The 72,089-nt window shown below is 46.7% G+C and overlaps 1 protein-coding gene and 1 long non-coding RNA gene across 4 annotated transcripts; one reads left to right on the forward strand and one right to left on the reverse strand.

The window, feature by feature from the left end:
• Positions 1-8,531: 8,531 nt before the first annotated feature.
• LOC123060753 (probable sodium/metabolite cotransporter BASS4, chloroplastic) lies at positions 8,532-17,067 on the reverse strand. 3 transcript variants are annotated; one of them, XM_044483591.1, is made up of 15 exons: positions 16,766-16,959; positions 16,602-16,689; positions 16,431-16,497; positions 15,791-15,898; positions 15,656-15,723; positions 14,515-14,593; positions 14,313-14,371; positions 14,138-14,206; positions 13,530-13,643; positions 12,937-12,958; positions 12,784-12,851; positions 11,264-11,349; positions 10,376-10,505; positions 9,808-9,909; positions 8,532-8,917 (listed from the first exon to the last, which is right to left on the reverse strand). In XM_044483591.1, the coding sequence occupies exons 4-15, from the start codon at positions 15,882-15,884 to the stop codon at positions 8,789-8,791; spliced, it is 1,020 nt and encodes a 339-aa protein (XP_044339526.1). In that variant the 5' UTR covers positions 15,885-15,898; positions 16,431-16,497; positions 16,602-16,689; positions 16,766-16,959; the 3' UTR covers positions 8,532-8,788. The 3 variants fall into 3 exon arrangements, with proteins under 3 accessions (XP_044339526.1, XP_044339524.1, XP_044339525.1); XM_044483589.1 differs by lacking the exon at positions 16,431-16,497 and having other exon boundaries at positions 16,766-17,067; XM_044483590.1 differs by lacking the exons at positions 8,532-8,917; positions 16,431-16,497 and adding an exon at positions 9,185-9,715 and having other exon boundaries at positions 16,766-17,064.
• A 117-nt stretch (positions 17,068-17,184) lies between these two features.
• Positions 17,185-17,986, forward strand: LOC123060755 (uncharacterized). Its single transcript, XR_006428139.1, has 2 exons — positions 17,185-17,611; positions 17,709-17,986. It is a non-coding gene; the product is annotated as an uncharacterized lncRNA (long non-coding RNA).
• Positions 17,987-72,089: the final 54,103 nt, after the last annotated feature.

Genomic DNA, 72,089 nt, shown 5'->3' on the forward strand with positions numbered 1-72,089 from the left:
AATTATTTCTATTACAAAAATATGAGAGAGGGAATAAAATGACTTTCCCAAAATAAAGAAATATTGAGGATTAAATAATAAAATCAAATAAGATTTTATTTCGGAGTTTTGTGTTATTTTATTTGAATTTAGGAAAAATGCGCGTTTTTCAAAATTGCATTTAGGCCCCAAATAAATGTTCACTTTGTTCATCTTGATTTTAGAAACCGGGGAAATTTTATTTTGGGATTTTTGGAGTCCGTTTAGTATTTCTTTTATTTGTTTTTCTACGTGAAATATATATTTAAAAAAACGCAACCGACCTACGGGCCGTGTCCGACCCGGACACTAGGCCCGTCCACGCTTTATAAGCCGGGGAGCCCAGCCCGGGAACTCCCAAACCCTAGCGCCGCCGCCGCCTTCGCCGCCGTCGCCGCCGACCGCCGCCGCCACCGGAGCACCGCCGCCGCCCGCCGGATCCGTCGCCGGAGTTGCTGGAGGTAGTTTCTTTTTTAGTCGCCGGTTTTCCCCGAAAAACCGTTTGGTTTTTTCGATGGTTTTGTTCGTTTTTTTAGTTTCGGTTTTTTTAAATAGATCAGTTTTTCCGATTTATTTAAATAGTGAGCGTTCGTTCGTTCGTTCTAGCGAACGTTCGTCGTTTTTCTTTTCTCGGATTAAATCTGCGATTGTTCTAATCGCGATTTCTGATCCGATTTTCGTTTTAGTATAACTTTTCGCTCGTTTATCGGAATCAGGCGATTCAAGCGCCTGGAGTTACATCTGGAAACCCTTTATCCGTTTAACCAACTCAAACAAGTTTTTGCTTCTGTAAAATTTGACCTAGATCCAGATTAGTAGAACGAAGTTTGTTTCTTTCGCCGTTTGACTTTCGTTGCTTCGTTTGATTTGATTCTTTTTGCAAACCGGAGTTCTTAAGTTGAACCTTCTGGTTAGATCTCTTATTTGAGTTTTACCTGTGTATTAGTTGAGTACTTATTGTATGCTTGTTTGTTTGTCTGTGATAGAATACCCGGAGTGCGCCGCCTGTTACTTCGAATCTCTAGGTTTCACGGATCATCAGCAAGGCAAGTAACACTTTGATCATGCTTTCCAACTACCCAGTTTTATTGCATTAGATCAATCCTCACACATTGTATGATTAGGATCTAATTAAATTGTGGGTTTGGAAAGTAGTTGAGGTAGTACCTATTACCTGTTGTATTATAAAACCTTTGGGAGTTACTTCTACGTTTGCCTATTATGCCATGCTATGCTAGTAGACGTGGATTGGATGAGTGAATATCAATGACAGATGTGAGTTTGTTAATTAATGGTTTATCTAAGGTGGCAACTTAAACACACATCTGGGTGGATTAAGGTACCTGGATATTCCAGGATTGCCTGTTTTCTTTTGGACCGCCACCCAGGCCCAAAGTGATCATGAGATTTTTCATACTAGAAACTTCCGTGTGCAGCCACAAGCTATTATGGGCTCTAGCATAGTTGATTAAGTCGTGCGAACTCTTACAGGGTAGACTAGCAGATGTAGGGGAAAGTAGGTGTAACGGTCTATCCATCGTAAGGTGCTAGCGCTTCTGAAAGACTATGTCTCGGTCATCCGTCTTCTCAAACACCATGTAGTGCGAGAAACCAAACGGAGGCGATCGAGTCTTGTGGGGAAAAGTGCGCAAACCTCTGCAGAGTGTATAAACTAATCATGGTTAGCCGTGTCCCCGGTTATGGACATCTTGAGTATCTAGTACTTGGATTATCATGTGAATCTCAACATGTTACTATAAAATTAAGTTTGACGGGTTTGTTTAATGATGTTTAATTGGGATTGAGGATGCTGTCAACCATTCTCAATGTTTAACAACTACCATGATAGTTAAATAAAATTTATTCCTTTGTATTAGGGAAAAATTTGCTTTACGCAAAACTGTAACCATAGAGCTTTCCACCAGCCAAATATGCATATAGTATAGCTGTTTCATTCCATTACTCTCTATGTGTTACTTTGCCAGCATATTCCATGTGCTGGCCCGTTTTCGGGCCGCAACGTTAATGTTGCAGATTTTTCAGACGACGATTAAGGAGTTTTAGGTCGTGGTTCTATACTCAGTGATGCCGTTGGAGTTGATGGACTCACTTATCTTCTAAGCCTTCCGCTATTATCGTTATTAGATGGCCTTAAGCCATATTTATTGTAATAAGTTCTCTATTGAGACACTCGATGTAATAGGTGTGTGATTGCTACTTTATTATAAATCCTTCAAGTACTGTGTGGTGTCAGCATTACTGATCCAGGGATGACACCTGAGCACAGAGATCAGACTGTTTGAGGTCTGGTCGCTACAGGAGCGCACCCACCGCGCGGGCCGGAAGCGGCAGTGGTGGTGGTGGTGGAGGTCGCCCTGCCGGAATGATCCGTGGTCGAGCACATTGCGTGCCGGCCTCTTCTTCCACGATTCGAGCCAACACTGCCGCGCGTGTGATGCTTGACGGCTCTTGGAGGCGAACCGCAGCCCGCAGATCATCGCGCAGACCCAGCAGGAACTGTGTGACGAACAGCTTGGGGTTGAGCGTCGCATCCAGGGAGAGCAGGTGGTACATGTGGGTCTCGAACGCCATCCTGTACTCGGCGATGGTGCTGGTTTGGCGAAGGTGCATCAACTTGTGCATCTCCATCTCAAATTCGTCTGGAGTGAATTCACTTATGACGGCCGCGGCGAACTCTTCCCACGTCGGCGAGCGATGTGTCTGCCGGTACGCCTGGTACCAGCGCGCGGCGTGGCCGTCGATGTAGGGCGAGGCCGTGGTCACCCAGCTGTGCAGAGGAACACGGTACATGTCGAAATAGGTGATGCAGCGGTCGATCCAGAGGCTTGGCGCGTCGCTGTCGAAGTGTGGGAAGTCATGCTTCGGCGGCTTGATCGTGTACTCCTCGCGCTGCCCGGTGTGCGCCTCGCGGCTCGCCATGAACGCGGCGGACTGCCCCACGCCCCCATACGGCATGGTGTGCCGAGTGGGTAACAGGGGAGGGCCATTGTTGGCGAGGCGGACGGCTGGTCCTTGAGGCCAAGATCTGCGGGCGTGCTCCAGCGATGTCACCACAGAGGCCTGGGTGTCGCCGTCGTGGTGGTCGGCGGTGTGCGCTGGGTGGCGCTCCGCTGCGGGCGGCGAAGGCGGGAGGTCGCGCTGCTGCTGGCGAACCTCGTCGACGTCAGCTTGGGTGAGATCCAGTTGCTTGCGGATGTGTGCCAGAGCCGCGGAGACTTGCGAATGTGATCTGGGCCTCGCGCTGCTTGTTGCTCGCAAGCATGGTCTCGTCGAAGCGCTTCAGGAGCGCCTGCAACATGGTCTTGAGCTCTCCCGTGGATTCTGTCATGGCGGTGATGATGTGACGAGACTGAGCAGAAGGTTTGCTGGGCGGCGCCGTCGCACTCGCTCCAAATCAGGCCAACCCCGCTGGGGATTTCGCGCGGATCTCGCCGGAGCAAGACCGCACCGGCAGTGGTGGATGTTACGGCTTGATCGAGAGGGTATGAGTGGCAGTGAAGAAAAAAATTGGGGGAGGGGGCGAAACCTAGCTCTGATTACCAAATGTCATGAGCTCATCCTTGCAAGGGATCGGAGAGGGGAAGGGGGATGAGATCGAGACTTGGAGAAGGGGGATTTCTTTCCAAGGGAGGAGGTACAGATTAGGTGAGAGGTTCAGAGACTTGACATAATTTCCACACATGCACACCTACTCGCTCCAGCTGGCTATATAGCCAGGCAACACTTGGCAACTCGCCTTACAGGTGGGTCCGTGCCAGTAGGCAGCGGGGCCCACCGAATCACACATCCACCGCATCAGGTCCTGATGATGCCGGTGTGACAATGCAGCCCAGGCCACCAACCAAACAAGCCCTAGATCCCACACGAGCATACTCCAATTATTATTTTTGAAGCCCAATTTTTTAGCCACAGAAAGCAAGTGTCTAGAATGAACATGATTTTGTCTAGATTCAGACACTCTATTAACTCTCTGGGTCTTCATGACATGCCGTTGGTGGGTAGGAGGTTTACTTGGTGCAATGAACAAGAGCACACCATGATGGCTAGGTTGGATCGTCTTCTGTTCAACAATGTCTGGGAGGATATATTTCCTATCAGTGATCTGCTGCCGCTCAGTTCCAGCATCTCGGACCACTTTCCTCTTCTCCTAATGTGTTCCTCGGTCAGGCCAAAGGCTCGCCGCTTTCATTTTGAAAACTTCTAGGTTAAGCTGCCAGGGTTTATGCATACGGTGAAAGCAACTTGGGAGGAGGACGTGGATGCCACTGATCCCATGTTGATCTTCAGTGTCAAACTGCAGCGTACGGCCAAATCTCTTCGTAGCTGGGGGCAAAGGAAACAAAGTTTCATGAACCTTCAATTCCAAATTGCCAACGAGCTGATTCTACGTCTTGATGGCGCACAGGAATTTAGGTCTCTGTCACGCGAAGAACGACTCCTCAAAGCTTTTCTAAAAGGAAAATGTCTCGCTCTTGCCTCTCTGGAAAGGATCCGTCTACGCCAGCGGGCTAGGGTGAGGGATTTGAAGGAGGGGGATGCGAACTCCAAATACTTTCATAGAAAGGCCAATGCCCGGAGGCGTAAGCATCATATACCTTTTTTCAGAGATGGGCAGCGAACAGTTTCAGACATGGATGAGAAATTCAATCTGGTGCGGGACTTCTACCGTGGTCTGATGGGCACACCTACGCCCCAACGGTCCTCTTTGAAGCTGGAGCAACTCAATTTCAATTGCCTTCCCCCCGATTTGGCACGTGGTCTCGAAGTGATGTTCACGGAAATAAAGGTCAAACAAGCGATAATGGATATGCCCTCGGATCGTGCGCCCGGGCCGGATGGCTTCTCAGGCCTTTTTTACAAGGTGTGTTGGGATATTATTGCCAATGATTTCATGGTTGTCATGCTTGAGCTCTACAGGGGCAATTTTGCCTCTTTTGGTAGGCTTAATTCCTCGATAATTACTTTGTTGCTCAAGAAGGAGTGTTCGCTGCAAGTGGCTGATTTCAGGCCGATTAACTTAAATCCATGGATCTGCAAAAATCTTTGCTAAAGTTCTAGCCGTACGTCTTGCCCCTTTACTACCAGCCCTTATCTCACAAGTTTAGAGTGCTTTCATCAGCCACAGAAGTATTCATGAGAACTTCAAATTCATTCACAATGCTGCCAGAATTCTACATTGGAAGAAATCGCCTGCAGTTCTTATGAAGATTGATATTTCCAAAGCCTTTGATACCTTGTCCTGGGAGTTCATCATTCAGATATTGATAAGGAGAGCCTTTGGCTGGAGTTGGTGCTCTTGGGTCTGTGGCCTTCTGCGCACTGCGTCGTCTTCTGTGTTGGTCAACGGTGAGACTTGTGAGCCATTCTCACTTGGCCAAGGTGTGAGACAGGGGGACCCGCTGTCCCCCGCGCTCTTCATTCTTGCCATGGACACTTTGCAAGCGATGGTGCATTGGGCAGACCATAACAACCTGTTATCGGACTTAGGTCTCACCCCCAACGTTCCAAGGGCTTCCTTCTTTGCAGATGATGCGGTTCTATTTTTCAAACCTTACTCGACAGATATGGGGGTGATCTCAGCCCTCCTGAAGCTGTTTGGAGAAGCGTCTGGTCTTCACATCAATCTGCAAAAGAGCACTATCACGTGTGTCAGGGGTGATGACTCCATTTCTGCTAGTGTGGCTCGGCACTTTGCCTGTCGGTTGAGGCCGTTTCCGCTTCAGTATATTGGGCTGCCACTGTCAATATACAGATTGAGGCGTCAAGACATTTTGCCACTCGTCGACAAGTTCTCCAACAAGATGAAGGGATGGAAACCCAAGCTAATGGCCCCTGCCGATCGCTTGACACTCATCCAATCGGTACTCATGGCTCTGCCAATCCACTTCATGTCAGTTCTGCCGTTGCCGGCATGGGTGCTGAAAATTATTAACAGGTGGTGTCACGAATTTTTATGGAAAGGTGACAGTGATATCAATGGCGGCCATTGTCTCTCCTACCGTGGTCGAGGGTGTGCACGCCCAAGGAGTGTGGGGGTCTGGGCGTTTTGAACCTCAAGTGCTTTGGCTATGCCCTCCGTTGTCGTTGGCCTTGTTTAAGGTGGGAGGTTGAGGAGAGGCCATGGAATCTACTGCCAGAGGATCTGGAAAAGGAGGTCTCTTACATCTTTAAGGTGGGCACTTGTATCCGCTTGGGGGATGGCAAGAGGCTAAATTCTGGACAGACAAGTGGCTGCCAGGAGGGAACTCCATACAGGATGTGGAGTTTCTACACCCAGGAGCAAATGCTCCTGGTGTGAACAGCAAAATCAAATAAATTCAAAAATAATTCAAAAAATTCTGAATTTTTTTGTGCCATACTTTCACAAATGTTTGTTGTGCCTGCAAAATTTCATCGCAAAATCACGTTGGTGGAAGGTGTGGTAAAAAACAAAATCGATGCTCTGAAAATGTTACTTACAAAAGCATTTTAGAGCTCTGATTTTGTTTTTTGGCACGCCTTACACCAATGTGATTTCGCAATGAAATTTTGCGTGCACAACAAATATTTGTGAAAATATGTCACAAAAAAATTTCAGAATTTTTTGAACATTTTTTCTATTTTTTAATTTTACTATTCATACTAGGAGCATTTGCTCCTGGGTGTAGAAAGGTACTTCCGCTGCCTTATTCTCTTTTGTCAAGGACTTAGGAAAATCTGTCAAGGACGCTCTGTCAACAGGAATTGGATTAGGGATATCTCTGGAGGCAGGGTACAGGCTATGGCTCAATATCTTAAAATTTGGGACATTGTGCGAAGTACTTCATTGTCGGTGGAAGCTACAGATAGACTAGTTTGGAAGTGGACTGGAGACCACAAGTTCTCTGTTAGTAGTATGTATGGTCTGTTCTTTGCAGGGAATGTGCGCATGGTTTCAGGCACATATACCAATCAGTGACCTGGTGCTTAATTTTGGACGTTGTTACCCCCGCTTGTCTTGCCTCCAGCCCGTGTGCATGTGGGCGTACTTTCTGATCAGTGGAAAGCCAAACCAGTAGGCCACCACAGGACCATCACGCGCCACCGCAGGGATAGCAAACCGCGCGAGATACTACGGCGGGATCCGCGGCTGCGACTTAGCGGCGGCGGGATCCGCGGCTGCGGCGGTGACCTCGACAACCTCGCCATCTCTCCACCGGCTCGCCGTGGCCGTCATAAATCACGAAGAAGTCCTGGCGGCCGCTGCCCTTGTCCCTTCCTCCGCGCGCGACCGGAAGGACGGTGTCGACACGGTCCACACCTCGAACTCCTGCTGCTCCCCCTCCTCCTCTGCCGCCTAGGAGGTGGCCGTGGCCTCTAGATCTGGGGATAGAAGAAGGGGCCGTGGTGGCCTGCAGCGGACGGGATCGACTTGGGAGTACTAGTCCACTTGATGTGGCTGGCAGCGAGATGTTTGCCAGGGATGCGACGGACACGGGGATGCCAATAGCCGACGCAACGACGCCGGAGGCCGGCCGTGGACGCGAAGATGCCGGCAGTTGACACGGAGATGCCAGAGACGCCGGATGCGGACGCGGCGATGCCGGAGAGGCCGTCCGCCAGCAGCGGACGCGAAGATGCCAGAGCCGGCAGAGGACGCGGAGACACCGGCTTCCTGCTGCTCCCCCTCCGCGTCTGCCGCCGCGGGTCGATTCCCGCTGCCACCGGTCCAATCCGTTTGTCCTGGAGGAAGGGGATACACGCTAACGTTGCGTGTGTGCCTGTGCCGCTGCGGGGTTAGTTTCGTCCAAAAGAGCCCAAAGTAGCTAATGCGCACTACATTTCGGAATAATGCCAAAAAATTTATGCGCATTACATAGAGGAACGGAGGGAGTAATAAAAGATCAGCCTATGGTCCTTCAAGATTTTCTAGCACTGGCCTATAAGTTAGAATTATTGAGTAAAACTAGATCCCACATGTTGTTCTTTTCTTTTTGCATTTTTGAATATTTATCACCATGGTTGCTGTTCTGATGTGTTGGTCATATGGGGTCTTAGCACGACGACTTCCCGACTGTCTACTACAACAAGTTGTGCCTGGCTCCGACAAGGGACGATGACGGCGGCGCGTCTTCGGTTCGCTTCAGTGCTTGTAGTCGTCGCTAGATGGTCTATGAATCTGGATATAATTTTTATTATTTCTAGTGTTCATTGTATTGTCATGATTGAAGATGAATAGATCAACAGTTTCTCGCAAAAGGGAATATTTATCGCCACAAGGACTTTTAAAACTAGATCTCATATTAAAAAGTTTCGACGGATATTCTACATACCATGATGAAAAGCAAAGTGTTTAGTATAAACATGCTTCCCTCACACAAACTGGTGGATTAACAGGTAGGTTGACCATTTGTTATGAATTGTATGTGTGATAAAACAAGTTTTCAAGTATATAATTGTGTGTGTATGTTTTTAAAATGTTCTTATACAGTTTAAAATGTTTGCACTTGTATTTTTTAAAAGACAAATCAGCGTGATAAAAGTATTCCCTCTGTCTCAAGAGATATATTAATGTAAAAAATTATTTTATATTTTGAGACAGAGGGTGTAACTTGCAATACAAACCTGTATATTTCACCATATTACGAGCTGTTAAGAAGAAACTAGTGTACTTGTATCTTCCCTATACTCCAGCTAACTTGCTAGCGACTCACCAAGTTTGTTTCGCGGCTAACATTCAGAACACTTACATCCATTTGCTAATCATGTCGCGAAATGATTCTCACTCTTGTCAGCACAGTGCGAGTACCGTGGGTCCCCAACTCGAATTAGAGCAACATCTTTGGCGTAGGAAATTTCTGTTCATCCAATGGAGGGCCAGAGCAAAGGCCTTCCAGTCTCCACAAGCCCCAGCTCTAACCTGCACAATAGTGGAGCTGCCATCGCTCAAGAAAAAACATCCACAATGATCTCGAATACTAGACAATCACCTCTTCGCCTCACCGGGAACATGTAGGTTTAACCGGCGTGTGCATGGTTATGGTTCTGTTTGTTAGCAACTGTTACTATCTGAGTGTTAAGACTAGATAGGGGGTGAAAAGTTCTACACGCAGTTTTATAAGTTGGAAATTTTAGGCAACTATCTCGTGGATTCTTAAAACTAAACAAATAAGCCAACACATTACAGTAGCAGGAAAAAAAATCCAAGTAAGAGTTTTGAGTTTAGAAATTGCTAACATAAGGGGCTCGACGATGTTCATGGTTCGGATAGTTGGCGTTATCCTACTCCACATTGATGGAGACTTCGAACTAAATAGTTCTAGGATCATAAGGATCCTGACCTTGTCATGCACCAAGCGATCTACCGAGTCCAATTAACCTATTTCACCATGGATTTGTCAAGCCTCACTCGGGTAGATCTTTGCACTTAGATCAGATTCAAATTCTGAAGCTATTTTGCATTAGTAGATCGTTGATCTCTTTTAAAAGGGCAGCCCCAGTGCATGTAGCTCCCGCTTGCGCAGGGTCTGGGGAAGGGTCCGACCACTTTGGGTCTATTGTACGCAGCCTTTCCCTACATTTCTGCAAGAGGCTGTTTCCAGGACTTGAACCCGTGACCTCATGGTCACAAGGCAGCAGCTTTACCACTGCGCCAAGGCTCCCTAGATCGTTGATCTCTTTTGCGCCACCAATTTACTAGGATAGAATCGATAATGATCTGCAAAACGATTCATATGATACATCAGCAATGACTCCTTATTGACAGAAAGCAAGTGCAAAGAGCAATATTGCTGCTTGTGCAACAAGTACCTGATTAATGTGCGCAGCAACACATGGGATGACCAGAAGTCCAGACTCTCCAAGAGCACCTCCAAGCTGCTCAACCACAGCAACCAGCACTGGCAATGTTTTCTGTACGACATCAAGAAAATTAAGCAGAAGCTAGAATATACAGAATTTGGTGTCACACGGAGAGAATAATAATTGCATGTTTAGCAAATTTTACTATTACAACCGCAATTAGCGAGCACACTTTGATTCAGCCGGATGCATTCCCAAATAGGGTGGTATGATTAGGACCATGAAGACACACTTCATCGACTCTGCTTCTGCTACTCTGTGTGTCTAGTGATAACCCCGTGATCGACGACTTGTAGTGATTCCATGGTTAAGCAGTAAATTTCCTTTTGAAATTATGCTACCTTAGCCTAGTTGTTTCCCAGCAGGTAATTCTGTATCAGTTTACATTGTCTTACATGTATAGATCATCTAACCTTAGTGTTAACCCCTAAGTGTTTTGTGCAACTTGAGTCAACGTTAGTGGTGTCAACTGCAATTTACTCAAATTTTTATTCTGCTGCTGATGATGAAGACTGACCTGACTGGCCACCAAAATGACAGCTCGTGCATACTCTTTTCTCGCAAAGACTGACTCTTCCTTCTGTTTAAGACATGACAAGACCTGCAGTGTTGTAGCATTGAATGCCAGCAGAGCAAGATGTAGAAGCCTGTGACAGGAAATATGCCTCCATTAGAGAATCAGATTTGATACTAGATTTCCAACAATAATAAGCAGCAAATCCTATCCAAAGCAGAAAACGCTATAACTCGTCAGTGGCCACAAAAATACCTAGTTAACAGTCACTACGAGCATGAAGCAGGGCACGGGTACGCTTTTTTATCAAACAATTTTGTATCGAACAAAGTAGGCAAGTTTTCATTATTTCTTTTTACATATATTATTTCAATTTGGTTGCTGATTACTTAGTAAGCGTAAACTGAGTAACATGTGCCCAATCCCGTCCAAAATGATACTACCGGTAACCGGTATACAAAAAGTACCATTATCACTATATTATCTATCGCTCAATAACACCTGTAGGTGCCTCAGTATATCAAATTGTAACCAATTGGAGATGCAACTTGTAATGCAAGTGTTGAGTAAAGGTGAACAAATTGTGAGCATAATTCTAGTAGGCTGGAGGACAGGAATTCAATTAATTACCAAAAGTGAAAACATACAGTTATATTTGGTCCAGACTAGAGAAGTGGTAACAACTGTTACTAGTTTGATAATTGTGAAAAAATATTGCAAGCGTGATAGTATGAAATGATTTCAACCACAAACTTCACCTAGTCAAAATGACATAATGGCACAACATGGTCTAGGCATACAGTATTCTACAGATGCTGAACAACGTTTTCTAATAGTTACATAAATTTTGAAAAATTGAAACTACAATAAGGTCAGATAAAAAAATCATACACTCCAATAGTCACAATAACAGCGAAAGCTTTTGGTTTAACGGACAATAGCAGCGATCTTGATCTACTTACTTGTATCCATGGGACCTGTGAAATGGAAACATGTAAAGAGTGTCCTTCAATCAGTGTACATAGGCGAATTTGTAATAGACAGAAATTAAAAGAACAACATAAAAGCAAGAGCAGCCCCCAAAACTTTCTTCCCCTTTAAAGCTAAAATGTGGTTCTCGGTTCTGCAGACCTGCTCTATCTGAAAAGTTGGACTTGTATGGTTTTTTTCAGTTGGATTTGTACGTTTGCTCTACAGCCTTCTGCTGGGCAATCTGGAAAACAAGGAATAAGGCTGTTTTGTGGACAGGTTTGCAGAACAATTCAGACAAGAGGAACTTGCTGGACGGGGCGACGGCGCTCCGGAGCACAGTGGTGCGGGCACATGAAGCTGCGTGGACTCATACGGCTGGTGCTACTCTGCAGATAACTGAAGCTGGTGAAAATGCTACATCTGAGGAGTCTGATGACGAATGAAGATCAGGAAAATGGTTGTCATCTTCTGCTGATGAAATGCCTGAGAGGTGTCTTGAGAGGCCGCTTGCTGGGTGATCTAGTGCTTGCCCTTTGTTAAACTTGTTGATTTTGGGCCCTAGGTTGGGTGGTCTGTATATTTGATGTGACTATGCTCAGGTTAGGGGGCTGTGGCCTCGTAGCACTCTTTTGCTTTTCTTTGTTTACATAAGTTTTATGCTTTGTTTTGTGTTTGAACTGCTATTCCGTTATGCAAAAAGTAATGGAACCTGACTCCCCTTTGGGAGGCGTATGGAAAAGAAAAAAGGCTTTCTCTACTATCAGATGTCTCAAAATACTTCATTTCCATCACCAATCATAAATTAGCCACTCACTAAGGTAAACAAATTTGCTTCCAAAACAACCTGTCTAGATCGAAATAGGATAATAAAGGTCAACATAAAATCATTTCCAACTACAGTACGCTACAGCTAAAACGCTGTAGTTTCCTGCACTACTCCATAGCATTCTCCTAAAAATTAGTTCCATTGTCCCGATTTGGTGTTTACTCTGTTTTCTCTTTAGTGAAATTCCAGTATGCGTGCACCCAGCATCATCTCTCATGCATTGATCTGTATAACTATTCAGATTGCTACAAATGCAAAGAAATTCCCATTGCACATGCATGATATATTTCAAACAATTGATATGAATAATCTGACTAATGATTTGATACTAGAGAATTTATGAAATAATTTCAGGTGCCCGTTACATTTATACATTTCCCAGCTTGCAGAGTGCTGGAGATTAAAGTGTCACATAAAATCATTACTAGTGTAATGCCCGAACAGCTTCAATATCCCACCAACCACACCCCTTTCCAATTATCAGTGGATGAACTACTAGTATAGCCGAATTGTGTACAACAGGACAAACTAATACAACAAACTGGTGGACTTAATAATCAGTTAATATATTCATGCAAGAAAAAGAATGAGTGAAGTCATGCTAGAGACATACTAGGCTGAGAAGAACAGCACTTAAAACTGAAAAGCCCTGGCGATTTCCATCAACAAATTCAGCAATACCTACATAAGGAATACAAACAAGGACTCCAGATTAAGAACTTGCTAAGTGACAGCAATTTCAGAAAAGATATTAAATCCTGCGTACCTTTTGAGGTTTCTCGGGCAACCTGATAAAGAACAAACCATAAGTGTAGCTTCTATTATTTCAGGCTTGCACTAGAGCAGGAAAATTTTGCATTGCTCTGAACTAATAAAATAATTAGAATGAAGAAACGACTTCAAAACCAGACCCGCCATACTTCAGTTCAAAAACAGGAAGTGAAACTGACTGAAATACAAAATGCAAAGAAAAGTAATACTATGCAACTAAAGGAGATGAGTCCAAATACAGGCACCCCTGGACTCCTCCTTATTCTTCGTCATGAAACAAAAAATAGTTGCAATGTGCATTCCAGTTAAAGGTTTGATACCATATTTGCACTAACAGCAGATTCACGTGGATGCTCATTCGAACTGACTCTTAAACTATGCCAAAAAATGTGTTTATCATATAATTTTTTTCCACTGATACAGTTACAGTTTTACACACATGAGCATAAAAAACAGACTCTGTTCTTATTCAACTACAAAACTTAAAGTGCAATAAGAAAATTATGCACATAATTACACGATACATTGTATTGAAATAACAGAACAAAAGCCATGGAGTGGAGTACAAAGATATGAATAGCTACATACCTTGCCTAAAATAAGGGGGATTAAAAGAGTGTTGACCAGGCTTCTGAATAATTCCTTAGTAGGCAAAGACACTCCAGCTCCAGTGCCAATGTACTTTGCAAGAGACAAAGGTACCTAGTTCATGATCAAAGAAACATGATCAGGTTTTTCCTAAGCAGGGTAAGTTAACCTGTGGAAAGTAAAGGAAAAAATAAAAAATGATGGTTATCTTAAAACGATCCAAAAAAAACTTCAAAATCTCTGGAATTCTTCGTGACAAGACTAATAGAAGTTCATTACATATCATTATGAAAGATTTTGGTCGACAATCCAGCTTATCTTTCTTTACGGTTTAATCTATAGGACTGAGGGTTGCATTTTGTAACTCCTACACAAGAGTACAAGACGACAATTACATTTAAAATATAAAAGGAGATCAAGACTCACATGAATTATCAAACTCAAATTGAACAAAAGAAAAATGAATAATATCTTTTTGTGTTTTTTAAATTTTCAAACGCTCAAATAAGTTAAGTATGTAACTCAATATTGAGTTTATTGCTTGAAACTTTCAATCGGTGGTGATGCTTGAAAACAAAAGGTTAATATCATAACAAAGTCGTGCTTACAAACATAATGCCCAGTAGATTGGATATGACTGTCATTGCAAGAGCAAGTGCGGAGTTGCCGCCAGCAAGCTACCCAGCAATGGTAAAATTGTGTTAGATTTGAATGGAACTGCCTATCCAAAAAAGAATATAAAGTAGTTGATGTTAATGGATGATGATTAGAGGCGAGTAGCACCTGTGTTAGTGTGACTCCACTTGATAATGTTGTTGGCATGCAACAAAACATAGCCAACCCTACAAGATGTGTTGTGGACATCAAACAAACTAGTTGCAGTTACAAAGGCATGGGCTGCCACATTGCAACAAGAAATGACAGGATAAAATTTTGAAAATCCTTATGAGAATAGGACAAATAAGCATGATGATGAGGCTTGTACCAGTAATAAATTCACGAGGGAAGAACTGAATTTGCACAAGAAATTGTGCAAGAAAAGGTGTGAACAACAGAATTGAGCCCTGAGATGAGACACGTAACAATAAAAGATGTCAGCAAAATGGGGGAACTAACAGTTGCATAAAATCGGAATGGCAACATTGGACTGCAAGTAAACAACACAAATGCTAGCGTGAAATGTGATCTGCAATAACATTAAGATCATAATGCAGGGAGTAAAAACTATTCGCAACATAGGCGGAGTTTTTTTTGTAACTAAAGTCATAGATAAAGTTTGATGCACCGACCAATAGAACCAAAGTCTGTACTAATGGAGAAGATTGGGCAATCCACATAAATCAACACCCCATCTCATTTGTGGCTCAACTTAGCTCCTATACCATATTACTCCCTCCGAGGGGGAAAATTGCATGCTCCAGCCAGTTCATCCAAAAGTCTGAACTGATGGAAAAGGGCGGGCAATATATTCCCTCACGTCGTTCCTCAAGCCTTGGCCGTGAGATCGATGTAGGCCGCAACTATTTTCATAAATAGCGTGTTGGCCGAGTCTTGAACCGAGACCTCTTGGCTCTAATATCATATTAAGTTCCATGCACCGACCAGTTGACCAAAGTCCAAACTGACGGAGAAGGTTGAATCCACATATACTTCAACAGTAGACACAGTTACATCCACAAAGTATCTCAATTAATAGAAATTGGCTACATATGACGCCGTTTCTAAAATTGAATGAAAAGTCATATTTCTAAGTTCCAAAAACTTACCAAGAAAAATCGTACATATAGGTATTGTGTGGAAACTGCCAATGTAAAATTTCATACAAAATTATAACCATTTGTGACCTGAGCAAAAATGTGAAAATAAGGAAGCTATAGTCACGGTTATTGTATCTTTCACATTTTCTTATTTTTACACAAGCGCAAATAGTCATAGTTTTTTTTATGAAAAATCACATAGTCTACCCGTCACCGATTTTTTTGTAGGTTTTTGAAACTTGAGAATACATTTTTTTCACTTAGTTCTGAAAGTGGGTTCATATGTCCCCATGAGCATACTATCAATTTTGGCCAGAGTCGTAGTAGATCAACAAGTGGAACAAACGAGGACTAAACACTAGGTCATACTAGTCCAAAGAGTCCAGCAGGCCAAGCTTGTAACGCTGCGCCAAGCTCCTTAGTGCGCAGAGTCAGCCCTATGCAAGAGAAAGCCATTACTGTAGGAAAACATAGCACCATGTGCGCTAGGTGAAGAAACCAAACCTGATATAATGAATATCCCAAAAGTGCTGTATTTTGACAGGGAATATTTGTGAGCAAGGCAACCAAGAGTTGGATCCAGGAGTCCCAAAGTCATCCCACCAATTAGAGCTAAGATAAGAAAGATAATAATCAATCCACTTAAGTTCATGACCTGAGATGTGCACAAACTATAGTGATAACGTCTGCAAAGCAAAATGGTGCAACGAATAAAGTATACAATTTGTACACCTTGACCTTAATGTTACAATACCAAGCAGTACTTGGTTCATATTCAAACAATCAAAATTGCTATGCGTTGAGAGAAAGAGAAAAGGAGAAACATCTAAATCTACGCCACTTTTCCGTTTGCAGACAAATGTCAGCATCATACTCAAGCAAAGCTACACACAACCTGGAGTTAATACTCCCTCTTTTATATACAAGGCCACTTTGTTTTTCGTGTCAAACTTTGTCTTATAATTTTGGTCAAGAAAATATGGGTTGTATATCGTAAAAAAATATATTATCAAAAAGTTCATTCAATTGTGCATCCAATGGCGTACTTTGATGGCATATAACTCATATTTTGTTGGTAAAATGAATGGTCAAAGTTAGACATAAAAATATGAAATGGCCTTGTATTAGTAGATGGAGGGAGTACCTGCATTTCAAATACAGCTGGCCTAGAAAATGAACTGCACCTGAATTGACTCAGTGAGAATTCACAACTATTCGCATTACATTGCACACAGATATTCGCAGTGGAAATTACACGTCAGTAGAGTATGCAACTAGGAACCATACTGAGATCGCGCGGAAACAGGAAGCTCACCTAGCGGGAGGAAGTTGCTCCGCGCGAAGTCGAGCGCCGCGGCTCCGAGCGGGGGAGGCGTCGCGCGATTGCCTCCATCAGGACCTACCTGCGGAGGCGCGAGCCACTTGAGTTGGAACGAAGCAGGTGACAAGCTTAGGATAGAGTGGGTTTCGTGGAATTACCGGTGAGGCTCCTCCAGCGGCGACGCGCAGAGGTAGCAGGCGGAGGGGCGGCGGAGGAGGAGAGTAGGCGGCCGCGGTGAAAAGCAAGGCGTGTGAAGTCCCGTGGCGGAGGCCGGCGGGGAGGGGTGCGCGGAGGCGGAGCAGGGATGGGTGATGGGTTATCATCGCACTGGCTACTGGCTATAGATCCGGCGTGGCGTGCGCGACGCCGAATCGGGGTGGGGATGAGAGGAGCACCAGTGCTCTAGTCAGCAAGCGGAAAATTCACCGTCCTAGCGCATCCTGCAAATTCACCGTCCGAATCGGGAAAAAATCTTATAAGACCCGGGTCGTACCAAGGCAATTGGGAGACCCTCTATGCTCAAAAAAAAAAAATTGGGAGACCCTCTCCCGCGAGAGACGCGCGGCGATACGAATCTCAAAGCATCAGCCCCGTCTCGTTCCCCTACTTCCGTGTGCAAATCCTGATTCAATCTCGACGTCCCCCAAATTCCAGCCGCCGGTGTGCTACGCCCCTGCTGCTTGCCACATCGCCGCCGGCGTACTCCTCGATGCCAAGCACACCACCCCAGATCGGCACGCTCCATCCCGGTCGGCGGCCCAACTCGCGGCACTGCCCCAGCTACTTCTTCCCGCCGGCCACGGCGATGCTCCTCCACTTGCAGTGACGCCGGCAAACTACGCGGGCTGCACGCGCCCCTTGGCTACGGCCAAGCTTCTCGCGCGCTGGCGTGTTGATCTCCTTCAAGTTGGCTCCATCGGTTGTGGCCTAGCTACTGTACATTGACCTGCTAGCTGCATCTTGGCAAATAACTTCAAGTTCAGAGCATGACGGCTCATCTGCTGGTTGCAACACAAGCACATAACTATGTGCTCTGTCCATTTGCATCCTTTGCTCTTCTGGATATGCTTGTGCTGAAGTTATTCTCTTATTCATTGACAGAGTATATAGAAGAACCAAGAGGAAGATGATCACATGATGGCAAAAGGAAGACAGAAGAACCAAAAATCTGCTGGTGTGCATGCCTCTGTCGATGAAGATTCAGTGCTTTGTAGAAATGTCCGCACAATTTGTTTCACTTAACTAGACCAAATAATCACGAACTCAAGTCAAGTAGCTTAGTATTGTTGATGCTTTCTTATTTTGAAGAAAATATGCCCTAGAGGTAATAATAAAGTTATTATTTATTTCCTTATATCATGATAAATGTTTATTATTCATGCTAGAATTGTATTAACCAGAAACATAATACATGTGTGAATACATAGACAAACAGTATGTCACTAGTATGCCTCTACTTGACTAGCTCGTTGAATCAAAGATGGTTAAGTTTCCTAGCCATAGACATGAGTTGTCATTTGATTAACGGGATCACATCATTAGAGAATGATGTGATTGACTTGACCCATTCCGTTATCATAACACTTGATCGTTTAGTTTGTTGCTATTGCTTTCTTCATGACTTATACATGTTCCTATGACTATGAGATTATGCAACTCCGGTTTACCGGAGGAACACTTTGTGTGCTACCAAACGTCACAACGTAACTGGGTGATTATAAAGGTACTCTACAGGTGTCTACGAAGGTACTTGTTGGGTTGGCGTATTTCGAGATTAAGATTTGTCACTCCGATTGTCGGAGAGGTATCTCTGGGCCCACTCGGTAATGCACATCACTATAAGCCTTGCAAGCATTGCAACTAATGAGTTAGTTGCGGGATGATGTGTTACGGAACGAGTAAAGAGACTTGCCGGTAACGAGATTGAACTAGGTATTGATATACCAACGATCGAATCTCGGGCAAGTAACATACCGATGGCAAAGGGAACAACGTATGTTGTTATGCGGTTTGACCGATAAAGATCTTCGTAGAATATGTGGGAGCCAATATGAGCATCCAGGTTCCGTATTGGTTATTGATCGGAGACGTGTCTCGGTCATGTCTACATAGTTCTCGAACTCATAGGGTCCGCACGCTTAAGGTTTCGATGACAGTTATATTATGAGTTTATGAGTTTTGATGTACCGAAGGAGTTCGGAGTCCCGGATGAGATCGGGGACATGACGAGGAGTCTCGAAATGGTCGAGACGTAAAGATCGATATATTGGACGACTATATTCGGACATCGGAAAGGTTCCGAGTGATTCGGGTATTTTTCGGAGTACCGGAGAGTTACGGGAATTCGCCGGGGAGTATATGGGCCTTATTGGGCCATACGGAAGTAGAGGAGAGAGGCCAAAAGGAAGGAGGCCCCCCCTCTGGTCCGAATTGGACAAGGGGTGCAGCCCACTTTTCCTTGTTCCTCTCCCCCTCTTTCCTTCTCTCCTACTCCAACAAGGGAAGGAGGAGTCCTACTCCCGGTGGGAGTAGGACTCCCCCCTTGGCGCGCCCTCCTCCTAGGCCGGCCGCCTTCCTCCCTTGCTCCTTTATATACGGGGGCAGGGGGCACCCCATAGACACAACAGTTGATCATTGATCTCTTAGCCGTGTGCGGTGCCCCCCTCCACCATAGTCCTCGATTAGGGGTGGAAATTGGTAGCGGATAATCCGAAATATCCGATATTCGTATTCGAGAAAATGCCTATTCGTATCTGTTGAGGATATAACTACTGAGGGTAAACCACCAATGAGGGGCCGGTTCACCTGCAGTTATACTGAAGCCTAAGGAAACCCAGAAGATGGCGCTTTACGGATGAAGCTTAGAGGCCCAGAGCCCATAGGCGATTTAGGGCCCGTGATAGTAAACCGCCATGATTGTATAAATTTGCATTGTAAGATAAGAAAGAAGAGACCGAGGCGGACACTTATATGAGCCAGCCTCGGGACTCTGTAAACCGGCCAGGGTCCTCCTGAGTATATAAAGGGGTGACCCGGCGGCGGTTCAGGGACGGAAAACAACAACTCGAAGCCAGACAAAGCGGATTCGCTCCCTGGCCTTCGAAACCCCAGCAATACCAATCACAACTAGACGTAGGCTTTACCTTCATCGAAGGGGGCGAACTAGTATAAAACTCTCGTGTCCCCTTGTCCGATTTAACCCTTTCAAGCTAACCCGTAGCGATGGCTCCACGACTAAGTCCTTTCATGAGGACATCTGCCGTGACAATTCCACGACAGTTGGCGCCCATCATAGGGCTATCGCACGATGGTTTCGAGTTCTTGAAGGGCAGCTTCGATGGACTTAAGGGATACGCTGTGGGCCGGATGACGAAGAGTCACCGCGGCAAGCTCTACATCGACAACGCAGGATGGGGTCCCGAAGCTAATTCAATCGAATACGGGTACCGGGTCCCCTTTGGTGGGATTCACGTCTTCATCGGCAAGATCGGTGAACCGGCCCCCGAGCCGGACACCTGCACCGACATCATCGAGACGGCTCGGCGTGCAAGTTCTTCACCGGTTCAGCCTAAGGCAAGGCATGTTTTCATAGGTGTCGTCCATGGTTCGGGTTACGAGGAGGAACCGGTCTCCGATGGAGAAACCATAGTCCGCAGTGATGACGAGTCTTCCGGAGAAACCGAATCGCTTTACCAGTTGTACGACGGCCAGATTGAGAGAGGATCCGAGGGCAACAGTATTCCGGATTCCCCCGGTCTGCCAAACCGGGCCGCTGTCTTCATGGCGAGCACACGACTGGCGCCTCATTCATCTACCGCCGCAGCAGTGCTCCTCGGTTCAACGATGGCCACGCCAGCAGGTGCAGGAAGCTCGGCGCCGCCTCCGGCCCAAGTCTTGTCTGAGTTGTTCGACGCTCTAGCGGCACTGATGTTCGCGGAGGTGGACGCAACAGCCAGGGATCAGCACGATGCGGAGATTCTAAAAGTGAAAGATCAGATAGCCCAGGCTAAAGCGGACATGGCAGCAGAGAACTCCAGGATGGCCACGGAGCGGGCCGAGTTGGAGGCATAGGCTTACCGGATTAGACTGGATCAGAATGCCTCGGAGGAGGTCATGAGAAGAAGGTACCGATCACGTCTCCCGTTGGTTTATGAGCCGCGGAATCTTTTCCACACGCCAGGTGCAGGAGCTGGTAACCAACCCGCGCCAAACCGGGCGGGGGCACCGGAAGGAGGAGCGTCGGTTCAACCACGTGCAACAGAACTGCCTCGCCAGAACAACGTTGTACCATCAACGCCGCCCGGGCATTATTCCAACCCGTTGGATAATATTGTGGCCGCCGCTTCACGCCTGGCAGCCCTCCCAACCGACGGCGAATCACCAGTTGCAGTGGAAGCGCGCTGGGCCAGGGATCTCCTTCAGACAGCACTGAATCAACAGCAAGCGTATTCACACATCCGTGAGAGGATTCATTCCACTCCCCGTCCAAGCCGGAGTTATAGCAGACACGTGGAAGACGAACCGGCCGTGTCCAGTAGCGCACGCCACCGAAATTCACCACGCGGGAACAACCCGGCTGGGGGAGGTGCTGATGCACAAGACGTTGTGGACCACGGCCGCGCACGGCGAGAGGCCGAGTTGACAGCTCGACACGAAGCACGACAACATACTCCGGTTCACCCCACTGCCTCCGTGGAGCCAGGGGTAATGTTCAGTTCCCTGGGGGTACCGTGTTTAGCTCCTGCATTGCGTAATGTGCGATTGCCCAAGGATTTCAAGGGACCTCGTAAGGTGCCAAATTACACCGCCGATTTGCAGCCAGAGGCGTGGGTAGAGAGCTATGAGATGGCAATGGAGATGTTAGATGTGGATGAGGCGGTTTGTGCTAAATATTTCACCATGATGTTGGAAGGAACAGCTCGCACTTGGTTAAAAAGCTTGCCGACCAACTCTATCGGTTCATGGGCCGAATTAAAGCGTCGGTTTATCCAGAACTTCAAGGATACGTGCAAGCAGCCGATGTCAATTGTGGATCTGGCTGCTTGTGTCTAGGAGGAAGGGGAATCCATGACCCATTGGGTCAAAAGGGTCTCGGCGATTTTACATTCATCAGATCGTATCAATGCAGACACTGCAGTGTTAACGTTAGAGGGCAACTGCCGCTTCAAGCCATTGAAACAGAAGTTGGGAAGGCTCAAACGCCACTGCAACGACATGTCAACACTCATGGCCGCTTTGGTTAAGTATGCCGATTCAGATAACACCAAGGATTCGGATGAAGGAAATATGCCCTAGAGGCAATAATAAAGTTATTATTTATTTCCTTATAATCATGATAAATGTTTATTATTCATGCTAGAATTGTATTTACCGGAAACATAATACATGTGTGAATACATAGACAAACAAAGTGTCACTAGTATGCCTCTACTTGACTAGCTCGTTAATCAAAGATGGTTATGTTTCCTAACCATGAACAATGAGTTTTATTTGATTAACGAGGTCACATCATTAGTAGAATGATCTGATTGACATGACCCATTCCATTAGCTTAGCACCCGATCGTTTAGTATGTTGCTATTGCTTTCTTCATGACTTATACATGTTCCTATGACTATGAGATTATGCAACTCCCGTTTACCGGAGGAACACTTTGGGTACTACCAAACGTCACAACGTAACTGGGTGATTATAAAGGAGTACTACTGGTGTCTCCAATGGTCGATGTTGGGTTGGCGTATTTCGAGATTAGGATTTGTCACTCCGATTGTCGGAGAGGTATCTCTGGGCCCTCTCGGTAATACACATCACATAAGCCTTGCAAGCATTACAACTAATATGTTAGTTGTGAGATGATGTATTACGGAACGAGTAAAGAGACTTGCCGGTAACGAGATTGAACTAGGTATTGGATACCGACGATCGAATCTCGGGCAAGTAACATACCGATGACAAAGGGAACAACATATGTTGTTATGCGGTCTGACCGATAAAGATCTTCGTAGAATATGTAGGAGCCAATATGGGCATCCAGGTCCCGCTATTGGTTATTGACCGGAGACGTGTCTCGGTCATGTCTACATTGTTCTCGAACCCGTAGGGTCCGCACGCTTAAGGTTACGATGACAGTTATATTATGAGTTTACATGTTTTGATGTACCGAAGGAGTTCGGAGTCCCGGATGAGATCGGGGACATGACGAGGAGTCTCGAAATGGTCGAGACGTAAAGATTCATATATTGGATGATATGGTTAGGCCAAGGGGTCAAGCCCATGAGGCTTTAGGTCGGTGCAAAAGGAGTTTTGCGGAGGCCAGGGGGCCAAACGCCGGAGACCCTGGCGTCTGGCCCTGGGCCAGACGCCGAGGCCCATGGCGTCTGGGCCAGACGCCAAGGATTGTGGCGTTTGGTCCTGGAGTCCGAGTGGGACTCTTGCCTTTCGGGCAAAACCGACTTTGAGGAGGCTTTTGCTCCAAGTTTCGACCCCGGGGCTCAACATATAAATAGAGGGGCAAGGCTAGCACCAAAGGGACAACAAGTTGATCCACGTGATCTATTCCTTAGCCGTGTGCGGCGCCCCAGCCACCATATTCCTCGATAATACTGTAGCGGAGTTTAGGCGAAGCCCTGCTGCTGTAGTTCATCAAGATTGTCACCACGCCGTCGTGCTGACGGAACTCTTCCCCGACACTTTGCTGGATCGGAGTCCGGGTATCGTCATCGAGATGAACGTGTGCTCGAACTCGGAGGTGCCGTAGTTTCGGTGCTTGATCGGTTGGATCGAGAAGACGTACGACTACTTCCTCTACGTCGTGTCATTGCTTCCGCAGTCGGTCTGCGTTGGGTACGTAGACAATACTCTCCCCTCGTTGCTATGCATCACATGATCTTGCGTGTGCGTAGGAATTTTTTTGAAATTACTACGAAACCCAACAGTGGCATCCGAGCCAGGTTATTTATGTTGATGTTATATGCACGAGTAGAACACAAGTGAGTTGTGGACGATACAATTCATACTGCCTACCAGCATGTCATACTTTGGTTCGGCAGTATTGTTGGACGAGACGACCCGGACCAACCTTACGCGTACGCTTACGCGAGACCGGTTCCCTCGACGTGCTTTGCACAGAGATGGCTTGCGGGCGACTGTCTCTCCAACTTTAGTTGAACCAAGTATGGCTACGCCCGGTCCTTGCGAAGGTTAAAACGGAGTCTATTTGACAAACTATCGTTGTGGTTTTGATGCGTAGGTGAGATTGGTTCTTACTTAAGCCCGTAGCAGCCACGTAAAACATGCAACAACAAAGTAGAGGACGTCTAACTTGTTTTTGCAGGGCATGTTGTGATGTGATATGGTCAAAGCATGATGCTGAATTTTATTGTATGAGATGATCATGTTTTGTAACCGAGTTATCGGCAACTGGCAGGAGCCATATGGTTGTCGCTTTATTGTATGCAATGCAATCGCGATGTAATGCTTTACTTTATTACTAAACGGTAGTGATAGTCGTGGAAGCATAAGATTGGCGAGACGACAACGATGCTACGATGGAGATCAAGGTGTCACGCCGGTGACGATGGTGATCATGACGGTGCTTTGGAGATGGAGATCACAAGCACAAGATGATGATGGCCATATCATATCACTTATATTGATTGCATGTGATGTTTATCTTTTTATGCATCTTATCTTGCTTTGATTGACGGTAGCATTATAAGATGATCTCTCACTAAATTATCAAGAAGTGTTCTCCCTGAGTATGCACCATTGCGAAAGTTCTTCGTGCTGAGACACCACGTGATGATCGGGTGTGATAGGCTCTACGTTCAAATACAACGGGTGCAAAACAGTTGCGCACGCAGAATACTCAGGTTAAACTTGACGAGCCTAGCATATGCAGATATGGCCTCGGAACACAGAGACCGAAAGGTCGAGCGTGAATCATATAGTAGATATGATCAACATAATGATGTTCACCGATGAAACTACTCCATCTCACGTGATGATCGGACATGGTTTAGTTGATTTGGATCACGTAATCACTTAGAGGATTAGAGGGATGTCTATCTAAGTGGGAGTTCTTTAAATAATATGATTAATTGAACTTTAATTTATCATGAACTTAGTCCTGATAGTATTTTGCAAATTATGTTGTAGATCAATAGCTCGCGTTGTTGCTTCCCTGTGTTTATTTTGATATGTTCCTAGAGAAAATTGTGTTGAAAGATGTTAGTAGCAATGATGCGGATTGGATCCGTGATCTGAGGATTATCTTCATTGCTGCACAGAAGAATTATGTCCTTGATGCACCGCTAGGTGACAGACCTATTGCAGGAGCAGATGCAAACGTTATGAACGTTTAGCTAGCTCAATATGATGACTACTTGATAGTTTAAGTGCACCATGCTTAACGGCTTAGAATCGGGACTTCAAAGACGTTTTGAACGTCATGGACCATATGAGATGTTCTAGGAGTTGAAGTTAATATTTCAAGCAAATACCCGAGTTGTGAGATATGAAGTCTCCAACAAGTTCTATAGCTAAAAGATGGAGGAGAATCGCTCAACTAGTGAGCATGTGCTCAGATTGTCTGGGTACTACAATCGCTTGAATCAAGTGGGAGTTAATCTTCCAGATAAGATAGTGATTGACAGAATTCTCTAGTCACCATCACCAAGTTAGTAGAACTTCGTGATGAACTATAATATGCAAGGGATAACGGAAACAACTCCCAAGCTCTTCGTGATGATGAAATCAATGAAGGTAGAAATCAAGAAAAACATCAAGTGTTGATGGTTGATAAGATCACTAGTTTCAAGAAAAGGGCAAAGGGAAGAAGGGGAACTTCAAGAAGAATGGCAAGCAAGTTGCTGCTCAAGTGAAGAAGCCCAAGTCTGGTCCTAAGCCTGAGACTAAGTGCTTCTACTGCAAAGGGACTGGTCACCGGAAACGGAATCACCCCAAGTGATTGGCGGATAAGAAGGATGGCAAAGTGAACATAAGTATATTTGATATACATGTTATTGATGTGTACTTTACTAGTGTTTATAGCAAATCCTAAGTATTTGATACTAGTTCAGTTGCTAAGATTAGTAACTCGAAACGGGAGTTGCAGAATAAACAGAGACTAGTTAAGGGTGAAGTGACGATGTGTGTTGGAAGTGGTTCCAAGATTGATATGATCATCATCGCACACTCCCTATAATTTCGGGATTAGTGTTGAAACTAAATAAGTGTTATTTGGTGTTTGCGTTGAGCATGAATATGATTTGATCATGTTTATTGTAATACGGTTATTCATTTAAGTAAAAGAATAAATTGTTGTTCTGTTTACATGAATAAAACTTTATATGGTTACACACCCAATGAAAATAGTTCATTGGATCTCGATCTTAGTGATACACATATTCATAATATTGAAACCAAAAGATGTAAAGTTAATAATGATAGTGCAACTTATTTATGGCACTGCCGTTTAGGTCATATTGGTGTAAATCGCATGAAGAAACTCCATGCTGATGGGATTTTGGAATCACTTGATTATGAATCACTTGATGCTTGCGAACCATGCCTTATGGGCAAGATGACTAAAACGCCGTTCTCCGGAACAATGAAGCAAGCAACAGATTTGTTGGAAATCATACATACCGATGTATGTGGTCCGATGAAAGGCTTACAGCAGGTATCATTATTTTCTGACCTTCACAAGATGATTTGAGCAGATATGGGGATATCTACTTGATGAAACATAAGTCTGAAATAATTGAAAGGTTCAAAGAATTTCAGAGTGAAGTGGAAAAATCATCGTAACAAGAAAAATAAAGTTTCTGCGATCTGATCACGGAGACGAATATTTGAGTTACGAGTTTGGTCTTCAATTAAAACAATGTGGAATAGTTTCATAGCTCACGCCACCTGGAACACCACAATGTTATGGTGTGTCCGAACGTCGTAACCGCGCTTTATTGGATATGGTGCGATCTATGATGTCTCTTATTGATTTACCATTGTCGTTTTGGGGTTATGCATTAGAGACAGCTGCATTCACATTAAAAGGGCACCATCTAAATCCGTTGAGACGACACTATATGAACTGTGGTTTAGCAAGAAACCCAAGTTGTCGTTTCTTAAAGTTTGGGGCTGCGATGCTTATGTGAAAAAGCTTCAACCTGATAAGCTCGAACCCAAATCGGAGAAATGTGTCTTCATAGGATACCCAAAGGAAACTGTAGGGTACACCTTCTATCACAGATCCGAAGGCAAGACATTCGTTGCTAAGAATGGATCATTTCTAGAGAAGGAGTTTCTCTCGAAAGAAGTGAGTGGGAGGAAAGTAGAACTTGATGAGGTAACTGTACCTGCTCCCTTATTGGAAAGTAGTTCATCATAGAAATCAGTTCCTGTGACAAATACACCAATTAGTGAGGAAGCTAATGATATTGATCATAAAACTTCAGATCAAGTTACTACAGAACCTCGTAGGTCTTCCAGAGTAAGATCTGCACCAGAGTGGTGTAGTAATCATGTTCTGGAAGTCATGTTACTAGACCATGATGAACCTACGAACTATGAGGAAGTGATGATGAGCCCAGATTCTGCGAGATGGCTTGAGGCCATAAAATCTGAGATATGATCCATGTATGACAACAAAGTATGGACTTTGATTGACTTGCTCGATGATCAGCAAAGCCATGTTAAATAAATGGATCTTCAAGAGGAAGACGGACACTGATAGTAGTGTTACTATCTACCAAGCTCGACTTGTTGCAAAAGTTTTTCAACAAGTTCAAGGTGTTGAATACGATGAGGTTTTCTCACTCGTATCGATGCTTAAGTCTATCTGAATCATGTTAGCAATTGCCACATTTTATGAAATCTGGCAAATGGATGTCAAAACTGCATTCCTTAATGGATTTATTAAAGAAGAGTTGTATATGATGCAACCAGAAGGTTTTGTCAATCCTAAAGGTGCTAACAAAATGTGCAAGCTCCAGCGATCCATCTATGGACTGGTGCAAGCATCTCGGAGTTGGAATATACGCTTTGATAAGTTGATCAAAGCATATAGTTTTATATGGACTTACGATGAAGCCTGTATTTACAATAAAGTGAGTGGGAGCACTACAGCCTTTCTGATTAGTATATGTGAGTGACATATTGTTGATCAGAAATGATGTAGAATTTTTCTGCAAAGCATAAATGAGTGTTTTAAAGGAGTTCTTTAAAAAGAAAAGACCTCAGTAAAAGGCTACTTATATATTGAGCATTAAGATCTATTGAGATAGATCAAGACGCTTGATAAGATTTTCAATGAGTACATACCTTGGCAAGATTTTTGAAATAGTTCAAAATGGAACAGTTAAAGAAAGAGTTCTTGCCTGTGTTGCAAAGGTATGAAATTGAGTAAGACTCAAATCCCGACCACAGCAGAAAATAGAAAGAGAATGAAAAGTCATTCCCTATGCCTCAGTCATAGGTTCTATAAAGTATGCTATGCTTTGTACCAGACCTATTGTATACCTTGCTCTGTATTTGGCAAGGGAGTACAATAGTGATCTAGGAGTAGATCACTGGACATTGGTCAAGAATATCCTTAGTAAGGACTAAGGAGATGTTTCTCGATTATGGAGGTGATAAAAGAGTTTGTTGTAAAAGTTACATCAGTGCAAACTTTTACACTAATCCAGATGACTCTAAGACTCAATCTGGATACATATTGAAAGTGGGAGCGATTAGCTAGAGTAGCTCCGTACAGAGCATTGTAGACATAGAATATTTGCAAAATACATACGGCTCTGAATGTGACAGACCCGTTGACTAAGCTTCTCTCACGAGCAAAACATGATCACACCTTAGTACTCTTTGGATGTTAATCACATAGCGATGTGAACTAGATTATTGACTCTAGTAAACCCTTTGGGTGTTGGTCACATGATGATGTGAACTATGGGTGTTAATCATATACAGATATGAATATTGGTGTTAAATCACATGACGATGTGAACTAGATTATTGACTCTAGTGCAAGTGGGAGACTGAAGGAAATATGCCCTAGAGGCAATAATAAAGTTATTATTTATTTCCTTATAATCATGATAAATGTTTATTATTCATGCTAGAATTGTATTTACCGGAAACATAATACATGTGTGAATTCATAGACAAACAAAGTGTCACTAGTATGCCTCTACTTGACTAGCTCGTTAATCAAAGATGGTTATGTTTCCTAACCATGAACAATGAGTTGTTATTTGATTAACGAGGTCACATCATTAGTAGAATGATCTGATTGACATGACCCATTCCATTAGCTTAGCACCCGATCGTTTAGTATGTTGCTATTGCTTTCTTCATGACTTATACATGTTCCTATGACTATGAGATTATGCAACTCCCGTTTACCGAAGGAACACTTTGGGTACTACCAAACGTCACAACGTAACTGGGTGATTATAAAGGAGTACTACAGGTGTCTCCAATGGTCGATGTTGGGTTGGCGTATTTCGAGATTAGGATTTGTCACTCCGATTGTCGGAGAGGTATCTCTGGGCCCTCTCGGTAATACACATCACATAAGCCTTGCAAGCATTACAACTAATATGTTAGTTGTGAGATGATGTATTACGGAACGAGTAAAGAGACTTGCCGGTAACGAGATTGAACTAGGTATTGGATACCGACAATCGAATCTCGGGCAAGTAACATACCGATGACAAAGGGAACAACATATGTTGTTATGCGGTCTGACCGATAAAGATCTTCGTAGAATATGTAGGAGCCAATATGGGCATCCAGGTCCCGCTATTGGTTATTGACCGGAGACGTGTCTCGGTCATGTCTACATTGTTCTCGAACCCGTAGGGTCCGCACGCTTAAGGTTACGATGACAGTTATATTATGAGTTTACATGTTTTGATGTACCGAAGGAGTTCGGAGTCCCGGATGAGATCAGGGACATGACGAGGAGTCTCGAAATGGTCGAGACGTAAAGATTCATATATTGGATGATATGGTTAGGCCAAGGGGTCAAGCCCATGAGGCTTTAGGTCGGTGCAAAAGGAGTTTTGCGGAGGCCAGGGGGCCAAACGCCGGAGACCCTGGCGTCTGGCCCTGGGCCAGACGCCGAGGCCCATGGCGTCTGGGCCAGACGCCAAGGATTGTGGCGTTTGGTCCTGGAGTCCGAGTGGGACTCTTGCCTTTCGGGCAAAACCGACTTTGAGGAGGCTTTTGCTCCAAGTTTCGACCCCGGGGCTCAACATATAAATAGAGGGGCAGGGCTAGCACCAAAGGGACAACAAGTTGATCCACGTGATCTATTCCTTAGCCGTGTGCGGCGCCCCAGCCACCATATTCCTCGATAATACTGTAGCGGAGTTTAGGCGAAGCCCTGCTGCTGTAGTTCATCAAGATTGTCACCACGCCGTCGTGCTGACGGAACTCTTCCCCGACACTTTGCTGGATCGGAGTCCGGGGATCGTCATCGAGCTGAACGTGTGCTCGAACTCGGAGGTGCCGTAGTTTCGGTGCTTGATCGGTTGGATCGAGAAGACGTACGACTACTTCCTCTACGTCGTGTCATTGCTTCCGCAGTCGGTCTGCGTTGGGTACGTAGACAATACTCTCCCCTCGTTGCTATGCATCACATGATCTTGCGTGTGCGTAGGAAATTTTTTGAAATTACTACGAAACCCAACACCGGATTCAGGGGATGACAAACCGGAGAAAGGAAAGAAGAACGGCGGTGCAAAAGGGCAGCACCACAACCAAGGAGGCCATGGGAATAACGGTAAGCGTAAAGCGGATAATTCAGATTTAGTGGCTAACACAAATATGCAGCGTCGCAAAGGTAAACCGCCCCAGCACGGTGGAGGGATGAATCTGGAGCGTTTGTTAAACCAACCCTGCCCGAAGCATGGAACCAAGGAGGTCCCTTCCACACATCTTTGAAAGGATTGTCACATAATGAAGGAGTTCAAAAATTCTAATCTATACCGGTACGATCAGGATCCACCGGGCGGTTCAGGCCCAGGTTTCCACGGGGGCGGCGGTTCAAGCTCTGGATTTCAGAACAACCAGGGCCATCAGAACAACCATGGTAATAACCAGCAGAATAATCAAGGGAATCAGCAACCGTTAGGTTACCAGAGTCACCCCAAGCAATTGCACAGTGGACAGTACCATGTGTTCACTACCAACCTGTGCAAGCGGGATCAGAAACTTCACAAGAGGGCAGTTAATGCTGTTGAACCGGCCGTACCACATTATCTATGATGGTCGGAGCAACCTATTGTGTGGAGCAGAGAGGATCACCCGCCCCGGGTTGAAAATCCGGGCCAGCTAGCCTTGGTGGTAGCACCCCAGGTAGGGGGCTATAAGTTTACCAAGGTTCTGATGGATGGAGGGAGCAGTATCAACATCCTGTATTATGAGACTTTCCGTCGCATGGGGTTGACAGATAAGAATCTTAAACCGTCAAACACTATTTTTCATGGTGTAGTACCAGGTAAATCGGCATACCCTGTGGGGAAGATTGCTTTGGAAGTCGTGTTTGGAGATAAGCTTGACTCTAGGTCTGAGACGTTGACCTTTGAGGTGGTGAAAATCCAGAGTCCATATCACGCGCTATTTGGACGGCCGGCTTACGCGAAGTTCATGGCGAGACCCTATTATGTTTATCTACAGCTCAAAATGCCAGTTATAAGGGGACGATCACAATACATGGGAGTCGAAAGATTGCCTTGGATTGCGAGGAAGGTGAAGCGACCTATGCTGAATCAGTTTGTGCAACAGAAGAGCTGAAATTCTATAAAGACAATGTTGATCCGGCGAACATGACCCCTCTGAAGAAGCCTACGACGGAGCATGACCCGGCCCTGACGTTCAAACCGGCTAATGAGACTAAACTCGTTGATTTCATCCCAGGTGATTCATCCAAGCAGTTTAGTATCAGTACAAATCTGGATCCGAAATAGGAAAGCGCGCTCATCGAGTTCATCCGTGAGAACCGGGACATCTTTGCATGGAAACCTTCTGACATGCCAGGTGTACTGAGGGAACTCGCTGAGCACACTCTAAATATTGATCCTAAGTTTAAACCGGTCAAGCAGTACCTTCGCCGCTTTAACGAAGAAAGACGTAAGGCCATCGGCGAAGAGGTAGCCCGGCTGCTGGCAGCTGGGTTTATCATCGAAGTGTTTCATCCCGAATGGTTGGCTAATCCGGTGCTTGTTCTTAAGAAAAATGGCACTTGGCATATGTGTGTGGACTACACTGATTTGAATAAAGCTTGCCCGACAGATCCTTTCGCTCTCCCATGTATTGATCAGATCATTGATGCAACAGCAGGTTGTGAGCGCCTGAGTTTTCTGGATGCTTATTCAGGTTATCATCAGATTAAGATGGCAGTTAAGGACCAGGAGAAAAAAGCCTTCATCACTCCCTTTGGAGCCTTCTGCTATGTTTCTATGCCCTTTGGGCTCAAGAGTGCCCAAGCAACCTACCAGCGTTGTGTGCAAAATTGTCTTCACAACCAGATCGGGTGTAATGTTCATGCCTATGTGGATGATATCATGGTGAAATCCAGGAAGCAGGAAACTCTGATAAATGATCTCAAGGAGACGTTCGACAATCTTCGGGTTTACAAGATGATGCTCAACCCGAACAAATGTGTTTTTGGTGTTCCGGCAGGCAAACTCTTGGGTTTTCTTGTGTCTAACAGGGGTATTGAGGCCAATCCGGAAAAGATCAAAGCAATCACATCCTTGGCTAAACCGGCGTGTATCAATGATGTTCAGCGTCTGGCAGGCCGGATTACAGCCCTCAGCCGATTTATTAGCCATTTGGGAAACAAGGCGATTCCCTGTATCAGATGTTGAAGAAAACGGATAAATTCGTCTGGACTGACGCCGCCAATGCAGCATTCGAGGAATTAAAGCGAGAGCTAGCTGAACCGCCAGTCCTCGCTGCTCCAGTTGATAATGAGCCTCTATTGTTGTACGTGGCTGCCAACAACCGGGCGGTCAGTGTGGCGATTGTGGTTGAGCGTAAGGAGGCCGGAAAATAATATCCGGTTCAACGACCAGTTTATTATATTAGTGAGGTACTGATCGAATCAAAGCAAAGATATCCGCATTGGTAGAAGCTAGTGTATGGAGTTTTTATGGCAAGTAGGAAACTCAAGCAATATTTTCAAGGTCATCCTATCACAGTGGTCAGTTCTGCTCCCTTGGGCGATATAATCCAGAATAGAGAGGCAACTGGCCGGGTTGCGAAGTGGGCGATCGAGCTTGGTCCCCATGGTTTGAAGTATACACCCCGAACAACCATCAAATCTCAGGCGCTTGTAGACTTCATTAATGATTGGACCGAGTTACAGGCACCAGAAGACAAACCGGACAATACATACTGGACCATTCACTTTGATGGATCCAGGCAGCTGGAAGGCTCGGGGGCTGGAGTTGTCCTCACTTCCCCTCGAGGAGATAAGATTTGTTATGTTCTCCACTTAATGTTTCCTTGTGCTAACAATGCAGCGGAGTATGAGGCCTTGCTCCACGGTCTTCGTGTAGCTAAAGAAATGAACTTGAGTCGGGTTTGATGCTTTGGAGATTCTGATCTGGTGGCTCAGCAAGTTTCTGGTACTTGGGATTCTAAAGACCCGCTCATGGCGGCTTATAGGCGCGAGGTGGATATTGTAGCAGGTCACTTTAAGGGTTATCAGGTGGAGCACATCGACCGGCGCAAGAATGAAGCAGCAGATGCTCTAAGCCGACTGGGATCTCAGCGTAAACCGGTACCACCTAATACCTTTCTAGATATCTTGCATAACCCGTCTGTAAAGTTGCCTACAGAGGATGATCTAGCCGTTCCTGATCAGGAGGCCCAGTTGGTAGCCGTTTTACATGCCACTCCGGATTGGACAGTTCCATATTTGGCATATCTGAACCGGGGCGAACTACTAGAAGACAAACTTTTTGCCAGGCAGATAGTCCGGCGGTCCAAGTCTATGGTTGTTCACAATGCCGAGTTGCACCGTCACAACGTTTCAGGCGTATTCCAACATTGTGTTTCTCCTGAAGAAGGACAAAAGATTCTACGGGAAATCCATGAAGGGGATTGCGGTCACCATGCCAGCTCAAAGTCCTTGGTTGCTAAGGCTTTCCGACACGGGTTCTACTGGTTGACAGCTCATTCTGATGCGGAAGACTTGGTAAAGCGGTGTGACGCTTGTCAGAAATTTTCATGTCGTGCTCATGTTCCTTCTCAGGAGTTACACATGATCCCCATCACTTGGCCGTTTGCGACTTGGGGGCTTGATATGGTTGGACCCTTTAAGCGTTCTAAGGACAAAAAGACCCACCTGTTGGTGGCGGTTGACAAGTTCACCAAATGGGTTGAAGCGGAGCCCGTCAGTAAATGTGATGCAGCCACGACGGTTCAATTTCTCAAAAAGATTATTTTTCATTTCGGCTTTCCACATAGCATCATCACAGATAATGGTACAAACCTTTCTAAAGGTGAGATGGCAGAGTTCTGCCAATGAGAGCACATCCGGCTTGATGTAGCGTCCGTGGCTCACCCCCAGTCTAATGGTCAAGCTGAGAGGGCGAATCAAGAAATCCTGAAGGGTATCAAGCCTCGGCTCATGGTCCCTTTGAAGCGAACGCCGGGTTGTTGGGTGGAGGAATTACCATCTGTGTTATGGAGCATAAATACTACCCCAAACCGATCTACGGGATATACACCCTTTTTCCTGGTGTATGGGGCTGAGGCTGTCCTCCCAAGTGATATTCGTCACGACTCACCCCGGGTCACGAATTATGTTGAAGCGGATAATGAGCAAGCACGCCAAGAGGCGCTGGACCTGTTAGATGAGAAGCGAGACATGGCTTTGGCTCGGTCGGCGGTTTATCAGCAAGACCTGTGGCGTTATCACAGCCACCGGGTTAAGACAAGAACCTTTCAAGAAGGTGATTTGGTACTTCGACTCATTCAAGACCAGATTGATATGCATAAGTTATCCCCACCTTGGGAAGGGCCTTTTGTGGTCAGCAAAAATCTGCACAACGGATCATACTACCTCATTGACGTTCGAGAAGACTCACGTAGCTCTGAGGAGGAGACCCGGCGGCCATGGAACATAGCTCTCCTACGGCCTTATTACACTTGAAGCCACATGCTTTTCATATGTACATATTTCCACAATGTATATATTATGATTAATATAATAAACCGGCATCCTTGCTATCAAGCAGGGCCTTCGCCGTTCTTCCTTCAAATATCTGTTAACATGGGGGCTTCCTGTTCAAACATAGGTGTATTCACCAAAGAGAACATAGCGTTACTACCCTCTTGATGCGGTTATCACGCCACGACAAAGCTTGGGAGCTTCACACCCAAGGGGCCAAAGAGAGTCTTGTTGCTACGCACAACTCAAACATAGGCACCCATTGAGCACAGCTCACAAAGTTACTTGGGGGCTCTTTGCGTCAAATACCAAAGAGTTTGAAAGGACCCTTGTAGCTGGGTATCGACCCACAGCTTGGAAGCCTGGTGTATTCACCTAAAACCCCGGGTTAACCTGCCTTTATCAAGTAAGCCACTCCTATCCAGGTAATCCTGGCACGAACCGTCGAACGTTTGATAGTTACTCTCATTGAGACCCTGAACTTGTCAAAGTTAAAGCGATGATTGGTTAGTTGGAGGGCCATCTTAAAAGGCTTTGTCAAAATGGTTTAACTCAGTGGCCTGGCAGCCCATGAAAAGCCTCGATTTGGGCCTGGCAGCCCTCGAAAAGCCTCAACTACGGTTTTTTCTTTGCTTTTTGCCAAGTTTTTGTTTTTTTGTGAGGTCTACGTTAAACCGGAATTTTTTAACCCGACATGGCTTATGGATCTTCTGTTAAAATATACAATTAAAGGTAATCCGACATCCTTCAAAACCGGTCTGGCTTTGACACTTTGTCTCCAGCAATCGGCCGGTGTTCATCACAACCCGGTTCTATATCATACATATACACCAACATGGCATGGTAGAAGTTGGGTTTTCACCTTTCTTCAAATCACAATTGGTAAACCAACAACAATGTTTTATATTATAGGTATGATTTATTATTGCTGCAACCGTAGTTGCTTACTAAGTTGTGTTGGGTATTTTGACCCGTCCGGTGGTAAACCGCCTGGACAGATTTTCCTTATGCAGGCACAGAGATTGCATAATATTGTACAAATACATAAGCTAGTACTGAAATTCTCATGACAAATCAACGCAAAGTGTATCCCGCTGCACGAGGGAAATGGATCAAAGTATTTCCACTAGCTTATTACAAGGCGCTTGAAGGCCCAAAATATGGTGTTTCCAGCAGAACAAGGTTTATGGAGCATCACTCTAATTGCCTGATCAAGTCTCATTACCATGTTGATGCGAAGTTGATGGGTCATCTGGCGTCAGTTCAGCCTCCTCCTCCCCACCTAGCGGCTGGAAGTTTGTGGTGGTCCAGTCAATCTGGGTTAAGGCCTGAAAGATAGCTTCTTCACTGATAAGTTCTGACGGATCAATGTCAGGGGCATAAGTGTGCTTACGGATTCCTGGAATAAGATTTTGCGCCTCCGGAATGACAGGGTTAACCCGTTTGTTGTTGGCATCATAATAAGACCGGTGAACCGTCAAGTTAGCATCTTCTGCCAGCTAACTCGCCAGAGGACGCATCTCCCTTGTCACTCTTTTAAGGGCTGCATCATCAAAATCTGCCCCGTTTTCTTGTGTGCTTGGAAAGCCTTTGGCAAGGTCAACCGGATCCAAGTCAGCTATCCATGCTTTGGCTCGGGTAAGTGCCAACAAAGCGCCGGCCCTAGCAGCAGATCGCTTCACCTCTTCTAGCTGTGCTGGTACCATGGATAGCCTTGTCAGAGTGTCCTTGATCAGTTTTGGGGCCAGATTGTCATAGGAGGCTGCACAGATAACCCGTTGAGCACCGATGTAAAGTTGTTCCAGAAGAGTATATGCTGCTTTCAGCTTCATCCGTACATCTGAGCCCATATGAGTAATGCGTCTCCCTGCAACGGTTTAAGAATTTCATATTTCAACCGGCACCTTACAAGATGGGTATTTTAAATATTTTGCTAGGAGTACTTACCAAATACTGCGGAGGTCATGGCGTTCACTTGACGCTTTAACCCAGAAAGCTCTTCTGCCACCGGTTTAAGCACAGATTCGGCGTCTTCAGCCCGTTTTAGCAATATCCCCTTTTCAGTGTCCCAGTTGGCACGTTCCGTCTTGAATTCTTCTTTCAGTCATTCTATGGAAGTTAAAGCGGCTTGAAGTTCATCCTTGGCTTTGGAAGATTCTTCTTGGTGAGATTTGATACTTTCTTGAAGATCAGCAATCTGCGTCCGTTGATGGTTTATGTCAGCCTACCAAAATCAAGAGGAGCATTTCAATATTTTATCAAAAGTCCCAAGGATTCATACAAGTTTCAATCCTGGCACTTGGGGGCTAATGCGGATTAGTTCTTTCTTACTGCTTATTCAAAGTCCCAAGGATTCATACAAGTTTCAATCCTGACACTTGGGGGCTAATGCGGATTAACTCTTTCTTACTGCTTATTCAAAGTCCCAAGGATTCATACAAGTTTCAATCTTGGCACTTGGGGGCTAATGTGTGTTTGTTCAAAAAACTTCAAAGTGAACAATGTGCAGTTTGGAAATTCAAAGTCCCGGTTTTGTTTTTACAAATTAAACCGACCCTTGGGGGCTACAGGATACAAGGCAGTTTAAATACAAAGATAAGGAGGAAAATGTTTACCTCATAACGTTCCTTCATCAGATTTACCAAGTCTGCCTCATTGTCTCGACTTGTGTAAAGCCGGTTCAAGAATCCGGAATGAAGATCCTGGGCAGAAAGATTAGCATATTTTGACATATCAATTTCTGTCTTCCTCTTGCCCATTGAAATAAACTCATCCTTGGCAGTATGTTTTGCCAAGACAACTGGATCACCCGGAGCGGTATAAGCAGTGCCAGTAACAATAACGTCATTGTCTTTGGCTGGGCTTGGCGGATTAGCACTTGACTTCAGTGGATCAGCAGCTGGACTTGCATGTATAGCATGTGGACTTGAGGTATCTTCATGTATGGCCGGATCAGCTTCCGGCGGATTAGCATTGATAGTTGGCTCTGGCGGGATAAAATCACCCATGAGATTGTCAAGATTTTTATCAAGATCCTCAGGAGCTTTCTCCGGTTCAACTTCACCGGTAGGGGCACTGGTCTTGGCATTTTTACTCAAACGAGCTTGAGCACTAATATTAAAACAAAGATTAGCATGGTCAACTAAGTTATGAAAGAGAAGGGAAGATTACACACTTACCCAGGGACGGTTTTCAGTGGAGGCAGCTAAGTGGTTGATGAACCGCCAGACGAATTAGAAGATGCCTGATAATTTGAATCAGATGAATTGAGAGGGCATCAGAAGAAACCTTTTAAAAGATAACGTTTTTCAGGAGAATAAGCAACCTCTGGACGACGTTTCCGGTTTGGGGTATGAGGTAAACCGGAAGAGGTGGCCTGTTGACCACTGTGCCGGGTTGTGCGATGCCCTTCGATTTGCTGTGTCTTCAAAGAAAGTTTTTGATCCAAATGAGCAACAGGGTGAGAGCATTTCACTTTCCGAACTGCACAACGAAATCGTTGAACCGACACAAGTTCTGAGTCAGAAGAAAGACAAATTACCTCAACATGATCTGCATGGCTGGCCTCCGCATCATCCTGGGAGTAATCATTATCAGTAAAATATATGGACAGAAGTCAAGGGAGTCAAATTTTACCTCTTTAACCGAGTCATCGACATCTTCTGGTGGTTCCGAAGACTCAACAGTTTTCTTTTTGGCAGCTTTTTTGATGACCTTGGTCTTACCACGAGGAGCCTTAGCTACTTTGTCTTGAGTTTTCTTTTTCCAAAAAGAGCTACTGGCCTATGGGATTGCACAAAAGGATTATTATAGTAGTGTCAAAGCGGAGAAAGTTCAGGAAAAGTACAAGGTTAAAATATTTACCCCTGGCGGTTTGTTGGAGGCGTAAAAAGGACGCAGACCAATTTGAGTACATATGGCGAGCGGTTCGTCGAGTATTTTCTTTACACTTTCACTGATTTCATCATCTGATAGTTCTATTGAATTAAACCATTGAGGATCATTGGTGTTGCTGGTGTATTCAAACATCAATCCGGGCCGGCAGCTTAAAGGGAGAATGCACCATGAAATCCAGCAACGGACGAGATCAACACCAGTTAAACCGTTGGCAAGGAGAGCCCGGAGTTTGGCGAGTTGAGATGCATAAGCCTATCGGTCTTTGACAGGCAATCTCTGAGGTAAAGGGTGATTATTGCTGAGCCAGTGCGGACGGTAGCCCGGTAAAGGATTCTCTTCAGTAGGAGCAGTATTCTGACAGTAGAACCAAGTGTGGTTCCAGTCTTTGGGATGGCTGTGAAGTTTGGCATGAGGAAAGTCAACCTCTTTCCTCTTTTGAATCGACACACTGCCAAGTTCAGTATTAGGTCCATCAGAAAATTCTGTCCGGCGGTTTAAGTGAAAGAGATCTAGAAAGAGATCGACAGTTCGTTCTTCTTGCAGATAAACCTCACAGAATACTTGGAAATTGCATATGTTGGACACAGAATTTGGTCCAATATCTTGAGGATGAAGTTGGAGCCTAGCAAGAACATCCCGGAAATTTTTTGATCCGGGAGGACTGAAACCTCGAGCTAAATGTTGCAAGAATACAATCACTTCTCCATCTTGAGGTTCAGGGGGCACTCAGGGCCAGGAACTCGCCAACGGAGGACATTTTTTGAGGCTAAAGCGCCGGTGGTGACATATTCATTGATTTGCGTTTCTGTGATCCGAGACGGAGCCCAGTTGTAAGCAGCAAATTGCTTCTTCATTTTACAAAGTCTGTAAAAGGAAAATGGACGGTTTACGATTGGCGGTTCGTATGTGTTTATCAAATGTTAAACCGACAATTCAAGGTATACGTATGAAGTGAACCGGGCATGGCTGTTCAAAGTCTAGATGGCGGTTTAAGAGAGGGCTAATGACATACGACGGATTATCAACACTAAAGGATAAACCGCCTTTTTGAGGCAGAACCCAAGATGAAAATTTGTTAAGTGTGGAACAAACAGGTTTCACAAGCTACAATTATTATTTTGGATCAAAATGGTTGCTCTGGAGGGAAAAATTTCTAGACCTAAAACAGTATAGAGAAGTTCATACACTCGAAGAGGGCTTCCAAACAATGGAAATGAGATCTATTTTATGCAAAATAAGCACAAACAATTGCCGCAGCAGTTCTACGTTGTTTTTACGATCTAAACAGGGCATTGGAGGTGAAAACTAACAAGGGTTTGCATCGGGTGGCGATGATCGCCGACGAACTCAACAAAGTTCCAATGCAGATCTGAGAAGGAGAAGGAGAAGAACTCACGGATGTGGACGAGCTGCGGAGGTTCGCCGTTGATTTCTGGTCAGAATCAGGTCGATGCAGCGGCCTGAGTCGGTGCGGACTGGAAGATCAACAACGGTGGTGGCGGCGATACTTGAGGTCTTTGGGTCGCGAGGAGGAAGACGATGCGGTTTGGAAAGGGGGAAAATGGAAGGCGCCCTGGTCTTATTTATAAGGAAGTGGGATAAAACAGCAGGCGCAAAAATCAAGGAATCGGAAGCGGAAAAATAGGATGCAGCTGTCACCTCGATCTTCGGGAGTTAATTAAAGAGAAGGGAATCTTTATAAAAACTTTTTATATAGGGATGACGTCACAATGATTTATTACAGTAACAGAAGATGACGTCATGGCGATTCACCAAAGTTCACAGGGAGAAGACGATATGGTGGTTTACGAGAATTGCCAAAAATTCAAGGATTGAAGATTGACATGAACAGGTTCAAACCAATTTGGGGCCTAATATTGAGGATATAACTACTGAGGGTAAACCGCCAACGAGGGGCCGGTTCACCTTCAGTTATACTGAAGCCTAAGGAAACCCGGAAGATGGCGCTTTACAGATGAAGCTTAGAGGCCCAGAGCCCGCAGGCGATTTAGGGCCCGTGATAGTAAACCGCCATGATTGTATAAACTTGCATTGTAAGATAAGAAAGAAGAGACCGAGGCGGACACTTATATGAGCCAGCCTCAGGACTCTGTAAACCAGCCAGGGTCCTCCTGAGTATATAAAGGGGTGACCCGGCGGCGGTTCAGGGACGGAAAACAACAACTCGAAGCCAGACAAAGCGGATTTGCTCCCTGGCCTTCGAAACCCCAGCAATACCAATCACAACTAGACGTAGGCTTTACCTTCATCGAAGGGGGCGAACTAGTATAAAACTCTCGTGTCCCCTTGTCCGGTTTAACCCTTTCAAGCTAACCCGTAGTGATGGCTGCACGACTAAGTCCTTTCATGAGGACATCTGCCGTGACAATTCCACGAGAGTATCCGAAACATCCGCATCCGAACCAAAATGGAAATGGAAATTATCCGTATCCGAATTTATTAAACAAATAAAAAATAAAATATGGTACGAGATTTTGAGACGAATATGGATATGGAAGTGGATATATCCGTATCCGAATAAGATTATGGGAGGTAATTTTCAAAATTCTAGACCCAATATTCCAATTATCCAACATAAAAGCCAAATAAGTGGTCAAATTTTACTCTTTATATGATTAAACTTATAAATTATTGTGCATTACAATAGTATTTATTCATAAACCTATTTATCATTGACTTATTGTATGTCACAAGTTGATTATTTCAGGTCGCATAGCTATCGACTAATTTACTTAAGCAATATGTTGATATTATTCGTATCCGTTCCGAACCAAGAAAATATCCGTTACGTATCCGTATTTGAATAATATCCGATCCGCATCCGTATCCGATAACATCCATATTCGGATTCGTATTCGTTTTGAAAATATGAAAATGGAAGTGGCAAGAGCACTATCCGATCCACATCCGATCCGTTTCCACCCCTATCCTCGATAATATTGTAGTGGTGCTTAGGTGAAGCCCTGCGACAGTAGAACATCAAGATCGTCACCACACCGTCGTGCTGACGGAACTCTTCCCCAACATTCTGCTGGATCGGAGTCCGGGGATCGTCATCGAGATAAATGTGTGCTAGAACTCGAAGGTGCCGTAGTTTCGATGCTTGATCGGTCGGGCCGTGAAGACGTACGACTACATCAACCGCATTGTGCTAACGCTTCCGCTTTCGATCTACGAGGGTACGTGGACAACACTCTTCCCTCTCGTTGCTATGCATCACCATGATCTTGCGTGTGCGTAGGAAAAGTTATGAAATTACTACGTTCCCCAACATATTTTTCTTCTGAATTTTATCCTCGAGTCAAGATAGGATAGTTGAAGCACATTGTGGGGCTTTTTATTGTATAACTGAATTTGGTGTACATGTGAATAAAAGCTCCTAATATATGAAGCTCCTTATAATTTGGTGTCGACACTTGTGATAAAAAAGATTCTTTATCAGTCAAGAATACATCCTACAAGCATGTATGCCTATATGCTGATTTACAAGCTCACATGCACATCCATTTTTGAAAATAGTTTGCCTATCCTGAAACATAGAACTTGTGTGTTGTTGTTTTCCATTATATTAACAAAAACATACCACTTCTTCAGTACCACAAATTAGATTCAAGCAATAGTCTTGTAAATTTTCCATGAATGGGTGGATCCTAAAGTGCAGCCATATTTGGCAAAGGATCATGTACAAGCCTGCCTCAAGGACCCTAACAATGGCATGTCTTTGTTTATCACTTTATTCAACAAACAAGCAAGCAACAATACACACAGTAGATTGTATTCTTGGCTGCTAAAAAATCTCTTTTATCACAAGAGTCGACACCAACAAATATAGACTACAAGGACGAGCAGTGCAACAAGAAACAATCAGGATTTGCAAGCTGAAAATATGGCAGCCCATCCATTGGAACCTCCTCTACCCACACCTCCTCCACTAATGGTGAGTACAACTTGTTGCAAACAATAGTTTGCCACTAATTTAATTCCTTTCACTAGTATGTACAGGAGCAGATTTAACACGCACATGTCTTTCTTCAGAAGCACACGGCCAAGTTTCAGTAAAGAATAGATAAATAGCATCAATCCTTTGTATTCTCCACTTCCAAAAAATCTCTTTTGCTCAATACCAGGAACTTCTATTCACAGTGTACATTAAATTATTTTACACAACAACATCTCAAATCACTGGCAAGATGTGCCAACTACAAAAAATAGCAACTCAAATCACTGACAAGATGAGCAAACTACAGAATTTTGTACAAACTACAAAGTTTCTTCCTTTGGCACATTTATCCTTGGTCATCACTGGCAACATCAGCAGCTCAAATCATTGGCAAGATGTACCCCTTGGTCATCACTGTTGGGGTTGTCTTCTTTGCAGACTCAGGTCAGTCCAGCCGCATGTGCCAAGATGCAGCCTACAGGTGTGGACGGCGGGCGAGCTGGACGGTGGTCATGGACGGAGCGCCGGCATACAGAGACGTAACGAGAAGACGAGCTGCGCCAAAAGATGACCTGCCGGCGCTGAGGAACACGGTCATGGACGGCGGGGGATAGGACCGGGGGCGGCGGCCACGACTGCGGCCGTGGCGGGCGAACACGAGAAGCGCCTCAAGGGCAAGCTTCTGGGGGCTGAGGAACGCCGGGGAGAGCAGCCGAGGTAGCGAGGGCGAAGGCAGCGGGGGCTGCCGCGGCGAGCGAGCGGAAGAAGATAAGGGGAATTGGGTTTTCTTAGCGGAATTCGGGATTCTGTTAGCGAAACAGAGGATAAATGGCCTACGCGCTTTAAGATTCGCCTTTGCCAGGTGTCCTCATCTCGAGAGGGTCTCACGACCTGGGCGTACGACCCAGGTCACATAGGATTTTCTTTCGTCCGAATTGGGGTGGGGATAAGATAACAGCCATTTCATGAGACTGAGATAAAAAAAGATCCAAACGGCCCATCCCGAACATAATTTTTTGGGAAGCGCTAAATTTCGGCACTTTCGGCCGCACATGTCCAGCCCCCTCACTTTGCAATTTCCTATATCAAACACGCGACTTGGTGTAGACATTTCCACCACTCCCTTCACCCCGCCCCCTTCCCCTCGGCGCGCTGCCACTGATCTCCCCAGCCCTGCCAAATCTCGCCTCACTATGCCCCCAATCGACGACATGGAATACCGGCAGCTGCCGGCCGGCAAATTTCATGTGTTGCCTCCCCCATTGGTGTCGCCTCATCCTCCGCGCCTCCCGCGGCCATCTTCCCCACCGTCGCGCCAACTCCTTTCACAGCCAGCGTGAAGCAGAAGCGGCAAGGGAACCACATCGTCCATGGAGCCGTGCTCACCGCCGTGTCAACTTATTTTGCAGCGCTCCCTCCCGTCTCGGCCGCCGGCTCAAGGACGGGCGCGTCCTCCACCTCCTCCAGCAGACGGAGGAAGTCGCCAGCCAAGGGGCCGAGGAAGAAGGGGGTGGCGGCTCAAGGACGGGCGCCTCCACCCAATCCAGCGGCCCATGTGCCCCGCGATCCCATCAACTCCACCGGTATCCACAGCGTGTTTGTGGAAACACCGGCGAGGTAAAAAAATCCCTTTGTTCCGGTGAACTTAGGTTCATTTGCCGAGGTCATTGGATTCTGTAGCTATAATGTTTGTACATCGTATGCAGAATTGTTGGAGGAGAACCAGATGAACATAATGAGTGCTCCATGATACATCCATTTTGCATCATGTTTTTCTACTGTTATTTACTTTGTTTTAAGATTATATTTCACTTTTAGGTGTTATTCTAATGGCTTTCCTCTCTTAAATTGCAAGTTTTATCACAAGAGGGAGATTATCGGCAACTGGAATTTTGGATCTAAAAAGAGCTACAACAGAGATAGCTATTCTCCGAAGCTCCAAATGAACTGAAAAAATACGGAGATTTATTTTGAAATATATGAAAAATACTGGAAGAAGAATCATCAAGAGGGGACCCACCAGTGAGCCACAAGCTCAGGTTGCGCGCCACTTGAGCTTGTGGGCCCACCAACAGGCCTCTATGACCCATCTTCTCCTATATGAAGCCATTTGCCCTAGAAAAAAAATGAGAAGAAGGCTTTCGGGAGAAGTGCCGCTGTCTGGAGGCGGAACCTGGGTAGGAGCACTTCTGCTCTCCAGTGGAGCAATTCCGCCGGGGATACTTCCCTCTGGAGGGGAAATTGAAGCTATCGTCATCACCAACGTTCCTCTCATCATGGGAGGACTCATCTCTATCAACATCTCACCAGCATCATCTCATCTCCAAACCCTAGTTCATCTCTTGTATTCAATCTTTGTCAAAAAACCCATATTGGTACATGTGGGTTACTAGTAGTGTTGATTACATCTTGTGGTTAATGCTAGTTGGTTTACTTGGTGGAAGATTATATGCTCAGATTGTTAATCATATATTTATGTCCTTTGATCATGAACATGAATATGATTTGTGAGTAGTTCAGTTTGTTTTTGAGGACATGGGAGAAGTCTTGTTATAAGTAATCATGTGAAGTTGGTTTTCGGCCAATATTTTGATGATGTGTTATGTTGTTCTTCCTCTAGTGGTGTCGTGTGAACATCGACTACACGACACATTACCATGCTTGGGCCTAGGGGAAGGCATTTTGGATTAGTAAGTGGATGATGGGTTGCGAGAGTGATAAAAGTTTAAACCCTAGTTTATGCACTATTCCGTAAGGGGGTTATTTGGACCATGTGTTTCATGTTATGGTTAGATTTATCTTAATTTTCCTTTCATAGTTGTGGATGCTTGCAAGGGGGTAATCATAAGTGGGTTGCTTATTGAAGTAAGAACTCACCCTAGCACCAGTCCACCCACATAATAATTTATCAAAGTAGTGAACGCGAATTAACGAATGGTGATGAAGTTAACTAGACGAGATTCACATGTGTCCTCGAGAATGCTTTGCTCATTATAAGAAGTATTTCTAGCTTGTCCTTTGCAACAAAAGGAGTGGGACACCTTGCCACACCTTGTAACTTTGGTTATTTGTTACTTGCTATCAAATATCTTGTTATCAAACTATTTGTTAATACTTTACAACACTTGTAGAGAATACCTTGCTAAAATTGCCTATCATATCCTTCTGCTTCTTGTTGGGTTCGACACTTTTACTTATTGAAAGGACTACGATTGATCCCATATACTTGTGGGTCATCACTCCATTTAACGCATTCAATCAGTCATGTAAGTCAGAGCGAAGCTGGGGCGGAAGAGGGGGTGACCACATGATTATGTTGAAGAGTTTGAGGTGGATGAGTTTGATGCTAGCCAAGCAAAATTTGGACAACGAACCAGAAATTACACAGATATGGAGGATCTTTGTTTGATTAGAGAATGGAAAAGTGTGTCACTTGATGGGGTGACTGGCAAAGATCAAACCGGCAAAAAATAGTCACCACATCAAGGACAATTATCATATGCTCATGACGAACCCACCCGGCCATTCATTGAAATCACTCCAAGGCCGGTGATATATGATCAAGAAAACACGTGGACGTTGGAGTCTTGTTTGGAGCAAGTGGGGAATGCACCTACAAGTGGTTCCATGAATGACGACTATGTGAGTTTGTTGTCTTTTTTATACATGTGTGATCTTGTTTCCGTTGATCACGATTTGAGCTCACACTTGACTCTATTCCAAACATAGGTTTGCATTGCGCATGTTCAAGCAAAGCCTGGTTTCCAAAGTCAAGCCATTTGTGCTCCAACATTGTCGGGACTTGCTTCAAGGAAGTGAGAAATGGGGGTTGTGTTGGGAATATGCCCTAGAGGCAATATTTTTTGTGTTATTATATTTCCATATTCATAGTTAAGAGTTGATATTCTATGCTATAACTGCCATGATCCTTGAATATGTGATTCAGTGGAAAACTCATATGCACATGTGAATGATAAACGGTAAATAAAAGGTTCCTAGTCTCTCTTCTAAGACTAGCTCAAGTGTTGTTGGTGATCAAGTTTTCCGGATCTTGGGATATCATTAAGTGTAACAATAGTCCTAAAACAACATTAAGATTATGACGTTGGATGAACGGTCATTTTGAATCGACCCAATCTTGTTTGTTATAAATTGAGTTAATATCGTCTACATTCAATTGTAATAACATGGAGTGTTAACGTGTGATACTGCTCCTTAGACCATGAGAGTATCATGGCCACTTCTTACTATACGATGGGCTTTGGGGTTGCTGAAATTGTCCCCTGTAACATAGTGATCATAACAACAACTTAGAGGTTCATCGAAAAGTTTGGCAAGTGACCGGATAGCTGGATTGTGGGATTTGCTTCTCTGACGATGGAGAGATATTAGTAGGGTCCTCACGGTGTGACAACATCAATCATCGTCTGGCCAGACACACGTGACTTCATCACGGGGATGCCGGAATACAATAACAACAAAGAAGAACAAAACCGGTAACGCGAATTTCGATTTAGTGAACATGGTGATGACTCAGGAGGATACTGATGCATCCCAATTTTTGTGAAGTATCGCAAAGCAAAGGTAATATCACATGATAACAAAAGGTTCACTCGAATATCATTCGTGTATTCACAGGGACAAATATGGTCGTCCACGGTCCCGCTGTCGGTCATTGAACGAATGGTTTCGTCCATGTCTGTGAGTTACCGAACCTATGGGGTCACAAGTTTAAGGAAATCACGATCTGCTGAGTGTTAGTAGGACGGGAGTCATGAGAGTATATTTTTGGAATTATTTCATGAATATTCGGAATAGTTTCGAGAGAATCCCGAAGCGTTTCAAGGTCACCGAAAGGGTTTCGGTGAGTATCGGGTAAAACCGGGTATTACCGATAAATTATATATATGTGGAAAAAGTTTGCAGAGATGTTATATATATAATGGTGTAGAAGTATTTAGAACATTTTATATTTAATTTAAATATCAACGGCCTAAAAAGGCCAAGAGATGGAAGGCAACTTGGGCCAAAAAGGCCCAAGTGGGAAAGTGCCTCCCTTCCCTAAGGAAGGGGGCTGAATTGGAGTGGGGGAGGACACCAACTCCTCCTCCCTTGGCCGGCTAACGAGGAGGGATTTTCACTCCCCTTGTGGCGCCCCTCCTCTCCCCTCTAACCTATATATATATACTAGAGGATTTCCACCCTTTGGAGATACAAGTTTTGGACCCTCCTCTAGTTCTTCTAGTTATAGTTGGTCCTAGTTGACTAATTAGAGCTAGGCTAATCCTCTTGTCCTCATAATTAGAAGCCCTTTTTGGTTCTAATCTCCTTCCTCTAATTCTTCAGCGACAATTAGCTCTAGACGACAAAGCGCTGCCGGATCATGAAGGCTGCATGCTTGCAAAAAAGTAGAGAAGTCGTGCTTTCGGTCTTCAGTTCGAGGGACTATTCGTGGGCAGTGGGATCGTTCATCGATGGTTCGAGGGACTCCAAGAACCATCTACACCGACACGTTCTTCTTCCACTGCAACTTGGTGATGGTAACGATCGTGATCCCAACCCGTTATGCATCTTCATATTGATCTTGGGTGATCGTAGGCGTGATTTTTTTGTTTTCTACTATGTTTCCCAACAGTGGCATCATGAGCAATTTTATGAGTAGATGCAGGTTGCGCTCTAGATCACTGATACGTCTCCAACGGATTTACAATTTTTGATTGTTCCATGCTGTTATATTATCAATCTTGGATGTTTTATAATCATTTTATATCATTTTTTGGTACTAACCTATTGACATAGTGCCAAGTGCCAGTTGCTGTTTTCTGCATGTTTTTTACATTGTAGGAAATCAATAACAAACAGAGTCCAAATGAAACGAAACTTTACGGAGATTTTTTATGGACCAGAAGACACCCAATGGGCCAAGGCAGTGCCTGGGGGTGCTTCGAGGGGAGCACAATGAAGGAAATATGCCCTAGAGGCAATAATAAAGTTATTATTTATTTCCTTATATCATGATAAAAGTTTATAATTCATGCTAGAATTGTATTAACCGGAAACATAATACATGTGTGAATACATAGACAAACAGAGTGTCACTAGTATGCCTCTACTTGACTAGCTCGTTAATCAAAGATGGTTATGTTTCCTAACCATGGACAAAGAGCTGTTATTTGATTAACATGATCACATCATTAGTTGAATGATCTGATTGACATGACCCATTCCATTAGCTTAGCACCCGATTGTTTAGTATGTTGCTATTGCTTTCTTCATGACTTATACATGTTCCTATGACTATGAGATTATGGAACTCCCGTTTGCCAGAGGAACACTTTGTGTGCTACCAAACGTCACAACGTAACTGGGTGATTATAAAGGAGCTCTACAGGTGTCTCCAAAGGTACATGTTGGGTTGGCGTATTTCGAGATTAGGATTTGTCCCTCCGATTGTTGGGGAGGTATCTCTGGGCCCTCTCGGTAATGCACATCACTTAAGACTTGCAAGCATTGCAACTAATGAGTTAGTTGCAGGATGATGTATTACAGAACGAGTAAAGAGACTTGCCGGTAACGAGATTGAACTAGGTATAGGATACCGATGATCGAATCTCGGGCAAGTAACATACCGATGACAAAGGGAACAATGTATGATGTTATGCGGTCTGACCGATAAAAGATCTTCGTAGAATATGTAGGAGCCAATATGAGCATCCAGGTTCCGCTATTGGTTATTGACCGGAGACGTGTCTCGGTCATGTCTACATTGTTCTCAAACCCGTAGGGTCCGCACGCTTAAGGTTACGATGACAGTTATATTATGAGTTTATGCATTTTGATGTACCGAAGGTTGTTCGGAGTCCCGGATGTGATCACGGACATGACGAGGAGTCTTGAAATGGTCGAGACATAAAGATTGATATATTGGAAGCCTATGTTTGGATATCGGAAGTGTTCCGGGTGAAATCGGGATTTTACCGGAGTATCGGGAGGTTACCGGACCCCCCCCGGGAGGTATATGGGCCTTCGTGGGCCTTAGTGGAAGAGAGGAGAGGTGGCCAGAGATGGGCCGCGCGCCCCTCCCCCCTTGGTCCGAATTGGACAAGGAGAGGGGGCCGGCCCCCCTTCCTCCTCTCTCTCCTCTTCCCCCCTCCACGAATCCTATTCCAACTAGGAAAGGGGGGGAGTCCTACTCCCAGAAGGAGTAGGACTCCTCCTGGCACGCCACACCTTGGCCGGCCGGCCCCCCTCCTTTGAACCTTTATATACGAGGCAGGGGCACCCCTAGAGACAAGTTGATCCACGTGATCATATTCTTAGCCGTGTGCGGTGCCCCCTTCCACCATAGTCCTCGATAATATTGTAGCGGTGCTTAGGCGAAGCCCTGCGACGGTAGTACATCAAGATCGTCACCACGCCGTCGTGCTGACGGAACTCTTCCCCGACACTTTGCTGGATCGGAGTCCGGGGATCGTCATTGAGCTGAACGTGTGCTAGAACTCGGAGGTGCCGTAGTTTCGGTGCTTGATCGGTCGGGCCGTGGAGACGTACGACTACATCAACCAAACGCTTCCGTTGTCGATCTACAAGGGTACGTAGATCATACTCTCCCCTCCCGTTGCTATGCATCACCATGATCTTGCGCGAGCGTAGGAATTTTTTTGAAATTACTACGAAACCCAACAGTGGCATCCGAGCCTAGGTTTTATATGTTGATGTTATATGTACGAGTAGAACACAAGTGAGTTGTGGGCGATATAAGTCATACTGCTTACCAGCATGTCATACTTTGGTTCGGCGGTATTGTTGGACGAAGCGGCCCGGACCAACATTACGCGTACGCTTACGCGAGACCGGATCTCCCGACGTGCTTTGCACATAGGTGGCTTGCGGGTGACAGTTTCTCCAACTTTAGTTGAACTGAGTGTGGCTATGCCCGGTCCTTGCGAAGGTTAAAACAGCACCAACTTGACAAACTATCGTTGTGGTTTTGATGCGTAGGTAAGATTGGTTCTTGCTTAAGCCCGTAGCAGCCACGTAAAACATGCAACAACAAAGTAGAGGACGTCTAACTTGTTTTTGCAGGGCATGTTGTGATGTGATATGGTCAAGACATGATGCTAAATTTTATTGTATGGGATGATCATGTTTTGTAACCGAGTTATCGGCAACTGGCAGGAGCCATATGGTTGTCGCTTTATTGTATGCAATGCAATCGCGCTGTAATGCTTTACTAAGCAGTAGCGATAGTCGTGGAAGCATAAGATTGGCGAGACGACAACGATGCTACGATGGAGATCAAGGTGTCGCGCCGGTGACGATGGTGATCATGACAGTGCTTCGGAGATGGAGATCACAAGCACAAGATGATGATGGCCATATCATATCACTTATATTGATTGCATGTGATGTTTATCTTTTATGCATCTTATCTTGCTGTGATCGACGGTAGCATTATAAGATGATCTCTCACTAAATTATCAAGAAGTGTTCTCCCTGAGTATGCACCGTTGCGAAAGTTCTTCGTGCTGAGACACCACGTGATGATCGGGTGTGATAGGCTCTACATTCAAATACAACGGGTGCAAAATAGTTGCACACGCGGAATACTCAGGTTATACTTGACGAGCCAAGCGTATACAGATATGGCCTCGGAACACGGAGACCGAAAGGTCGAGCGTGAATCATATAGTAGATATGATCAACATAGTGATGTTCACCAATGAAACTACTCCATCTCACGTGATGATCGGACATGGTTTAGTTGATTTGGATCACGTAATCACTTAGATGATTAGAGGGATGTCTATCTAAGTGGGAGTTCTTTAAGTAATATGATTAACTGAACGTAAATTTATCATGAACTTAGTACCTCATAGTATCTTGCTTGTTTACGTATGATTGTAGATAAATGGCCCGTGCTGTTGTTCCGTTGAATTTTAATGCGTTCCTTGAGAAAGCAAAGTTGAAAGATGATGGTAGCAATTACACGGACTGGGTCCGTAACTTGAGGATTATCCTCATTGCTGCACAGAAGAATTACGTCCTGGAAGCACCGCTGGGTGCCAGGCCTGCTGCTGGAGCAACACCAGACGTTGTGAACGCCTGGCAGAGCAAAGCTGATGACTACTCGATAGTTCAGTGTGCCATGCTTTACGGCTTAGAACCGGGACTTCAACGACGTTTTGAACGTCATGGAGCATATGAGATGTTCCAGGAGTTGAAGTTAATATTTCAAGCAAATGCCCGGATTGAGAGATATGAAGTCTCCAATAAGTTCTATAGCTGCAAAATGGAGGAGAACAGTTCTGTCAGTGAGCATATACTCAAAATGTCTGGGTATAATAATCACTTGATTCAAATGGGAGTTAATCTTCCAGATGATTGCGTCATTGACAGAATTCTCCAATCACTGCCACCAAGCTACAAGAGCTTCGTGATGAACTATAATATGCAAGGGATGAATAAGACTATTCTCGAGCTCTTCGCAATGCTGAAAGCTGCGGAGGTAGAAATCAAAAAGGAGCATCAAGTGTTGATGGTCAACAAGACCACTAGTTTCAAGAAAAAGGGCAAAGGGAAGAAGAAGGGGAACTTCAAGAAGAACAGCAAGCAAGTTGCTGCTCAAGAGAAGAAACCCAAGTCTGGACCTAAGCCTGAAACTGAGTGCTTCTACTGCAAGCAGACTGGTCACTGGAAGCGGAACTGCCCCAAGTATTTGGCGGATAAGAAGGATGGCAAGGTGAACAGAGGTATATGTGATATACATGTTATTGATGTGTACCTTACTAATGCTCGCAGTAGCACCTGGGTATTTGATACTGGTTCTGTTGCTAATATTTGCAACTCGAAACAAGGACTATAGATTAAGCGAAGATTGGCTAAGGACGAAGTGACGATGCGCGTGGGAAACGGTTCCAAAGTCGATGTGATCGCGGTCGGCATGCTACCTCTACATCTACCTTCGGGATTAATATTAGACCTAAATAATTGTTATTTGGTGCCAGCGTTAAGCATGAACATTATATCTGGATCTTGTTTGATGCGAGACAGTTATTCATTTAAATCAGAGAATAATGGTTGTTCTATTTATATGAGTAATATCTTTTATGGTCATGCACCCCTGAAGAGTGGTCTATTCTTATTGAATCTCGATAGTAGTAACACACATATTCATAATGTTGAAACCAAAAGATGCAGAGTTGATAATGATAGTGCAACTTATTTGTGGCACTGCCGGTTAGGTCATATCGGTGTAAAGCGCATGAAGAAACTCCATACTGATGGACTTTTGGAACCACTTGATTATGAATCACTTGGTACTTGCGAACCGTGCCTCATGGGCAAGATGACTAAAACGCCGTTCTCCGGTACTATGGAGAGAGCAACAGATTTGTTGGGAATCATACATACAGATGTATGTGGTCCGATGAATATTGAGGCTCGTGGCGGATATCGTTATTTTCTCACCTTCACAGATGATTTAAGCAGATATGGGTATATCTACTTAATGAAACATAAGTCTGAAACGTTTGAAAAGTTCAAAGAATTTCAGAGTGAAGTTGAAAATCATTGTAACAAGAAAATAAAGTTTCTACGATCTGATCATGGAGGAGAATATTTGAGTTACGAGTTTGGTGTACATTTGAAACAATGCAGAATAGTTTCGCAACTCACGCCACCCGGAACACCACAACGTAATGGTGTGTCCGAACGTCGTAATCGTACTTTACTAGATATGGTGCGATCTATGATGTCTCTTACTGATTTACCTCTATCGTTTTGGGGTTATGCTTTGGAGACGGCCGCATTCACGTTAAATAGGGCACCATCAAAATCCGTTGAGACGACGCCTTATGAACTATGGTTTGGCAAGAAACCAAAGTTGTCATTTCTAAAAGTTTGGGGCTGCGATGCTTATGTGAAAAAGTTTCAACCTGATAAGCTCGAACCCAAATCGGAGAAATGTGTCTTCATAGGATATCCAAAGGAGACTATTGGATACACCTTCTATCACAGATCCGAAGGCAAGACTTTTGTTGCTAAGTTCGGAAACTTTCTGGAGAAGGAGTTTCTCTCGAAAGAAGTGAGTGGGAGGAAAGTAGAACTTGACGAGGTAACTGTACCTGCTCCCTTATTGGAAAGTAGTGCATCACAGAAAACTATTTCTGTGACACCTACACCAATTAGTGAGGAAGCTAATGATAATGATCATGAAACTTCAGAACAAGATACTACGGAACCTCGTAGATCAACCAGAGTGAGATCCGCACCAGAGTGGTACGGTAATCCTGTTCTGGAAGTCATGCTACTAGATCATGATGAACCTACGAACTATGAAGAAGCGATGGTGAGCCCAGATTTCGCAAAATGGCTTGAAGCCATGAAATCTGAGATGGGATCCATGTATGAGAACAAAGTATGGACTTTGGTTGACTTGCCCAATGATCGGCAAGCAATTGAGAATAAATGGATCTTCAAGAAGAAGACTGACACCAACGATAATATTACTGTCTACAAAGCTCGACTTGTTGCAAAAGGGTTTCGGCAAGTTCAAGGGATTGACTACGATGAGACCTTCTCACCTATAGCGATGCTTAAGTCTGTCCGAATCATGTTAGCAATTGCCGCATTTTATGATTATGAAATTTGGCAGATGGATGTCAAAACTTCATTCCTGAATGGATTTCTGGAAGAAGAGTTGTATATGATACAACCGGAAGGTTTTGTCGATCCAAAGGGAGCTAACAAAGTGTGCAAGCTCCAGCGATCCATTTATGGACTGGTGCAAGCCTCTCGGAGTTGGAATAAACGCTTTGATAGTGTGATCAAAGCATTTGGTTTTATACAGACTTTTGGAGAAGCCTGTATTTACAAGAAAGTGAGTGGGAGCTCTGTAGCATTTCTGATATTACATGTGGATGACATATTACTGATTGGAAATGATATAGAATTTCTGGATAGCATAAAGGGATACTTGAATAAGAGTTTTTCAATGAAAGACCTCGGTGAAGCTGCTTACATATTAGGCATAAAGATCTATAGAGATAGATCAAGACGTTTAATTGGACTTTCACAAAGCACATACCTTGACAAGATTTTGAAGAAGTTCAAAATGGATTAAGCAAAGAAAGGGTTCTTGCCTGTGTTACAAGGTGTGAAGTTGAGTCGGACTCAATGCCCGACCACTGCAGAAGATAGAGAGAAGATGAAAGATGTTCCCTATGCTTCAGCCATAGGCTCTATCATGTATGCAATGCTATGTACCAGACCTGATGTGTGCCTTGCTATAAGTCTAGCAGGGAGGTACCAAAGTAATCCAGGAGTGGGTCACTGGACAGCGGTCAAGAACATCCTGAAGTACCTGAAAAGGACTAAGGATATGTTTCTCGTATATGGAGGTGACAAAGAGCTCATCGTAAATGGTTACATTGATGCAAGCTTTGACACTGATCCGAACGATTCTAAATCGCAAACCGGATACGTGTTTACATTAAACAGTGGAGCTGTCAGTTGGTGCAGTTCTAAACAGAGCGTCGTGGTGGGATCTACGTGTGAAGCGGAATTCATAGCTGCTTCGGAAGCAGCGAATGAAGGAGTCTGGATGAAGGAGTTCATATCCGATCTAGGTGTCATACCTAGTGCATCGGGTCCAATGAAAATCTTTTGTGACAATACTGGTGCAATTGCCTTGGCGAAGGAATCTAGATTTCACAAGAGAACCAAGCACATCAAGAGACGCTTCAATTCGATCCGGGATCTAGTCCAGGTGGGAGACATAGAGATTTGCAAGATACATACGGATCTGAATGTTGCAGACCCGTTGACTAAGCCTCTTCCACGAGCAAAACATGATCAGCACCAAGGCTCCATGGGTGTTAGAATCATTACTGTGTAATCTAGATTATTGACTCTAGTGCAAGTGGGAGACTGAAGGAAATATGCCCTAGAGGCAATAATAAAGTTATTACTTATTTCCTTATATCATGAGAAAAGTTTATTATTCATGCTAGAATTGTATTAACCGGAAACATAATACATGTGTGAATACATAGACAAACAGAGTGTCACTAGTATGCCTCTACTTGACTAGCTCGTTAATCAAAGATGGTTATGTTTCCTAACCATGGACAAAGAGTTGTTATTTGATTAACGGGATCACATCATTAGTTGAATGATCTGATTGACATGACCCATTCCATTAGCTTAGCACCCGATCGTTTAGTATGTTTCTATTGCTTTCTTCATGACTTATACATGTTCCTATGACTATGAGATTATGCAACTCCCGTTTGCCAGAGGAACACTTTGTGTGCTACCAAACGTCACAACGTAACTGGGTGATTATAAAGGAGCTCTACAGGTGTATCCAAAGGTACATGTTGGGTTGGCGTATTTCGAGATTAGGATTTGTCACTCCGATTGTCGGAGAGGTATCTCTGGGCCCTCTCGGTAATGCACATCACTTAAGCCTTGCAAGCATTGCAACTAATGAGTTAGTTGCGGGATGATGTATTACAGAACGAGTAAAGAGACTTGCCGGTAACGAGATTGAACTCGGTATAGGATACCGACGATCGAATCTCGGGCAAGTAACATACCGATGACAAAGGGAACAACGTATGTTGTTATGCGGTCTGACTGATAAAAGAACTTCGTAGAATATGTAGGAGCCAATATGAGCATCCAGGTTCCGCTATTGGTTATTGACCGGAGACGTGTCTCGGTCATGTCTACATTGTTCTCGAACCCATAGGGTCCGCACGCTTAAGGTTACGATGACAGTTATATTATGAGTTTATGCATTTTGATGTACCGAAGGTTGTTCGGAGTCCCGGATGTGATCACGGACATGACGAGGAGTCTCGAAATGGTCGAGACATAAAGATTGATATATTGGAAGCCTATGTTTGGATATCGGAAGTGTTCCGGGTGAAATCGGGATTTTACCGGAGTACCGGGTGGTTACCGGAACCCCCCGGGAGGTATATGGGCCTTAGTGGGCCTTAGTGGAAGAGAGGAGAGGTGGCCAGAGATGGGCCGCGCGCCCCTCCCCCCCTTGGTCCGAATTGGACAAGGAGAGGGGGCCGTCCCCCCTTCCTCCTCTCTCTCCTATTCCAACTAGTAAAGGGGGGAGTCCTACTCCCAGAAGTAGTAGGACTCCTCCTGGCGCGCCACACCTTGGCCGGCCGGCCCCCCTCCCTTGAACCTTTATATAAGGAGGCAGGGGCACCCCTAGAGACAAGTTGATCCACGTGATCATATTCTTAGCCGTGTGCGGTGCCCCCTTCCACCATAGTCCTCAATAATATTGTAGTGGTGCTTAGGCGAAGCCCTGCGACGGTAGTACATCAAGATCGTCACCATGCCGTCATGCTGACGGAACTCTTCCCCGACACTTTGCTGGATCGGAGTCCGGGGATCGTCATCGAGCTGAACGTGTGCTAGAACTCGGAGGTGCCATAGTTTCGGTGCTTGATCGGTCGGGCCGTGGAGACGTACGACTACATCAACCAAACGCTTCCATTGTCGATCTACAAGGGTACGTAGATCATACTCTCCCCTCTCGTTGCTATGCATCACCATGATCTTGCATGAGCATAGGAATTTTTTTGAAATTACTACGAAACCGAACACACAACCCACCAGGGCACGCTAGGAGGCCCAGGCGCGCCCTGGTGGGTTGTGCCCACCTCGGGTGCCCCCCGGACCGCCTCTTTGCTCTATAAATACCCCAATATTCCAGAAACCCTAGGGGAGTCGACGGAAATCAATTCCAGCCGCCACAGAGTCCAGAACCACCAGATCCAATCTAGACACCATCACGGAGGGGTTCACCACTTCCATTGGTGCCTCTGCGATGATGTGTGAGTAGTTATTTGTAGACCTGCGGGTCTGTAGTTAGTAGCTAGATGGATTCCTCTCTCTCGTTTGATTCTCAATACATTGGTCTCTTGGAGATCCATATGATGTAACTCTTTTTGCGGTGTGCTTGTTGGGATCCGATGAACTTTGAGTTTATGATCAGATCTATCTTTTTATATCCACTTAAGTTATTTGAGTTTCTTTGATCTCTTATATGTATGATTGCTTATAGCCTCGTATTTCTTCTCCAATATTTGGGTTTTGTTTGGCCAACTTGATCTATTTATCTTGCAATGGGAAGAGGTGATTTGTAGTGGGTGCGATCTTACGGTGCTTGATCCCAGTGAAAGAAGGGGAACTGACATGTATGTATCGTTTCTACTAAGGATAAAACAACGGGGTCTATCTCTACATAGATAGATCTTGTCTACATCATGTCATCATTCTTATTGCATTACTCCATTTCTCCATGAACTTAATACAATAGATGCATGCTGAATAGCGGTCTATGTGTGGAGTAATAGTAGTAGATGCACGCAGGAGCCGGTCTACTAATCTTGGACGTGCTGCCTATATAATGATCATTACCTAGATATTGTCATGATTATTTGAAGTTCTATCAATTACCCAACAATAATTTGTTTACCCACCGTTTGCTATTTTTCTCGAGAGAAGCCACTAGTGAAACCTAAGGCCCCCGGGTCTCTTTCTCATATTATTTGCCTTTGTGATCTATTTGCCTTTGCTTTTATTTTCGGATCTATTAAACCCAAAAATACAAAAATACCTTGCTGTGTTTTATTCTTATTTATTTTATTTGGTGTTCGATCTATCAATCTACTATAATTTTTTTCACGTCCGTTTGCCTATCTTGAGGCGCTGCTACCCGGAAGGGATTGACAACCCCTTTTACACGTCGGGTTGTGAGTATTTGTTATTTGTGTGCAGGGGTTGTTTACGTTGTGTTGCTTGGTTCTCGTACTGGTTCGATAACCTTGGTCTCATAACTAAGGGAAATACCTATCGCTGATGTGCTGCATCATCCCTTCCTCTTTGGGTAAATACCGACGTAGCTTCAAGCCGCATCAAAAGGAATTTCTGGTGCCGTTGCTGGGGAGGATCATCTACATCTACCAGGTTCCTAATCACAAATCTCATCTCCTCGCAATTTATATTATTTGCCATTTACCTCTCGTTTTCCTCTCACCCACTTCACAAAAATTTGCCGTTTTATTCGCCTTCTTTTTTGTTCGCCCTTTTCTCGTTCGATCTTTTGTTTGCTTGTGTTACCATGTGCCTTCTATATGCTTGCATCTTTGCTTGCTAAAAATCTATTGATATGGATCCTCATCCACTTGCTAATCTTTTTAAAAGATCCAATCATGATGAATCAATTGCTAGTGAGTTGAGTGCACTAGATTATCTTTATGAAGTTTTGCTTGAGATTCGTGAATCTGAAAATTGTGATGAAGAAATTTATGAAGTGATTCATGATAGCTCCTTGAATGAAAAGCATGATTGCAGTGATGTTACTATAAATTCTATTAATGTCAATTTTGATAATAATATGCAAAACCCCAAGCTTGGGGATGCTAATTTTGCAATAACCATGATTTGTTCCAATGATCATGATTGGGGTGATTCTTCCTATGATCTTGAAAATTTAAGCCTCATGATGAATATGTTATTTGCAATAATATTGAAAGTGGGTTTGGAAGAGTTTCAACTTCAGGTAAAAATAATCCCACATATTTGGAGAGTGTTCAATCTTATGAAATTTTTGATGAAAGTGGGCTTGGAGAGGTCATGACTTTATTTGATGGTAATCTCACTATTTTGGAAGAGTGTCTGTTGGGGAACGCAGTATTTCAAAAAAATTACCTACGATCACGCAAGATCTATCTACACTACTGCAGGATGCTGCTAACGCGGCACTACGATCAGAGACCCTACGAGAAACTGTGTGCGATGCAATAATCACAAACGGTGGTGTATGAAAACCATCAAAAAGGTGCAAATCGTTTGCTATGGAGGATGCATCAAACACTGTTTAGATTTTAGTTGTGTGTGCGATGAAGGGCATACGGTTGATATGTATGAACTGTTTGCGATGAGACAGAACAATAGAAATGGGCAACCAAGTCAAGGTGTGTGCGATATATGGCATACAGTTCACTCCGATGAACCGTTTGCAATGATTGAGTTGAACACAAACGATTCGGCGTAACAAGATGTGTGTGATACCCGGCAAACAGGTCGGTAATCAGAATTGTGTGTGATCATTATAGACAGCCCATACGGTCTTTTTTGTGAATTGTGTGCTCGTCAGGGCACACAGTTCAACAAACCAACCTGTGGGCGATAATGTAGAAGATCTCTGTCGAATACATATTACTAACCATCTGCGATGAGATTGACAGGATAAACAGAGATATATACAGTCTACTTAATTTAGTCCTTCTTATTCTTGGTGTTGTTGTTGGATGGTCCCGCGACATTGTCTTGGCGAGGACGCTTCTTGCCGCTCACCGTTGGCTTTTCATTGCCGCCGCCATCGTCATCATCGTTGCTGTCGTCGTCCTCCTCCACCTCGTTCGACAATTCCTCCTCCTCATCATTGTCGTCCTCTTCTTCATCCTCCGACGGCTCCTCGTCCGTCTGGTTGTCGTCTGACGACTCCGGAGCCGGCGGCCCTTCCATGAACCGGATATAATCGAGGTCTGGGCTCGACGCCGGACTCATGGAAGATGAGCGGGATGATTCCGACGTTGACCTATCATCGGGCGCTAGACTGCTGGCCGAATTGTCGTCCTCGCTGTTGCTCGACATGGCTGCAGAGTGTGTTCTAGTGTGTAGCGCGGCCTGCCGGGGATGATGAAGATGGTGGACACTTAAGCGCGGGGGGTATGCAGAGAAGAGGAACTGCCAATTGAAGCGGGGGGGGGATTGAAGCGGGGGTTGACGTATTATCTAACTGCTGATATAATCAACCACAATTATACCCAGCCGCTCCAAATTCCTGGGGTTGCGCAGGACTCCTATTGGCTATTTGGTTGGTTTCCTTTTTCAGGACAAAAACAAGGAACGAGTTTTGGGATTATGCACAGATACCGGTACGAACGGAGTAGGCCAGTTGGCAAGCAATACATTGAGCTCTTCTTATTGATAAAGCCAGTAATAATCAAACTAGAAAGGAAAAGATAATGAAAAATATCTGCACGAATCTTCGCGTAACATCAATGGCATATATAGGACCTAGATGTGCATTACTTAGAGCACATCTAGATGTGCTTTAGCAATACTGTCAAACAAAACCCCTAATCATCATTGCAAACAGCGCATAGAACATGGCTAATGCGACAACCACAACTACACATGCTAGTTCCTTCTTGTCTCTTGCTTTCATCTGCTGCCTGTGATTGATTCTTTCTTGCTTCATCGTACTGATTGTAAATTCCAGATCAGCCAGTTTCTTCTTCAACTTTACGTTATCTTCTGCGAGCTTGGTGATAACACTCTGAGCCCTACCATGCCATTCTTCATCCAGCCAGTTAACAAAGGCACAAGCCTCATATCCCTGCCAATGTTAAATAGTATTCTGGATGAGCGGTGGCATTAACTGAAGTAAAATGATGAACTTAATTAGCACTAACCTCTAAGGAGCAACTGAGAAACCGCCTGCCGATGTCGAATCCCTCTGAGCATACACGTCGAGAGGGAGTGTGCCCATGCACACAACTCAGCTTTTGGTACTTCTCGGTGGCGCAAAACTCGGAGTCGAACTCATGTTGTGGGAGTCTGGAGTCATGCTCCGGATCCAACGACAGATCGCCTTCCTGGGGGGGGGGTCATTTAGGACGGATTCAACAAGGAGCTATACTTTGGACATGCTAAAAAAGATCGGGATAGATTGGAACCTGACAGGATGATTCGGATCCGTAGTAAACCTGCCTTCTGATGACCTTAGGCAAGTGCTCGTCATGGCGGCGATACGAGCAGGAGCAGCCGCACCGAAACCATCAGCACCACTCGTCCGCATTCCCCCAATGTCAGCGCCACACGAGGGGATTTGGAGGCTATGTAGGGATTTGGGGGAAATGGGGAAACTATAGAGATAAGCTAACGGTCGGGAACTACTAATGGCACTATATATATGTTGTATATGGCACACTATTTGTACATGTCGTTTGTGTTAGGTATTACAACGTCACACACATTTTCCGCACCAAACCGTGTGAGAAGACAACATAGGTTAAACACGGTTGTCGTTACATAATAGTATGTGATATACTACCCTATCCATATAATTGAGTTACAGTGAGATACCGTGTAAACAGCCGCTCCATGGATATTCATAAAAAAACAGCCGCTCTACATATATAGATGGTGGCGGCATCCTAGGTAGCAGCTATCGGAGAAGAGGTCAATCCTCGGTTAGTGGGCGGTGGTGGCGTCATAGGAGGTCAATCCTCAGTCTACGGCGGGAGATAGTAGGAGCTCAACCATCAAGGTCGGTGGCGGCGTGATTCGAGCACATCCATCGCGGTCGATGGCGGGATAGTGGAGGTCGAACTTCAGGCGGCAGCCACACTAAGCTTTGCTCCTCGACCCTGCTGTCTCGGCATACCACCGCATCGCGCTTGTCTGTCTGCTGGGTGGAGGTCGCTGCACGGCTAATTAATTAAGGTATTCCTTTCGTGAGTGGCTAAATTAAGGTATTAAATTCCTAAGTGTAGTGCTGTAACTGGTACCTTGTGTGTAAATTTACTGGCCATTGATTTTTTTTCATTGCACGTATGGATAACAACATGGAGCACCCTCAGTAATTATTAAAATAAAACCTTGTGATTTATGCATGCATCTTTGGGCAGCGGTTAATCTGTGTATCAATGTTGTTGTTTTGTTTTTAATTACCATTCGTGTGCTGCATATGGAACAATCTCGATGGATGAAGAATCGGAAAACCGCAAATTTTATCAGTGGCGTGACAGAGTTCATGAATTTGGCTGAAAGTACAAAGAGGAGAATTGGTGATGCGGATTACATCATGTGTCCATGTACTGATTGAGCCAATACAGAGTCACATGAAGTTGCAGATGTCGGAGTAATGGGCCACGGGTAGGCTAACCCAGGCCCAGAACCTTTCAAGACATCGGGGCAGGCTGCGCCCCTCGAGACCCCAGGATGAAGAGCCGCCTTCTGAGAGTCGGCGGCGAGGCGACCGACTGCCCACTCGCGGCCGAGTCCCAGGGACGACTTCAGGATGAGCCGACTCCTGACTGGCGACTTCCAGAGAAGCCGGCCATGGGGAGTCGGCCCGCGACGCCAACAACCCCCATGCCCTCATAAAGAGGGACGGGACAGGGAGTGGCCATAGTAAGGTCCACTCCCACCCTTTTCCAAGGGCAGGCGTGGCCACAGTACGCCATACCCGCGAAGATCTCTGCCCGGCGCAACACTGTTGCCATGCCGGCCCTGACGTCAACCCCAGTGGGCGGAGTCCTGTGCCCACGACGGCCTGCCGGTACGGCCCAGGGACAACGGGTCCCACCAGTCAACGGGCGTACGGAAGACGGCGAGAGCGCCACCAGTCGGCCCAGTTGGGATTCAGCCCCCAGGAGTCGGTCGACCCCTCCCACGGGCCCCACGCGCCATTAACCAGACACGACAGGGAGTGGCAATAGTGATCGCCCGCCAGACGTCGGAGCTGTTGCCATGGCCCCATGACCGAGCTCGCGTCATTAGAAGCACGACCACAGTAATCCACCACTGGGAAGACCCGCCCGCGGCGGACGCGGCCTGTCGGCTCCGTACCAAGCCAGTCGGCAGGGCCCGCTAGTCGGCGGGCCCCAGGAGTCGGCGGATAAGATAGCGGCCAGAGAGACTGACAGCTGGGCCCGTGTCTAGCCGAATTACCATTGTACCCTTGGGGGTAGGCCTATATAAACCCCCCTGGGCACCCATGCAAAGGGTTGGAATCCATTAGCACTAGACCAAATCATAGAGGAAGGAGAGAGCTAGCCTAGCCTTCTCCTACCTCCAGGAAACAGCTCAAGGAGCATCCGTGTACACACTTTTGCCATAGTAATCATGCGGAGACCCCGCAGAGCAGCAACAGGGGTGTTATTTCCATGGAGAGCTCCGAAGCTGGGTAGGATTCGCCGGCGTGCATGCCTTCGCCTTATCCCGTTTCTAGGCACCGATGACGTTCTACTCGCCCCCACCATGATAAGCCATCCTTTGGCATATGTTGCACCCAACCCCCGACATTTGGCGCCCACTTTGGGGCCTGGTGCACCGTCGTCTGGAGACCTGCTCTGGACGGGAACCCTTTTCCTTCCTGGCGAGCGTAGCCAGCCCGACACGCTAGACGGAGTTTGCGTCGACGCGCTGCACGACGCTGAGATCGCCTGCGCAGCCAGCTGCCTCGCCGATCTTGTCGGCAAGGTTCGCCTCTCCGACGAGCCTGCATCCGACGCAGGCACGGGCGGCCCCGAGAGCCTCCTCGCGGGCCTCCTTGACCAACTCCACGTCGCCGGCGAGCCTTCCGTGGACTTGGAGTCTGTAGGCTCCACCGACCCGATGCTGGTCGACTCTGACACTGCGTCGCTCGACGCGTTCCCCACCAACGTGGTGGTCTACGATGAGCCGCTCCCTCGCGCGGAGAGCGACGGAAGCACCGTCACAGAGGTGCTCATCATCGGTCATGACGAGCCTCCTGACGGAGGAGCGCATGACCCACTTGGTGCGGCATTGCAAGACCTGACCGCGCCCATTCCGGAAGACGCTGACGCAGAGACGCTGGAGGCGCGCCGCTTCCAGCTCGTCGAAGGCGCGAAGAAGCTAGCTAGCATGAGACGCTTGTCAGAAGCCTACCAGCGTGAGATGGATCGCGCTGTGGGTGGCTCGCCAGCCCCAACTGGGCCCAGCCGCTTAGGCACGGTCCAGCAGCGCGGCGTGGCCATCGCCAACCTATTCGGGGCAAATCACCCTATATACGCCACGCCTGCGGAGAACATTCGAGCCGCCCAGGCGGCGGCAGACGAGCTGGACAACTTCGAGGGCGAACAGCGCCGCCTGATGACGGAGCGAGGCCAGTGGCTCCTCGACGCGGCTGCCGCGCAGAACAAGGCCGGCTGCCGCACAGAGGCACCGCAGCGACAAAACGATGACCAGCCTCCACGCCGAGACCAAGGCGCGACGTCTCGGACGCTGACTGGCGGCGCCCGAGGAAGGAAAGACAAGGATTCGGCTGTCAGCCGCAGTCGGACTCGCAGTACCATAGAGCGCGACCAAGACGGCCGCCCAAGAGCACTAGAACAACGGGACGACTGTCTGCCTCCTCCTCCTCGCAAGGAAATGCGAGTCTCCCTGCCGCCTGTTGACCATCCGACTCTCGGCGACCGCCTTGGCCGCCGAGAGGGAGTCGGAGAAAACGACGCCCTCCACCGGATCGACCGACTTCACCGATCCCTGGCGCTGGAAGAAGAAGACGAGTTAGGTCCGCCTTGTTTCGGGCCCCGCATTCGAGACGAGCCCTTTCCCAAAGGGTTCACACTCCCAAGAGACACGCCCAAGTACACCGGCTCCGTGAAGCCGGAGGACTGGCTGGTTGACTACTCCACGGCCGTCAACATAGAGAACGGCAACAAGCGTGTTGCCGTAAAATACGTTCCGCTCATGCTCCAGGGCACGGCCCGGACATGGCTGAATAGCTTGAAGCCCCGCAGCATCAACAGCTGGGGCGACTTCACCGATGCATTCGTCCGCAACTTCACAAGCACGTACAAGCGTCCTCCCAAACCTCGCCAGATTTCCTTATGCGTGCAAGGCCCCAACGAGTCGACTCGCGACTACCTCACACGTTGGGCTGAGCTCCAGAACTCTTGTGAGGGCGTGCACGAGGTGCAGGCTATCGAGTACTTCACCGCCGGGTGCAGAGAAGGCACCCTCCTCAAGCACAAGCTCCTCTGCGACGAGCCAGAAACCCTCGACGAGCTGCTGATCATAGCAGACAAGTATGCCACGGCCGACTCCTCCATGAAGGCGGAGATTCAAGTTAGTGCGACTGGCAAAGTGGCCCCTCAGGCTCCTAGAACTCCGGCTGGAGATGCCAGTCGGCGACAGCAGCCAAGCGACCACAAGCGCAAGGCCCCGCAGCCGGCTTCCAGCAGCCGGCAGGTGGCGACAGTCGAAGACCAGCAGCCGGATGGGCAGCCTCCACTCAAGCGACAGAAAGGCGGCAAGCCCAACTGGTTGCCGGCTTTCTCATACGAGCAGACTCTGGATGGTCCTTGCAAGTTCCACAGCGGCGCGAAGCCGTCGAATCACACCACCCGGAAGTGCCACTGGCTCACCAGGATCGCCAAAGGAGACGGCCTCCTGCCTCCCCCGCCTGCTGGGCAGCCGCCTCCGCCTCCGCCCCAGCAGCCGGCTGTCAGGCCAGTCGGCGCAGTACAAGACGAGTACCCCGAAGAGCAAGGAGCCTACGTGGTATTTACCAGCATGGCTGATGATCGACGCAGCAGGCGGCTGCAGCAGCAAGAGGTGAACGCAGTAGCATCCGAGACACCAGAATTCATGCACTGGTCCGAGAAGCCTATCAGCTGGAGCAGAGCTGATCACCCAGAGGTGATGCCGAGTCCGGGCTCTTATGCCTTGGTCTTGGATGCCACCTTTGCCACGGATAGACGAGCTGCTCGTTTCTCGCGAGTTCTGATAGACGGGGGCAGCAGCATCAACATCCTGTACAAGGACACCATGGAGAAGTTGGGAATCAAGCAAAGACAGCTTCAGAACAGCCGGACTGTGTTCCACGGCATTGTTCCTGGCCTTTCCTGCTCACCAATCGGCAAGATCCTGATTGACGTCCTCTTTGGAGACAAAGATCACTTCCGCCGAGAGTCAGTTTGGTTTGAGGTGGTGGATCTCGAGAGCCCATACCATGCATTACTTGGCCGACCCGCCCTGGCCAAGTTCATGGCGGTCCCCCACTACGCCTACCTCAAGATGAAAATGCCTAGTTCCAAGGGGATTCTGACCGTAGCCGGCGACTACCGAAAGTCGTCTGCTTGTGCGGCTGAAAGTAGTCGGTTGGCCGAGTCCCTGGTGATCGCGGCCGAGAAGCGGCTCCTTGACCGAGTTGTGGCGATGGCCGGCAAGCGGCCAGAGATGCCGCCTAACCCCAAGGAGTCGGAGGCTGAGGGTTCGTTCAAGCCGGCCAAAGAGACGAAGAAGATACCCTTGGACCCGATCATAGGCGCAAACCTCGACACCAAATAGGAAGGCAAGCTCGTCGATTTCCTCCGTGAGAATCGGGACATCTTCGCATGGTCCCCCAAAGACATGCCAGGTGTACCGACGGAATTCGCCGAGCACAAGTTACATGTCCGATCTGATGCAAAGCCAGTCAGGCAGCCCTTGCGCCGCCTATCAGAAGAAAAGAGAAGAGTTGTCGGAGAAGAGATAGCCCGACTCCTAGCCGCCGGCTTCATTATGGAAGTATTCTTTCCAGAGTGGCTAGCCAACCCGGTCCTGGTACTGCAGAAGAACAAGCAGTGGCGAATGTGTATTGACTACACAAGCCTCAACAAGGCTTGCCCCAAGGACCCGTTTGCTTTGCCGAGAATTGATCAGGTGATAGACTCCACAGCCGGATGCGAGCTGTTGAGCTTCTTAGATGCATATTCAGGATATCACCAGATCAAGCTGAACCCGGCTGACAGACTGAAGACCGCCTTCATCACACCGTTTGGAGCCTTCTGCTACCTGACCATGACGTTTGGCTTGAGGAATGCCGGCGCCACCTTTCAGTGTTGCATGCAGAAATGCCTCCTCAAGCAACTCGGCAGAAACGCCCACGTTTACGTGGACGATGTGGTGGTGAAGACGGAGAAGCATGGAACACTGCTGGAAGACCTCAAGGAGACCTTTGAGAACCTGCGCCGATTCCAGATCAAGCTCAACCCTGAGAAGTGCGTCTTCGGAGTACCAGCCGGCCAACTCCTTGGCTTCCTGGTCTCTGAACGCGGCATAGAGTGCAACCCTGTAAAGATCAAGGCCATTGAGAGGATGGAGGTACCCAGCCGACTGCTGGACGTGCAAAAATTCACTGGCTGCTTGGCGTCCATCAGCCGATTCATCAGTCGGCTGGGCGAGAAAGCTCTCCCCTTATACCAGCTCATGAAGAAGACCACTTTTTTCGAGTGGAACCACAAGGCGGACGAAGCTTTTCTCCAGTTGAAGAAGATGTTGACTACTCCACCCGTTCTGGCGGCTCCGACTCCTAAGGAGCCAATGCTCCTATACATCGCCGCCACCAGCCGGGTAGTCAGCACAGTCATTGTAGTGGAACGCAAGGAGGAAGGCAAGGCACTACCTGTCCAGAGACCGGTATATTACCTGAGCGAAGTGCTGTCGACCTCCAAGCAGAACTACCCCCACTACCAGAAGATGTGCTATGACGTGCACTTTGCCGCCAAGAAATTGAAGCCTTACTTTCAAGAGCATCCAATCACTGTGGTCTGCATGACCCCACTTGCCGAGACCATCGGAAGCCGAGATGCTTCTGGCCGAGTGGCCAAATGGGCCATAGAGTTGGCTCCCTACACCATCTACTACCAGCCCCGCACCGCCATCAAGTTACAAGCATTGGCAGACTTCCTCGTCGACTGGGCCGAGACCCAGTACCTACCACCAGCGCCCGACTCCACCCATTGGCGGATGCATTTCGACGGCTCCAAGATGCGCACCGGCTTGGGAGCCGGCGTTGTCCTCACTTCTCCTAAGGGCGACAAGCTCAAATACGCACTGCAAATCCACTTTGCCGCCTCCAACAACGTCGCCGAATATGAGGCGCTCATTCACGGGCTCCGGCTTGCCAAAGAACTTGGCATTCGCCGGATCCTGTGTTATGGCGACTCCGACTTAGTGGTCCAGCAGTCGTCTGGCGACTGGGACGCCAAAGATGCAAACATGGCGAGTTACCGTTTCCTCGTGCAGCAACTCAGTGGATATTTCGAGGGGTGCGAGTTCCTCCATGTGCCAAGAAACGACAACGACCAAGCAGACACCCTCGCACGAATCGGCTCCACCCGCCAAGCAATACCATCCGGCGTCGCCCTTCAGCGCCTCCTCAAGCCGTCTGTCAAGCCTTCACCAGAATCAGACTCCATCTTTGTGCCGGCTCCTCCCGAAGAAGTCGGATCCGACTCCAGAGCTCCGGCAGACGGTACGAGGATTTTGGCAGATGGCTCCAAAGCCGCCACAGTCGAAGCCGGCCCAGGGACTGCAGAACCCGGCCCGGGGACTGCGGCGGCCAGCCCGAAGACTCCAGAACTCGGCCCGAGGGCTGCACCAGTCGGCCCGGGGACTTCATTAATCCAGCAAGCGGTTGCTGACTCCAGCCCGCCGCCTCCCAGCCCAGCCGCCCTCGTCCAAGTCGCAGTTCTGGCAGTCGAAGAAATAGCAGCACCCTCATGGGCCCAGCCCATCCTCAAATTCCTGGTGAGCAAAGAGCTGCCGACTGATGAGACCTTAGCTCGGCAAGTACAACGCCGAGCGGCAGCCTACACCATAGTCAACAGAGAGCTGGTCAGGCGCAGCGTCACTGGTGTCTACCAGCGCTGCGTAGAGCCAGAGCAAGGCCAGGCAATTCTCAAAGACATCCATCAAGGCGAGTGCGGCCACCATGCGGCTTCAAGAGCACTCGTCGCCAAAGCCTTCCGACACGGTTTCTTCTGGCCAACGGCCTTAGAAGAGGCCAAGGAATTGGTCCAAAAATGCAAAGGGTGCCAGAAGTTCCGCTCCAAGCCGCATCAGCCGGCTTCTGCACTCAAGACCATCCCCATTGCCTGGCCCTTCGCAGTTTGGGGCCTAGACATGGTGGGACCATTCAAGACGGCACGAGGTGGCCTAACTCACTTACTTGTCGCGGTGGACAAGTTCACCAAGTGGATAGAAGCGAAGCCAATCAAGAAGCTGAATGGTCCGACTGCCGTGACTTTCATCTCCGACATCACAATTCGGTACGGCGTACCACACAACATCATCACCGACAATGGCACGAATTTTGCCAAAGGCGCCTTGGCCCGTTTCTGCGCGACACAGGGCATCCGACTGGACCTAGCATCCGTCGCCCATCCACAGTCAAACGGCCAGGTGGAGCGAGCAAACGGCCTCATCCTGTCCGGCATCAAGCCCCGACTGGTCGAGCCTCTGGAGCGCTCGGCTGGCTGCTGGCTCGATGAGTTGCCAGCCGTCCTCTGGAGTCTGCGCACGACTCCAAACAAGTCAACTGGCTTCACGCCTTTCTTCCTCGTCTACGGTGCTGAAGCCGTCATCCCAACGGACATAGAGTTCGACTCCCCGCGAGTCACCATGTACACCGAGGAAGAAGCAGAAGAAGCATGTCAAGACGGCGTCGATCTGCTGGAAGAGGGCCGGCTGTTGGCACTCAGCCGGTCCAGCATCTACCAGCAGAGCCTGCGCAGATACTACAACAGGAAGGTCAGGCCGAGATCTTTCCAAGAGGGCGACCTTGTGCTCCGACTGATCCAGCGAACAGCCGGCCAGCACAAGCTGTCGGCGCCTTGGGAAGGCCCCTTCATCATCAGCAAAGTGCTGGGCAACGACTCCTACTACCTGATCGATGCTCAGAAGCCACGAGCACGCAAGAGGGACGACTCCGGCAAAGAGACAGAGCGGCCATGGAATGCAAACCTCCTCCGAAAATTTTACAGTTAAACGCAGTATGTACCACGCTACCTTTTGTATTAAAAGTACCAAGACTTTGCCCCCCCCCCCGAGAAGAGCTCGGGGACTGCCCTCTTTTATCTATATGATAAGAATTATGCCTACGAGTATGTTACTTTTGTTATGCCGCTTGGCACCGGGTTCGACTAGTCGGCCCGGGGACTTGCCGCCTTGCGCTATGAAATGCTTCCTGCAGCCGGACAAGTAGTGTGTGGCGCCTAAGCCGTCTCCTGTCAGAAGCCGCAGCTCGCAGAGCGACTGTCTGGTGGGAAGGAGTAAGGAAGAATGGGCGTCCACATGAAAAATGGCTAAGGACTCAAAGCATAAACATAGCTTAAAGCCGGCTTCCAGCCTGTTTTTCTTCGCAAACCGACTCTTGAGCAGTCGGCTTGCCACCTTCTATCCGACTTGCTAAACAACTCTAAAACGGCTAAGTACTTGCCTTCCCAAAGTGACCAAGAATTTGATCCAGCAGCAGTCCGCAGAGCGGCTGTCCGACTGACAAAGACGGCAACTGAGGGAAGGCGGCAAAGGAAAAAGCCAAAGGAGCAATGAGCAAGAAAAGATAGAAGTCGGATGAATATTTACATAACAAAGGCCATTGGCCGAATCTTCGAGCAGAATTTCAAAATACACCCCGCGGGTGGAATTGTGCGAATTAACGAGTTCTTCAAAGACTATTAAAGCAGATAAAACAAAGAGAAAGTGGCAGCCTAGGAGGCAGCAGCCGGGTTCGGAGGATCGGAGGTGACGGCGGTGTCGGATGTTGGGGCGGCCGGCTGGGCGGTCTCGGCTTGATCACCTCCGGCGGCAGTCGGCTCGGGCGGGCACGGCTCGTTGCTGGAGGCGCGGTCGAGCTGAGGCTGGCCGTCCGCTCCGTCTTCCGGTGCCTCCGTCTCGCTTCCATCCTCCGCCTCGTCTTCCTCCTCGACGCTGGAGCCGATCACCTCCGCCGAGTCCTCGCCGTAGTCTGGGTTCATCCCAAACCACTCCGGCGGTACCTCCCCGCCGTCTTCAGCCCGCTCGGGGACAAAGATGCTGGTATCGGTGTACTTGGCAATCGCTGCCGCGCGCTTGACAAGGGCATCTTCCGCGGCTGCCAGCTCCGGCTGGGCCTCTGACCGGAGTGTGGCCAGCCGGTCTAGGTCCAGCCCCGGATACCACGCCTTGACAAATTCCAAGGCTCGGCGCGCTCCAGCCCGGGCCGAGGAACCCTTCCAGGCCTCAAGACGGCCAGCCGCGACCTCCAGCCAGTCGGCAGTCCGACTGGGGGTGCGCGGAGCCTGCACGTCTGGCCACAGGGCGGCGATCGCTTGGGCGCCGACACGTTGAAGCCGGTGCAGCATCCGGTGGGCCGGCCGCAGATGAGCCCTAATGCTCAGAATATGCTCGTCAAGGGTCCGGGGGGCGTCGGCGGCGATCTCCGCGCCATCTGCCCTTCGCTCCTCGTGGTCAGCCTCGATAGCTTGAATGGCGGCCTACGAGTGGCCGGGGAAGAAGTCTGCCAAGACGGAAAGAATGAAGAACAAGTCAAAAAACCAGGAGTCGGCTCGACCTATAGTCGGCGGCTCAAAGAAGAAAAGCAAAGAAGCTCACCGTCGACGAGGTCCTCGATCTCGTGGAAGACGGAGGCCAGCATTGCCTCCTTGTCAGTCCAGGAGGAGCGCTCGCTCGCGAACTCGGCCAGGAGGGCGGCCTCCTCCTCTTCCGCCTCCTTCTGTGTCTTCTTAAGCAGCTCCTTCTGCTCTGCCAATTGTGCGGCCAGCAGATCGCGCTCTGCGGCGAGCTTGCTGCACTCCTCCCCCTTGGCACGCAACGC

Source organism: Triticum aestivum, chromosome 3A, assembly GCF_018294505.1.
Source record: "Triticum aestivum cultivar Chinese Spring chromosome 3A, IWGSC CS RefSeq v2.1, whole genome shotgun sequence".
NCBI lineage: Eukaryota > Viridiplantae > Streptophyta > Magnoliopsida > Poales > Poaceae > Triticum > Triticum aestivum.

Excerpts from the sequence above, each read along its gene's own strand:
- LOC123060753 (XM_044483589.1), bottom strand. The coding sequence starts at position 16,930 with ATGATAACCCATCACCCATCCCTGCTCCGCCTCCGCGCACCCCTCCCC. Across the intron at positions 14,207-14,312 it reads GTGGAGTCACACTAACACAG|CTTGCTGGCGGCAACTCCGC; the intron begins GTGCTACTCGCC and ends ATTGCTGGGTAG. Across the intron at positions 12,852-12,936 it reads TGCCCGAGAAACCTCAAAAG|GTATTGCTGAATTTGTTGAT; the intron begins GTACGCAGGATT and ends TTCCTTATGTAG.